Consider the following 72,089-nt stretch of genomic DNA (forward strand, 5'->3'; position numbering starts at 1 on the left):
GAAATTCATGAAGTGTGAATAGCATAATGGCTTTTGAAATTTAGGAAAAACACATGAGATGCTTAGCACAAAATTTGGCCAAAAAATGTGAGCCCAAGGGCCCATCTGATCCAAGAGATTACCTTGACGTTGGTGGATGGGCTCACATTTTTTGGTATTTTTTTGGTATGCATTTGCTCAGACTAGCTCTTGATGTGCCGTCAATTTTCTGTTATTAATATTGAGAATAAATTACACAAAGGTGGATTCAATTTAATATTTATGTGACTTCTGGAGGCAATTTGTCATTCAGGATTTTATTGATGGGTATCAGACTAGAGGGCCCTGAATACAAAGGCATGTCACAATTTTCAGATTTATACATTAAAATAATTAGAAACCCATGTTTTATTCCCTGTACACTTCACAAATACTTGCTACTTTGTGTTGGCATATCACATAAAATCTCAATAAAAATACATTTAAGATTTAGGGTGTAAAATGAAAAATGAATACTTTTTCGAGGCACTGTAATACTCCATTTACCATTGAGGTTCCATGCAATGAACTAATAAATTTTTAGAGGGTACAAAGTTTTAGAATTTTTGTTTAACGAACAAGAACCAGGCTTGGTACCAGAGGAAAATGTGTAAACACAGCACATAGGACCTTAAGAAACACAAGTATGAAAGGGCCTTTTAACACAGGAGTCACAGTATACAAAACTTCCTTTATATTATGTTCTGACCTGAAAAGGGGCAAATTCCCTTTTTTGCATATAATGGCTGGGACTTTGATGGGTGACATCATCAAAGAAGCAAGAAGAAAAGAAGTCTCAGTGCTTTGTGTCTGTTCAGTACACAACTGAAAAGATGTTGGCTGAGTAAGTCACAAGACTGCAAGAACCCTATGAGATCATGCCAGGAGTAGCATGGTACGGGGTGCTTGTATTATACCAAGGAACGGTATGCATAAATAGAGAACTTTGTTTATCCAGACGAATGTAAGAATTAATAAAGGAAGTTCCTGGTACTTTATGAAATCCGCATTTTATTTTATTTTTTTAATTATAATTAGTATTGGAGATCACAAATGTCTCCAGGACTTGATGCCATTATTAAAATGCAGTGGGGTGAAAACCGGGGAGGGCAATGAAAGGCAGCAATGCCAGAATGCGGACATGAATGGTGGCCTGTTCTGTACATTAACAGCTGGGTTTGTGTATTTTGTACAGGAATAGCAGAGCAGAGCAAGGTATAGAACTGGGCGTAATGGAATAAGTTCTCTATATCACATCAGTATGATTGATGGGTACTGCTGTGCAGTTAACCTTATGATATGGCCCTGGCTGAGTGACAGCTGGGAGCAGCTCACGTAAAGCCTAACAGGGAGGGAGCAGGCGGGGGAGCAGGATTTAAAGAGACGTCCTAATCCCTTGGAGCTCTCTTTGTGCCTGTCTGTCTCGTGCGGTCTCTCTATACCTGTCATTATTCCTGTGAGGACACTTAGAGGTGAGAACTTAGATTTCTTCACAGAAGACACTACTCAGGAATTTTTGTATACTTATAGAGTGGGGACATGAACTGTTTTTCTGGATTTTTTTTTGAACGGTTCTCATAGTTTTCGGAGCCTTGTAACCCAGTGGCATTCTCAGTAATGAATATAGCTTTACTGTGTAGCAGGGACATTGTGCATCATTATGTACATTTAGTGGGATGTTTAATGATACAATCAGGGTGTCTGTATTTTGTAAGAACTAGTTAAGTTGGACCCTTTTATAACAGAGGAGCTATAGTAGAAATTTGTTGTGGTGCAGTAAAGTATAACTATAGGGCATGGATTATGTACTCTCCTAATGTATTCATATACTGGAACGTTGCTTACATTTTCCCCTATTGTTTCTGTGATTTATTCTTCCCATATCATTGTAAATTGATAAATATCTATAGGGTTTGTTACATAGCTGTAGATATTTCATTGGACTTAGGGAATGCCAAATATTAATGACAGTAGCCTGTTTAGTGTCTGTCTCAGAAACCATAATGCACTGATACATTGTCCAAGACATTGATATTGAGCTATCCACATTTAGTTTGTACATTCTCTTCGAATGACTGTCTGTAGGCTATGTAACTGTGTTCCAACTAAAAATCTGTTCACATTGGTGTCATGGCTTCCGTTCATAACAGCTATGCTAGATCCATCTTCAGACTAGGTCTCCTTGGGTGTTTGATGTATTATAATGTCAACTGAATCAAATTCACTTCTATTTGCTGCCGTAATGTTGGTGAAGAAAATTGTAAATGTTTTCTGACCCCTAGAATCATGACATCAAACTAGAGAAAAATTATCTCATTTAGTTGTGTAATTTGTACAATTTGGCACTATTATCTGACACATTGTCTAGCACTAAGTAACTATAGCCCACTTGGGTGAAATGTTGTTTTTGGCACATTGTGATGACAATGAAGTATAATCAAAGCCTGATTTTAGGGGGTGGCAAACTGGACAACTACCTAGATCCCCCTTTTCCTTGAAGGCCTCTGAAGGTCATGAACCACAGGACTAACCAGTTCCACTCTGGGTTACAGTAATTGGGCAGATAAATTAGTTATATGTACTGTGCTTTTAGTGGTTGAAATTCAATATTTTTTTTTGTCCATTTCTATTAATATGTAATGTTTCTTGGGGTTTCAGGAGAAGAATTACGATGGTGAGTAGAACCTAATAGCTTCATCACTCCATGCTTGCCTTATTTTGCCCTGCTCCTTGTCACACGTGTCACTTTGTGTTGAGTGCCTGTATTCCCTGTCTTAAGCTGATTAGCTATTAGTGTTACTATGTCCTCTTACTACACATAAGTGCTTCTCAAGAAGATCTAGCAAGTGACCTGCTTTGTACATTTGTGTTGTGATTTTTCTCTTGCCCATGCTGTCTCATTTTATGCTTAATCCACTTTTCTGTTGGCTCAACCGGGTTCTGCAGCTGTCTCTTGACCAGCTCATTTTGGATCATCCTATGTACGCCAAAGATGGAGAATTAAAGGAGATGTGGGTACCCGGGGTTGCCCCAGATGGCCCTCCTTGGGGAATGAGGCCTTCTACAGAAACATCACAAGGAAAGAATAATGGGGAGAATGAAAGGCAACAACATGAAAATGTAGTAGACAGCTATGAGGACCTGCAAAGGGTTCTGATCAATGCAGGGCTCCCTGAGACGGAAGACAGGAGCAAGCAACCACGTACAGGTAAGAAAAGCCAATAATATTCTGCAGCCTATGTAATGAATGATTTATTTGTGATCAGGGTCACATATTTTCTCTTGTCCATTTGACTGAATTGTGCATCTACATTAATATACTGTTATGAAAATCACAGTTCAGTAATCCTGTCTTGTTTTTTCCCATTTCATTTAGCACTGAATTTTAAGATGAAATAGAATTATAGCATTAAAACTGTCGGCAAGCACTAAAAAAATCATCTGCTACTAAAGGAAACTATCTCTGCAGGATTATACAACATTAGTACATTAAAACCTATAGCGAAAATAGGATCCCCCAACAATTACACTTTAAATAAACACATTTTATTGATGTGGACGTAGCAAAAATATGTATATTAAAATCCAGAGATGCCAAAAACCCAGATGGAGAGCAAAAAGAACACTGAAGCGAACTGTGTTCGATATAGTTTCAAGAATGCATATTAAGTTCATCGGACCCGGTTCGCTTCACTGTTCTATTTGTTCTCTATCTGGGTATTTGGCACCTCTGGATTTTAATATACATATTTTTGTTATTTCCACATCAATGAAATTTTTTTTACTGAAAATGTAATCGTTGGTGGATCCTATTTTCACTATAGGTTTTTGTTGCGTTCCTGTTATGTCTTAGGGGGCCTCTTAGGTTAACATAAGTACATTGTTTGAACTGGACTTTTAAAACCTCAGCTGTGTTAATGACAATGAGGTTATGTATTGATATGTGCTGAATAACAGCACAGTGTCACTAGAGGTCACTGTCTACTAGAGGTTTCGTGTGTTAAGCTCAGTCACTTGCTATATTCGCTCTCGTAAAACCTTACTTTTCCATGTTCATGACCAGTAAAAAGCAAATATACTATTTTTGTCCCTGCTCTCACAATTTAGAGGAGATTTCTGGGAACACAAAAAGTGACCAAACCTCTATGTGATTGCAGATTGCTGAAAGGTGGCAGCTTGCAAGGTACACACTGTCAAGATTCCCCTCCATTTCTAGTGCAATTTGCATCCTTGTGGTCTTGTGCTGATTAGAGTCTCATCTGCTTCTTTCATCATTGAGAATTTGTCATTTAGAGAAGTGAATGAGATTCTAGTCGAAATTTCGGCAGTCTTTCTATATGACTATAGATTGTCGAATTCTGATAGTTTGCAATGTACACACTCTCAGGATTCCATTCTATTTCCAGTGTTAGACAGAGGTCACGTGAATGAAGAATGGGAATTGCATACTTGTGGTCACATGCCAACTAGAGGTTCTCATCAATTCTCTGAAATTGCTTTGCAGTTATGTGACTGTCCACTTGCGTTGGAAATAGAGAGGAATTCTGCACAATGTCACGATTCAGCAATCTGCAGTTACATACAGTGATTGTACAAATTTATCCCGAGTTTAGATAGCCCCTTTAATAAACTTAATAAATGCCATAGATCAAGTTGACTCTGCAATATTTGGCTCTATTTTTTGCTAATCACAGAGCAAGCTATCAATGTGTGATCAGAAGACAGATCTACCTGCAAAACCCTCAGAAGCATCAGAACAAGGAAATATCAGTGGTACCGCATTCCAAGCTGTGTCACACATCCATATAGCTGTAGCTGAGCAGGGACAGGCTGAGTTGCAATAGTGGCCACAGCCACATACACATACAGTAGAGGTCGCTGTGTTGGGTCAGCAATGAAGATCCTGTGATGCTGAAGTGAGCACCACTGTCCCCTCATTCTCATAACACATATTGATTGCCTATGATAAGTAACAAAATGTTTTAGATAATTCTACTGAAGATACCTGAATGAGGATAAAGGAAAATTTGAGAAAATAATAAAATATTTATGTGATTTGTCAGGTCATACCATGGATACCACTACAATATGTGTCCTTGGGACTCCCAGCTTTGCTATATCTATTCTATTGGAGGGTGCAAGACAATGTCCTGGTAAGGCCCAACAGTAGCAACTATGGTGTGGGCGTACAAAACAAGTAAGAATTAAGTAAAAACATGTCTTAACAGTACATTTTACTTTTTGTTTAGGAAAAATACTACTTTGTCTCTCCACCTCATGGTTCTGCTCAGCTTCACCTTCTTCAGCTCCTCTTTTCATCAAACAAGCTGTGACTTTTGATTTCGGGGGTCGCACTTACTTGGACACTTTTTCTCCACCTCGACGTATCACTTACCTCTCCTGGTTGGGAGTACCTCAGATCCTGATGGGGGAACAGTTGGAATGTCCAATGGGAGGATCTCCGCAACTTTCCCATCTCCTTGCTAATACCTTGGGTGTGCGAATCCTGCTGGATTCTAAGGAACTGCCTCTTTCTCCTGCCCTGATTCTAAGTAATTCCTACCAGCTAGGGTCTTGGGGAAAATATACTCCAAAAGCCAAAACAACAAAGGTGGTGGAGCTCTATCACAAAGAAGGACAAGAAGAAACAATTCGACAAGAGATCTCTACCTATCTCACCTCACTGAGGATGAAGGGCCATCAGAAGGTACTAAAAAAATTTCTCCTTTTGATTTATAATAATTTTGCTTTCATGTATAGCTTGTTTTCTTTTCCTTCCCTTATTTCCCTTTAGGTTGTTCTGAAAACCTTTTGGCCTTATCCAGGACGTTCTCCAAACACGAGTTTCTACTCATCTCAAGACACTCTACAAGTGTCAGATGTGGTTGTGGGGCATTTTTCTGAGCTCTCACAAGGACAAGCAGTCTTGCTTGAAGGCTTTGTGATGACTGTCCCCCCACGTAGGATCAAGCCTTCACCACCTCCTGCCTGTATACCACGTAAGCAAGGGGATTTTGAGGGGAAAAACTCTGCATGGGAAGGTCTAGGAGAGAGTGATACTCTGCAGAATCCTCTCCCCACACCACCTTCCTTCTGTCTCTTCCTTACCATTTGTCTTTTTTCTGTCCACACACTTTTTCGCTATCTTCTATTTTTTTGTGCAATCTCTCATCGATACATAAATTTCTCATTGTCCCTCAATTTCTTGCTTCATATTCAGTCCGTATTTTTTTCATGTTCTTTATTAAACATGTTCCTCTCTTATTGCGTACCCTGTCAAACTTTTCTTTCTTCTCTTTTATATTACACTGGGCCCTTACTCAATATGACTCCTGTGCTGGAGAAAATTTTGTGACTTTTTTTTTTTCTCAGTTTAGATTTTTTCCAGCACCGGACAACAGCCTTAATGAATTCTGAGATGAGAGTTCTCCTTTCCAATCTCAGATATACCAAACTGTCAGATTTTATTATATCTGTATTGAAGGAGGGTCAGTTCTTTTTCTCTCTCTTTCTTTCTTCATCTCTCTTTTTCTTGCTCTTTCTTCCATCTATGCTTCTTTCATTCTGCACTTTTCTCGACTACTGCCTTCCTCCTTCTCCCACTCTCTCTTCCTGTATTACTGTCTCTGCCCCACCCCCCAGGCTGCTCCGTGCGCCCCCCAGAGCTGACGATCCGTCTCTGTGCCGTTGTCTGCCGATCTCGCGGAGACCAACCAATTCTAAGCAAGGTAACGGGGCTGCCCCCCAATCTCCAGGGGCTTGTACCCTCAATCATCAAACCCCTATCCTGAGCCCCTGAAGAGAAGAGTTCTTTAGATTTTTTTTAATAAGACATCATTGTCCCAGGTGTTTTATGAACATATTGTGTATATTCACCAGTGATTATTCATAATTTTGTGCTACTTTTATTTTTTATTTTATGTAGTCCATAAAATTTGTGATGCCTCTTTTGCAGGTGGTGTGTATGGTCGGAAGGGCAGAAAAGCCTCTCTGCCATCGATTTACACTTCCTCAGTCCTTGGATACGACTCTAGAGTTATGGGGAGTGTTAGATGAGGCTCAGAAAAGAAATATATGGGTCCAAATCAAGGAAGTCTCAGAAAACACCATGAAGGCAATAATGGAGGAAGAAATAAAAATGAGCCCCAAAGAAAAGGGAGGGAACAAGGTGCAAACTGATGTTCTCGGTATGGACATGAGTTACTTTAACAATATACTTGCCTAACAGTTAGAGAAATGTAACTAGGTTTGCTCTTAAAATATTTAACTTTGCTAATATGCTTGAGATTACTGTTAAAGGGAATTTATCAGAAGGTTTTTGCTACCTTTTCTGAGATCACCATGATGTAGGCAAAGAGACCCTGAATCCAATGTTGTATTATTTTATTTACTGGGTGCAGCAGTTCTGACACAGAGTTCTTAGATATAGAATGCAGCTGAGCTGAGGAAGCTAACCCCGCCCACACCAGGCTCTGTATGTACATTGTCTGTAGACAGTGAGCTGTTTATCAGAAGAGTGGCGGAGTCGGACTAGCATGCATGTGCTGCTGTAGTCCATGCAATGATAATCACCTGGTGATAAATCCTTCAGTATAAGTAAACAGCACACAGCCTGACATTTAACACTTTGTTTAAATCTGTGTTTTAACCCACACCTCATGTTTTTCTCAGATTACATAGCAAAAACCTGCTGACAGATACCTTCTGAGAGCTAAAGGTTTATTCCAATTACAAAATATTGATGGCTTGTTCTTAGTATAGGCAATTAATCTATTAATGGGGGATCAACTCTGAGCAACTGCTCTGACCAGCTGTTTTCAAGGTCTCTGCCCTGTTTATCTCCCTGGTTTCTTCATAGTAGTGCTGGTGCTAGGTACAATAGCGTTGTTCCATTGAAGCGAATGTGACCACACTGCAATACCCAGCACATCTTCTGCTATGCAAAATATATGTTGTAGCGTAGAATACTGCACAGATATTTGAGCTAGATAAGAGGCGTCACTGGAAGAATGCAGGAGTAAGGTTCTCATATACATGTGACAGGTTGGATGACTGCTGCATTAGCTGCTTTCTTAGACAGACACAGGGTGCTATGTCATTTTAAGAAAACAGCTGATGCAACAGTTGCCTGGGCTGCTTCAGACTTAGCTAATTTTCTAAATGACAAAGCACCTCTAGTGATGAATTAAATAGATCATACACTCTTGACGGTTCCTCAAACTTGAGCCCAACACTTTCCCACAACTGCCCTGGCACACTCTTGTCCATAGTCAACTTTTTGTGCTAGCACCGACAATTGGCCATTGCCACTGCCCTTATCATGTGTCTCTCGAAGCTGACAATATTGATGACAGTATGAGACTGTGTAAGATATAAGGCTATGGGAATCTCTGAGATGTACAATAAACATGAGCTATATAGCAACTTACTACAAAAAGTTGACATCATCTATAAATACAATAGCTGAAAAGTGGCATTCACTCTGATAGTAGATATTGTCTTTCCTTATGTTCTCCATCTGGCCCAGACCGCCCTGGAAAATTCTCAAGACCATTGCAGAGTTTACTGCCCTTTGACCCTCTGCTTCTGCAGCCATCCACAGCCTCTGTAGGAACACAAATAAATTCCGACCTCATTCAAGATCCCTAAATTAATTCACACCACAAACCAGACACCCTACATTAATTTAATTAATTAAATTCAGATCCCAGACCAGACACATAGATTAAGCTAGACAATACTCACAGCAAAGTACATAAATTTAGACCCTATGTAGGTAGGGTAACCGGCTGGGGGGGTGACCCACTTTTTGCCGCAGACAAACACGAGACTGAGACAGAATTTGTATTCAACAGGTCCGTTTTTATTGGCCGCCCTTCTGACGACCACAGCAATTCACCACAGCAGCTTCCCATTGCTCCATACACAGGCCCGGGTACCTTCACTTCTTTTTCACTGTGGTCGTGGCCTCTTTCGTGGCTCTTTTCACTGTGGCTGCCCTAGGCCCATCCACCACAGTGCTTCATGAGTCTGAGTCCGCCGTCCGTTTGGTACCCCCAGCCTGTCTTCGTCTGCGGCTACTGTCCTTTGGGCCACCCCCCGTGACCGTCTCAACTGTCAGTTCCCTACGGAGCCTTTCTACTGTCTCTTTCTCTGCAGCAGAACTTCCTCTCTACTGTGCTCCCCTCGCTGACTGAACCTTCCAGAACCTTCCCTCAGCCTTTTATACTCCCAGTTCTGGTAACTCCACCCACCATGACCTGACAGTTTCTCTGACCAATGGCAGTTGTTCAGTCCCACTCTTACACTCTCCACTGCCCTCTAATGGTCAAACTACAATACTACACCCTTTCTCTTTATCTCAGCAGTTTCACACCTACACTGTGCTACACCTCCGCCTTCCCACTACAGACAGTTCTGTCCGTCAGTCCACCTTCCCTACACCTACACCAAACCTCAGATTAAATACAGAGTCAGGAATAAAAAGGAACCCCAAGCAAACACCCTTAAAAGAATTTAAATTCTCTAAACTGTTACATTTCAATGACAAGAGCATCAAAGCTAAGATGAACTCTAGGACAGAACACTCTGAATACACATTCAAAATTATAACCCCTAACTAAAGCTGACCATACATATTAAATAATTGTCAGATCAACATCTCTATAGACTCCCCCTATGGACATGAGCATTTATGTGATTTCAATGGGTGGGCAGGAGAAAGTCACTGCCAGTTACCTCTGACGGTGTCTTATCATCCCTGAAAATAAAAGAATCAGGCATAGAAATTTGAACTGCCTGATCCTTCTCACTCCTGACTTCATCTGTTGGGGAGAGTCTGAGCCCACATTCTGATCAAATGGTTGGACGATCTGACAAAAGTCGATGGGTTCGTTCAACTTTTACCAAAATTCTGTGGTGTCTTAATACGGACCCCAACCCAGAACCCAGTAACACAGACCCATGACCAGACTAATACAAACCTAGAAAATTAATACAGATCATGCATCCAGAAAAAAGGTCAAAAGCAGTACTCACTGAGTATGTGATTCATAAATCTTTTATTTCTAGTTCATTGGAACAAAGCAGAGAGCAGGGAGTGTGCAGGAGAGAAAGAGGGGTTCCCTGTTTCTCTCCTGCACATTCCCTCCCCTTCACTTTGCAAATCTTTGTTCCAATCAGCCGGAAGTAAAGATATGAAGCATATACCAGGTGAGTGCCGCTTTGCACTTTTTTTCTGGATGCATGATTTGACATTCTAATGTGAGCAGCAGGAGACTGCAGAATGTGAGGGTCTAGATCCCTGCGGAGTAAACGCAGAAATCCGACGCCTAACATTGCCCTCCCTCCTAGGGCCCCCTCCTCCCTGAGCCTTCTGATCCACCAACTTGTGCCCATTAGAGATATAGGCCTCAGACTCATCCGAAGGCAAGTCTGATGTCCCAGTAGGTGACAGGGAGATCCGGGACAAATGGAAGGCATCAGGGGCGGCAAAGTCGCCAGGTTTGAGAAGGGACCCATGGGAGACGACGAGAGCGGAAGTTAAAGTGGAACGCCACCGTGTGTCGGCAGGCGTCTCCACCCTTCGTTTAGAGAGGCTATTCCGAGCACAAAAGGTGCAGGCCCGAATATATTTTTTAACATCCCGAGCCCTGTGCGGCCACCAGTAAGACCCTGCCAGGAGTTTTGTGGTCTGCATATAGCCACCGTGACCACCCCTCTTGGACGCGTGTGCCCACACGAGATCCTTTGGCCGAAGGCGAGGAGGAACCAGGGTCTTGCCTGGCGGCCCAGAGTTTGGCCGTTGCGGGGCACTGTTGTCGTGAGAAACAGCGTGTTGACAATGATAACCGCAACTGGAGTCTTGTGCCGGACGCGACTGGAGAACGGTGCGAGACACCTCCATGGGCTCTGGGGGTGGAACCTCTCGCTCGGGTAGTTCCAGAGGCTCTAAAAAATTGGGAGCCGAGGTTACCTTCCGTTTTGATTGAGCACGCTCCATACCGCTCTCCGAAAAACGGAGGTCAATGCGGTTGGAAATGGCAATCAGCTCTTCCAAACTTGCAGGAACCTTTCTGGTAGAGAGAGCATCTTTAACATGCTCCGCCAAACCTCTTCAAAACACAGGGATGAGGGCTTTATCGGACCACTCCAGCTCGGAAGTCAGTGTCCAAAAACGGATGGCATACTGACTAACCGAGAGAGAACACTGAGCCAAAGCTAGAAGCTGAAGAGAGGTGTCGTGCGTGACCCGTGGACCGAGGAAGACCTGCTTAATAGCTGTTAGAAAGTGAGCAGCAGTCCGAACCTCTGGGTCACCACGCTCCCATAATGGCGTAGCCCACTCCAACGCCTTGCCCGACAGAAAGGAAACAATAAACCCCATATTGGCCCGTTCCGTAGGGAATCGCGCAGCCAGAAGCTCCAGCTGAATAGAGCACTGGCTGATGAAACCCCTACAGGAGGCGCCATCGCCAGAAAATTTATCGGGCAACGGGAGGCGGGTAACTGTCGGTGCGAGGGAGGACGTGGACATACATGAAACCACGTCTGTGATTGCCTTTACAGCAGCTTCGGTGGATTGTGCAGCTGAGAGAGCCCTCTCAAGAGTGGCCAACCGGCCCTCAAGCTGCCGAATACACTGTAAAGGCCCCGTCTCACTAAGTAATCTCGGTAGCGAGATCGCTGCTGAGTCACAACTTTTGTGACACAACAGCGATCTCACCAGCGAGATCGCTGTGTGTGACAGCGATCAGCGAGCGGCCCCCCTGCCGGTATCGCTGATCGCTGCAAGAAATCTCTGGACATTTCTTTGGTCGCTGGTCTCCCGCTGGCCAGCACGCATCGCTGTGTGTGACAGCGGGAGACCAGTGATCAGGTGTAAAAAAATAATAAAAAAAATAAAAAATATAGCTATTCTCACCTTCCGATGTCCCGTTCAGCCATCCTGCCTCTCTCCACGCTCCAGTCCCAGTGATCCTTTGCACGAATGACCGCGAGACTTTGTTATCCCGCGAGACCGTGACATCTCGCGGTCATTCGTGCAAAGGATCACTGGGACCGGAGTGTGGAGAGAGGCAGGATGGCTAAACGGGACGTCGGAAGGTGAGAATAATATATTTTTTATTTTGATACTATTTTCAACAGCGATAGCCAGCGATGCCGGGCGCTTGGCATCGCTGTGCTGATCGCTGGTGAAACTGTCTGTGTGACAGCTCACCAGCGATCACATAGCGACTTACCAGCGATCCTGACACCTTGATATCGGTGTCGGGATCACTGGTGAGTCGCTTAGTGTGACGGGGCCTTAAGAGTTGCTGCTGCTCTGCCATCACTAGCCAGACCCTGGCGCTAGTATAATGTTAGGAACGGTGGAACGCACTAAATAAAAATAATAATAAAGTGCGTTCGCAGCTCGGGGTCCACCGTGCAGTAGGTGATATAACCGCTGCTAAGTGGTGGCAGGAGCAATATGGCAGTAATGCGCACAGGGTTAAATGTCACCCAGGTGCGCAGAGGAATCTCTGTAAAGTCACAGAGATGCCAAATAAACACAAATACACAGACTGAGCCTGTTGAGGTCACAGTACTCAGTATAAATACACACACGGTATCAGGTCACAGGAGTAGCCCAAGACGGCGGCACTACGTCCGTCTAGACCTACTGTGTGTGCGGCATCGCAGCTGCGGACGCTAAGGAGAGCTGCTACTGCAGCGCGGCGTGGACACTGCCGCTAAACGACAAAGCTATGACGCAAGCGCAATGTCGGATGCTAGCAGCTGTGGATGTTGCAGCAGAGGAGCGCTGGCGCTGATTCTAACTCAGTCCCTAACCACATACATAATATCAGAGAGAAGGGGTTTTATAAAGAGTCATTCAACGGAATCATACATCCGTCCTCATACACACAGCAGCAAGTAAGACCTGTTTCACACATCAGTTTTTCACAATCAGTCAAGATCCGCCGATTTGAAAAAAAAACTGATCCGCCATTTTTTTTGGCGGATCCATTTTTTCCCCATTGACTTTCATTATTGGCGGATTTTGACTGATGATCGTCCGTTGCATCCGTATTTGTGCGGATCCGCCAATATTTTGGCATCCGCTGAGATCACTGAACGGACAATGCAACGCTTTTTTGCTGTCCGGATCCGCATTTTTCCCTTTTAACCCTGAATCAACTTTCGCTGCTGGATGAAAAATCTCTCTCCCTCTCCTTCCCCCGAACCCACGTGATACATGCTTGCTCCTGAGAATCCATACCTTCTCATCGAGATCCACATCCCCAAAGTGCCCGCGCGACATCCACATCCCCGTGATGCCCGCTCCCACGACATCCATGCCTCCTCCCGCGAGATCCACGTCCCCGTGATGCCCGCTCCCGCGACATCTATGCCTCCTCCTGCGAGATCCACGTCCCCAAGATGCCTGCTCCCGCGAGATGCAGATGCCCGGAGCCTGCTGCATCCCCGGTATTACTTTTTTGTTCCCAGGCGCGGTTCCTTTAAGATTAGTACATCGGCAGATCCCAGCACACCAACGGTCCTGTGGCTCCCGTTGGTGTTTCGTCGGGCACGGATCCATTTTCCGCCATTTTGGCGGATTTCAACTGACCTGCAAAAACTGAAGTGTGAAACAGGCCTAAGTCTATACTAGCGCATGGCGGAACAGCCATGCCCACCTTTTATAGCAGCCGTGACCTTTTGCACGCCTCCAGATCTCTGAGATAGACCAATGAGATCTGGAGCGGGACCTGAGCACATGACTCCCATGAGCATGCTCAGTAGGAGGACAGAAGGACTTAGCCTCAGGAGAGATTTGCTGCAAGGCAATCTCGTCTGCATTCTCCTCTGCAGTAGATAAACAGCAGGAGACTGCAGAATGTTAGGGTATGGATCCCTGCGGAGTAAACGCAGAAATCCGACGCCTAACAATTTATACTGCCATATGCTGGGACTGGTGCCATATTAGCTTTTCTGGAGGTTTATAAAATTAATACAGTCTAGACCAGAATCTCTAGAGCTGCGTTCTAGACCCCCTAAACTAATATAGATCCCAGTCCCTTGAACTAATGCAAAGTGAAGATCAAACCAAATACACCAGTTCACGCTCCTCAATGACGCCTTCTTGCAGTTCTGTAACTGTAACTTTAAGTTAACTGTAACTTTCATTATAAAAACTTCAGTTTTGCTCAAATTAGTTAATGCAAAAATCAATACACTCTACATCAAAAACTACTTCATCTAGTTTGATATAATCCCCAAAAAAGGCTTGTTAAAGAAGACCTCATCCACAGAATTTTACATAAATAACCAAAGAAAAAAAAGGACAGTCGAGCAATATTAAAAATTATGTATTCAAGTTTATTATACATATAAATATGAACAATGCAGAAATAACAAAGGGTAGAAGGTAAAAAATATCAAATTAAATTTAAATTTTAAAGGGTGGCGACACCTTAGTGCCATGTCCAAAAAGGATGGTGCATATGTCTATATTATGGTAATATCTTGTCAAAGCCAAAAAATATGAAAATAATATAGTTAAAGTAAAAAAAAATTGTGCACTGATCAATAAAATTGCAATCAATCCTCTTAATAAACCTTATTGACTGTGCCAGATTATATAGGGTGCATAGTGCAATAATTATATGTGGTCACCAGACCTACAGATAATATAGGTTATATGATACAGATACAAGGGTATTAATCAATGCTACCATTCATAAAGTGCAATTATATAGCCATATGTCAATCCATATTGGATGGCAAAGGACCCTGACATGTGGAAGCCGGGGTGCTAAATAGACATGAGGAGACACAGAGGAAGACCAACTTATATATGGACATAAGCAAGGGACCTATAATTTTCAATATTGCTCGATTGGCCATTTTTTCCTTTGGTTATTTACATCTAGTATGTTGTATGACCTCCATGATTTTTAAAGAAGCACTCCCATCAAAATTTGTATCCTCTTTATATATTGCGTTCATTATATTACAATTGCTCATTTTACCCTTCTACCCAGTTAATTTGTCTGTTGTCTATTAAGTCTATGACAGCACGTGATAAAAAACTGACTAGTTAAATCCTTCTAAGCTCTATGTAGAAACAGGTGGCCAATTTTCCCAGTATGAGTGGAGGAGTGCTTCTTTAAGGACAGCACCAAGTCTTCTAGCCATGGAATGAATAAGTTGGTAAGTTGGCAACATATTGCAGCATCTACTTTTTTCTATTCTTCAAGAAGACCTCTTGAAGAAACGCTGTTTGAACAATGCGGATTTACTGCAACCAATACAGTTCTATTGTGGAAATTTCTGTTGCCAAGACTCGCAAACCTGCGTCAAACAGAAGCACAGTGGGCATGGGATTTCCATATATCCCATCCACTGTGCTTATATTGTAAAATGCTGCTACTCCTGATGATGGGCACATTCCCTTAGAGTCTGGATGCTGGATGGAGAGTGATGCTCAACTTATCTCTTCAGAATTCCCCAGAGGTGTTCGGTTGGTTTCAGATCAGGAGACATATTTGGCCACTGAATGACTTTTACCCTGTTATTTAGAAATGCAACAGTGGCCTTAGTTGTGTTTTGGATCATCATCATGTTGGAAAAGTGCAGTTCTACCAAAGGCACGGAGTGATGGTAGCAACTTCTCTTGCAATATAGAGCAGTAAATCTGTGAAATGTAACTTTTCAACACCATGCAGCTTCAAATAAAAACACTGCCACCACCATGTTTCACTGTAGGCACCATGCATTTTTTTTGTACTTCTCACATCACAGTTTTGAAGCCAACAATTCCAAAAACCGTTATCTTGGTCTCATCATAGTCTACTGGGATTTTATACTCTGGAGTTATGAGTAATCAATTTAAATGTTTTAGGAACTGATGGCTTAAATATTGTATGGCTTTGCAAAGGTTGGGAATGCAAAGAAAAATGAATAGTGGTGGAAGTGTCCTTATGTGGGGCTGCATGAGTGCTGTTAGTGTTGAAGAGATACATTTTATTGATAGTATCATGAGTTTGCAGCTGTACTGCTCTATATTGCAAGAGAAGTTGCTACCAGCACTCTGTGCCCTTGATAGATGTGAACTTTTCCAACATGACAATAATCCAAAACACAAATATGTTGCATTTCTAAAGAAAAACAGGGTGAAAGTGATTAAGTGGCCAAGTATGTCGCCTGATCTGAACCCAATCGAACATGCATGGTGAATTATGAAGAGACAAGTTGATCATCACAGTCCAGCCAGCATCCAGACTCTAAAAGAGGTCTTCTTGAAGAATAGAAAAAGGTCCTTAAAAATCATAGAGGTCTTACAAAATAGTAGATGTAGTTGTTTTTATGTGAGGTGCATACATTTTGCATTAACTAATTTGAGTAAAACTGAAGATTTTGTAATAAAAATTATATTATTATTTGCCAACATATTCTGCAGCACTTTCCAATTAAGCGGTTACATATACAGACAATAAAGTCAATACAAGGTAAGGCAATTTAAACAGTTATAGGAAGAGGGAGGGCCCTGCTCGCAAGCTTCCAATCGTAAAGAAAATAGGGGGACACACAATAGGCAAAAGGAGCTTGTTATTTCAGGTCCAGCCATTATAATAAATAGGGGTTTTCATATAAAGCTGCATGATCCAGTCATCAGCCACTGTGTTTAACTGCAATTATCAAGTGCAGTTATCGTGTGCATGGAGGGTGTGGAGACAGATGAATAGGAGGGAGCAGATTCTGAATAATATTTAGAAGGAGGGAACAGAGTTAGGTTAGTGAGTTGAGGTTATAAGCTAATTTAAAGATATGTGTTTTAAAGCACGCTTAAAAACGTCGGGGCTATGTATTAGTCGTATCGTCTGTGGTAGTGAATTCTATAAAACTGGGGCAGCACGAGAGAAGTCTTCAAGACGCAGGTGTGAGGTTCAGATTATGGAGGATGTTGCTCTTAGATCAGTTGCAGAATGGAGAGACAGATGAGGGAGAAGATATAGAATGGTGTAGAACTGTGGAAGGCTTTGTGGGTGAGAGCGATAAGTTTATATTGTACTCTGTAGCGAATGAGTAAGCAGTGTAATGACTGGCATACGGTGGAGGCATCGTTTAAGCGGCTGGACAGACATATGACCCTGGCTGTCGCATTCAGGACTGATTGGAGAGGAGAAAGTTTGGTTAGAAAGAGACCAATCACAAGAGAGTTCCAGTAGTCCAGACGAGAATGAATAAGAGCAACAGTAAGTTTTAACGATTTCAAAGGTGTGAAAAGAGAAAAGGTCGGATTCTGGAGATGTTTTAAAGGTGCAGGTGACTCCAGAAACGTAGTGATTGGATACAGGGAATAAAGGAAAGGTCTGTGTCAAATATGACCCAAAGACAGGGAGTTTGCTGCTTGGGAGTTATGGTTGAACTATCCAAGGTAATTGGTCATGGTACTTAAATGAGAAGAAAGATTATTCCAGAAACAGCTCCACTCCGGTCCACAGGATGCATCTGGCATTGCACCTAGGGCCCATCTACTTGTAAGGGACTGAGCTGCAATACTGCACATAGCCTGTAAACAAAACTGGCACTATTACTGAAAAAACAAACAAATACCCCTATCTTTTTGTAATATCTAACTTCCACTCAATTTACCAGAATTGTTTCCATTGGAGCTACTTGTTAGGAGTATATGAATTGCCTTATTTAAAAAACAAAGTGTCCTTTACATCACGAGAAGCTTCCTATCAACTGTGTCCAAATTTGCTTTGCCTGGTACTAGGTATTCCAAATGTTATATATGACTGACAAAGGTTTCTTCTAATGTTGACTGTTCTTCATAAGCAATCTGTTAAAAAATAAAGAGGTTATCTTACTAACTACTTTCCATATTCCATACTAGAACACATGTGCCCTTTGGGACCCTCTTTATAAACCAAAGTGAAGAATTGACATAACTTAGTGGCTCTCACTGGTGGCCCTGTTTCATCCCTGCTTTACATGTAAAGTAGGGCAGCACGGTGGCTCAGTGGTTAGCCACTGGGTTCGAATCCCACCAAGGACAACATCTGCAAGGAGTTTGTATGTTCTCCCTGTGTATGCGTGGGTTTCCTCCGGGCACTCTGGTTTCCTCCCACACTCCAAAGACATACTGATAGGGAATTTAGATTGTGAGCCCCATCGGGGACAGTGATGAAAATGTGTGCAAACTGTAAAGCGCTGCGGAATATGTTAACGCTATACAAAAATAAAGATTATTATTATTATTATTTATAAAGTTGGGTGCTGTTAGGGCTGGCGGAACGCACCTAATAATATAAAAATGGTAATAAAGTGTGTTTGCAGCCCGGGGTCCACCGTGCAGAGATGTTAACTGTTGCTCGGTAATGGCGGACACTAGAGGGTGGTATCGCACTGGACACACGTGGGCTAAACACCACCCAGTATGTAGTGGTGATGGGCTCTATTGCTTCACAGAGCTACGGTACCGCAGAACACAGATGCTGTACCCTGTTGAAAGTCACATGGCACAGCTGAGTCAGCGCTAGTGTACGGTCTCAAGTCTCTGCCCCAAGGACACGGGGTAAGAGCCTCTTCAGACCCACTAGGCGCACAGCGTCACACCTGCGAATGCCACTAATAGATGCTGGCTACTGTGGAGTGCAGACCAAGTACACAGTGGCGTACAGGCAAAGCCATTACTTGGCGCTGAAGCTAGGCCCTGACTCTGCCTCCTACTAGGCACTAACTGGCAAAGCTGATCAACACATGCGTACTAAGGGTAGGGGTGTCATAATGAGTCAGTCACCAGAGACATTCATACGTGCATACAACACTCACTCCATATTGTCTATACTAGCGTGCGGCCGTGCGATCCTTTTATAACCGCAGCCTTCCAGGACTTTCCTGATGGCCCAATTCGAGCTGCTTGAGAACCTGAGCATGTGACCTCCGACGACCAATGAGCGTCGTCTCACGGGCATGCTCAGATGGGGAAAAACAGGACTTAGTCCCAGGAGTGTCTGCTAGCCGCTGACTAATGATGAATGCTATAGCTAAACCTGGGGCAGCAGCAGCAGCAGCAGCAACCAAATGCATAGCATTAGCCTGAGCAAGACACTGGGACCGACATCTCTGCTGAGCAGGAAGCTCTGCGGCTGCAGAAGAATGGGAGACTGCAGAGGACATGGCTTGAGATTCCCCCTGTGCAGTGGCGGGAACTTGACGCCTAACAGCCACAACTTTTTTTGGCTAGGTTGCTCCTGCAGTGCTGATTCACTTGAATATGAACTGAGCTGCAGTACATGATAGCGGCCACTATGCAGTGTAAGGGGCTGTGCGCTAACTATTTGTGCCCAGCCACTAGCAGAGATGCTAACCGTTGAGCCGTTGAGTGGTCGGGGAGCTGGTTATCCGATCTGATATTGATGGCCTGGCTATGGATAGGTCATCACAATAAAAGAAGTGGAAAAACCCACATTATGGCTTTTCAAAGGAAATCACAGGATTAATAGCCCTTTATGCCTTAGTATATTTAGTGACTTTGAAGGCAAGACAAAAAGACAAACTTTACACATTAGCTTTCTCTTTTTTCCCTCTAATATATCAAGGTGTTGATATGCTGCTTTCTTGTGTCGACTACATGATATCACCAGTCATTCTTGGTGTAACCACTGATCTTTGTCTGGAGAGCTGTGGAATCCATGAATGTGTTCTTGGAAACCTGGAAACTGGAAAATCCACAACTGTCGACTCTGCATCGGGACCTCTTATTGAAACAATGCTTAGACGTTCTATGACGTATGTGATGGAAGGAAAGGAGGTTTTGGTGATTGGTGCTGGTGGCATAAGCAAAAAATTCATCTGGCATGCTGCTCAAAATTATGGAATCAAGGTAACATATCTAATATATAAAGCTCAATGTGGGTGTGTATGTACTGTATGTATGTGTGTATGTCCTGGATTGGCATCTGCACCGTCGCGGCTACAGCCACAAAATTTGGCACAGTCACACGTCTGGACCCCGAGAGCGTCATAGGCTATGTTGTGAAGCTAAATTTTAACCCCGTGCGTTCCAATTCACCAAACAATTTTGCCCCTATCTACATAATGGGGAAAAAGTGAAAGGAAAAGTGTTGGAGGCAAATTGACAGCTGCCAGATGTGAACAAGGGGGACTTAAAGAATGAGAGCGATGGTGCCAAAGAGTATATACCGTACAGTTGCTAAGGTGCGGCCCTGACATGGGATACTCACCACACACGGGGATATGAACACACACAAAATGCGCCACACACTACCACGTGCTTCCACACATATACCACACTCAGCACACATACCACCACACATACACCAACCTCGCCACATAAAAGTCGAAACACAAAAGTCACCACTCAAAACTCGCCACGCTGTCCCAGAGCTGTTTAAAAGATGAAAAATGAGCTGTGATTGGTTGCTATCAGCAACAGTTTTCTTTGTAGACAGTTGTGGTAACTGAGGCCTATTATTCTTATCATTTCTATGGTGTTATCGTCCTTCTGTAAAGCTGGAAATAACACAATTTATTACCGTGCCAACACAGACCACCCTCTGACACAGACTGCAGGGGGAACCCAGTATCACACAGGATAGGATTAGGCTAGTTTCACACTAGCATTTTTGAGCGCAGCGACGGCCTGTGCACTGCCGCCGCTAAGCCCCGCCCCCTGCCGCGTCTCCGCCGGTAGCTCCGCCTACCGGCGCATGGCGCTGCATGCGCCCTGCATCCCCTATCTTTATCACTGGGGGCGTAGGCCGTGCGCAGTATGCTAGTGTGAACGCTAGTGTGAAACTAGCCTTAGATACACGGTTCAGCAGTGAGTATCACACAGGAGAGGATTAGATCCACAGCTCAGCAGTCAGTGTCACACAGGAGAGGATTAGATACACTGCTCAGCAGTCAGTATCACACAGGATAGGATTAGATACACGGCTCAGCAGTCAGTATCATACAAGAGAGGATAAGACACATGGCTCAGCAGGCAGTATCACACAGGATAGGATATGACTAGATACACAGCTCAGCAGTCAGTATCACACAGGATAGGATAAGATACACAGTTCAGCAGACAGTATCACGCAGGATAGGATTAGATACACAGCTCAGCACACAGTATCACACAGAATAGTATTAGATACACGGCTCAGCAGACAGTATCACACAGGATAGGATTAGATACCCAGCTCAGCAGTCAGTATCACAGGATAGGATTAGATACACGGCTCAGCAGTCAGTATCACACAGAATAGGATTAGATACACAGCTCAGCAGTCAGTATCACACAGAATAGTATTAGATACACGGCTCAGCAGACAGTACCACACAGAATAGGATTAGATACACGGCTCAGCAGTCAGTATCATACAGGATAGGATTAGATACACGGCTCAGCAGTCAGTATCACACAGGATAGGATTAAATACACGGCTCAGCAGTCAGTATCACACAGGATAGAATTAGATGCACATTTTTTATGTGCAATGTAATCATTATAATCTGTTATAACTAACCACAGTTGGTTACTATGCCCAGGCAACGCTGGGCTCTTCAGCTAGTAGTGTCATAAACCTAGGAATTTGCCTGATAGACTGAATACTGTATAGCACAAAGATTCAAAGAGAAGCTTTCATAAGACAATGACCCTGTGATTAAATCAGGATTTTGAGTTAAATGTCTTTTTTTTTTTTTAAATGTTGGCAATTTTCACGTAGGCCCTTTGGCTTTTTTAGACTCTAACTTCCAGTTGCTCCAGAATTAACCCATGTACATTGTCACAATGGTCAGACCCCCAACCCCACCTTTTGTTTTGAAGTATCTGAATACTGTGTTTGCTAAGGTCATTGTAAAGGGAGGGAGAGCAGTGTAGCTGTGGCATCACCTGTTGTGATTGCTGGATCCTGTGTTATCAGCTGTGTATAAAAGTGTAACCTGTGATTATAATCCTGCCTCTGATGATAAGAAGTCTGATGAAAACTCTTCCTGAAAACACAGGAAGTATCAGTCTACTACATCTCTAGTGGTCACTGTCAAAATTGCAAGATAATTGTAGAGAAAAGGTTAAAAGAGCCCAAGTCTACATATAACCTGTCATAATAGGGGTGCCAGTTACAAATTTTATTTCACATGAACAGTTCATAAATGTATTCAAATACTACATACTTGACATTAACTTCTTATTTTACAGATCTATTTGGTGGAGTCAAATCCAGGACATTTTGCATCATCACTTGTCACCTCCTTCATCCATTATGATTATGAAGATTGCTCTTGTGATGATGAGGAACATGCACAGAACATTGTATCTATAGTTAGGGAAAAAGGTCTACATCTTTCTGGTTGTATGGCATTTTGGGATGAGTGTACTATTCTTGCTGCTATCCTGTGTCATAAGCTAGGTCTTCCTGGTCCACCTCCTAATGCTGTGAGGCTTGCCAAGCGCAAGACTCAAACACAGTTGTGTCTCTTCAACATGACAGCACCGTCTCCACCTTTTCCATATGCTGGGGCATTTGCTGTACCCTGTTTTCCCCTAGGTCCTGGAACAGCGGGGGTTGAAGCAGCAGAATCAATTCTCTCATACCCATTAGTTTTAAAGCCAGAATCGGGAGCAGGAGCTGTTGGTGTGCGGCTAGTCCAGGATGCAGAGGAGTGTAGGAGGTTAGTAAAAAAGATAGGGATAGACCCAGAGGATTGTAAGCTTGAAAGTAATAGAAAGACTCCACTTGCCATAGATGCAGGTGGAGTCAGTCGTAATGAAAAAGATTGTAATCCCAAAATTAGGGGTAATTGTAATTGTCAGTCAGTTGTTCCTGAAGTGGGGCTATCAAATGGAGTAAGCAGTGCCAGCCATGTTGAACCATTAAAGAAAACACCTCAGACACCTCCTCTACTGCTTGCAGAATACATCACAGGCTCTGAGCATGATGTGGATTTGGTCTTGGGATTCAACGGTCGTCTTTTGGCAGCATATGTATCAGACAATGGGCCAACTTTACTCCCTGGCTTCACTGAAACTGCAGCAGCACTTCCATCCCGTCTTAGTCGAGAGCGTCGCTGTCAATTGGTTCAGGCTGCTACACGCAGTTGTAGAGCATTAGGACTTTACCCTGGGGTTTTCAATGTAGAACTCAAAATGACTGACTCTGGTCCAAGGTTGCTGGAGATTAACCCCCGGATGGGTGGATTTTATCTGCGAGATTGGATACGTCACATCTATGGCGCCGATCTAGTGCTTGTTGCTCTGGCACTATCGTGCGGGCTGGAGCCTGGATTGCCTGAGAAGGGAGCCCAGGAGCATGCAGTTCTGGTTGGGGTTATGTGCAATGGAGTTTTTCATGAGGAGACTTTAGGTAGCACAGCAAATCCACAGAAATTGTCAGAGCTGCACAATGCTGGATACATAAGATTCAACCGTTTGGAGGGCAGTTCAATGCATTTGCCAGATCAGGAACCATATGGCAATGTGGCTTGTCAGGGAGAGAGCCAAAAGGAGGCTAGGGAAAGACTTCTTGGGGTGTGCTCTGTGCTTGGCTTAGATTCCCAAAGATATCCATTGCAATATTTGACTGGAGAGTTCCATTAAGTAATATGTTACTGAAAGTTAGGTTTTCAAAGTGAAAGAGTGCAAGACTCGTGGGAACAAATATAATGGAGATTTTAAATAAAATAAATAGAAACTAGTTAGTGGGATCATCTTTATTTCACATAACATATTTTGCACCCATTGTTTTAAAGTTTGTACCTATGTGTAAGGCATCCTTGACATTCAGCATGGTAAAAGGGATAGTTCAAACTAATTTATTTATGCACATTAATGCTTGATAGGCTTAGCTTTCACCAATTAAATACCCACTTAGCAGGAAAAGGGGAGCTCCTTGACCCTTATGTGCCAATGCTCGTTGCCAATGTATTGACAGCATTGGGGCCATCTGCCGTTGAGACTATGGAGGTTAAGGAAAGAGTAGTGCAAACATTATTCAATTCATTTTATAACTTCTAACGCTTTCAGTGGAGGGAGTCACATCTCCACTAAAGTCAGTACTGTAGGTGAGTGTTTTTTTTCTATTGGCAAACAAGGTTATGGAGACCCTCTTTCTCCAAAAAGTGGAGATATCAGAGGTAGAGAATCCATCCAACAGATATTTACTGCATATTACTATTTTTAAAGGATATGAAGTCTAATTTTTGAAGCATTTTTGTGGGTACCTTGAAATGCATTTCTATTAGTCTAGTTGATGGTTACTTTTCTGGGTATTATCTTACTTGCAGTAAATGTATTCGTTATGTTTTAGATATGTTTTAAATTAATATGATCGAGGTGATCTTGGACAAGCTTATTACGATGAGGTCACGCACTGTAAGTTGTTGAAAGTTTAGATTTTCTACCTTATTAAGGAATTGAATTATATAAAGGAATTTTCCAGAAAACATTAATGACCTAACTTTAGCTCTGACCACTGGGAATACTACTTATTAACAAATTGAGGTTGAATTGTAGCACCACATTTGAGTGAGCCATGAAATGTGGCATTCTGGGACATCTTTGTGCTGCAGATCGGCTGTAGTGTCTGGAGTTGAACCGCCACTGAACTTATATTGATGTCTTACCCTAAGGATAGGCCATCCATAGGTTTTTTCTTGAAAACTTTAATGACAAATTCTGTAAAAAAAAAATCAAACTATGAATCTAAAAATGTACAGTATATACTACAAACAATAAAATATGGATACAAGATTGTTTTATGCTTATGACTACACTGGTCAGAGGAAATTGTAAAATGTATTATTATGTCATCATATTTATGTCACTTTTCCTACTTATCAGATATCTGGCTCATAAAGGGGTATTGGGTGAGAGGTGCTACATTTTCCAAACTACTTAAAGTGGTTGCTTTATGAACAAAGCACATTTTAATTAATAGATCTTGTAATAATAAGTTCCACCATTGGATATGTTAAAAAATGTTCAGTGCCGAATCAATCTTATAAATGTGCCTCTACTGTGTACTGTGTAATGGCTAAATCTGACCATGCAGAGCTGCTCCAGTTCATGATTAGAACATACAACATATCCTGGCCAGGGGGAAAGTATAAGTCACTTATGATAAGTGAGTATACAGACAAAACAGCGGGGCTCGAAGCTGATGCTTTCTGAGGTGAAAAATTTCTATGCCTGAGGTACCACATTTTCCTGTTTGTTTTATCACAGAATTGAGTGTTTCTGCTGAGTCACCAGTACTATGAGCCCATCATAAATCAAGTCAGTGACAGTGGCGTATAAAAGTTTAGGTAGCCCTGGTCAAAATTACTGTTATTGTGAAAAGTTTAGCATGTTGAAGATGAAATGATCTCTAAAAGACCTAAAGTTAAAGATGACACATTTACTTTGTATTTTATGCAAAAAAAAAATACCGAAAAGGGAAAAGGGGCGATGCAACTGTGTGGGCACCCTTGGAGATTTGCATTTTGGAAACAGGTCCTGTGAACTGAGGAGATAAAAATCAAACTCTTTGGTCACAATGATCAAAGGCATGTGGGGGAAAAAAAGGGCTCAGAAATTCAGGAAAAGAACATCTCATCAACCAATAAGCATGGGGGTGGATCAATCATGCTTTGGGGTTGTGTTGCAGCCAATGACACAATTAACATTTCATGAGTAGAGGGAAGAATGGGTTAAATGAAATTTCCACAAATTCTTGATGCAAACATAACACCATCTGTAAAAAGCTGAAGTTTAAAAGAGGATGGCTTCTACAAATAGATAATGATCCTAAACACACGTCAAAATACACGATAGACTACCTCAAAAGGAGCAAGCTGAAGGTTTTACAATGGCCCTCACAGTCCCCTGATCTGAACATCATTGAAAATCTGTGGCTAGACCTCAGAATAACAGTGCATGCAGGACGATCCAGGAATCTCACAGAACTGGAAGAGTTTTCCAAGGAAAAATGAATGAAAATACATCAAACAAGGATCCAAAGACTGTGCTCGATACACAAAGCATTTACAAGCTGTGATATTTGCAAAAGGCGGTGCTACTAGGTACTAGCAAAGCAGGGAGCGCTGACATTTGCATCGGCCCATTTTCCTTTTTGTAATTTTTAAAATGAAAAAAATGACTACGGTATATATATTTTTTTCTCGCCTAGAATGCAAAGTAAATGTGTGATATTTAACTTTAGCCCTTTTAGAGTTCAGTTAATTTTCACCATGCTTAACTGTCCACAAGAACAGTAATTTTGATGAGGGATGCCCAAACTTTTACACGCCACTATATAAGCTCAACGGCTGCTGGAGCTCCTAATAATAATAATTTTTATTTTTACAGCGCCAACATATTCCACAGCACTTTACATTTTCCTACATCACTAACTTGATTTTTGATGAGCTCACAGGGCTGGAGAAGTGTCAAAAACACTCACTTTTGTGTCTGTATACTCACCATAATTTACTTACGCATCCTCCTCTGAGCAGGAAGGTGTGGTATATATCGACCATGAACTAGAGCAGGTCTATATGGTAGGGCACAGCAAATAACAGTATATGGGAACTTTTATAAGATGATTATCTCAGCTCAGGAACATTTTTTTAACACATCCAATTGTGGAACTTAATTTTTTTTCCAAGATTTATCGGTTAAAATGTACTTTGTTCCTGGAACAATCCCTTTAATATGGTTGCTCTGAATATTAATTATCAGGAGCACACCAATCCCCAGCCTCCTGACTTGATGTTTGACAGACTGATGTGGGCATCTGATGGACCAGCAGCATGGTTGTGCCAACCACTGCTGATAGACTGCAGGCAATGAGCAGTAAACAATACAATTAAAATTCTCTCCATTCTTGAGACTTTAAAGAGAAAATTGCTAATTTTTACAATTAATTTTCTATTTTAATTACGATGTTGAGACAACCCTTTTAAAGTGAACCTGTCAGCAGGATTGTGTTCAGTAACCCACAGACAGTGTCTGCAGGTTACTGAGCACAATCCTGCTGACAGGTTCCCTTTAAGGCATAACAAAGTTGTATTTATTTCTATATATCGGTCATCCTAAATTTCCAAAATGTCTTGCAGTTACATACTTATGTCCTTATTTAAGTTACCTTGTAGTTTTTATGGCATTGTAATGGTTTTAACCACAGGGAACCAGTGCCGAGTGAGCAATCGCTCCATGTAACTATTATCTCCATATTTTCAGACTTTTAAGATATTGTAATAAATTCAACTGACAACTCTGAAGAAATGGAATCAAAGAGACGGCTGCTACTAAAAGTACTGAATATTAATTTAAAAAAAGTGATGTCACTATGTCGCAAACACCTTTAATTTTTTTTACTTTTTCTTTTAAAGCATCACCAGACTAACCCTATATCAGTGTCCCGCATTATTAGTGTCTTCAGAATGTTGTCCTTGGCAATGGCAAGAGCTTGCCCCCCTTAGTCCTTTTCTCACAGTGCACTGTAATTGCAGTTCCTGCACTGCCCTGTATGATTACGGTGCAGAGATGGACCAAGGTCAAGAGCTGTGCCAGTGCCATCTGCTATGGGACAAGATGGCACCAAGAAAAACTACAAGTTGTCCTGCAAAAAGACAAATTTTTATAAACATCCATCATTAGTAAAATGGAGCTTAATGCGTGTTATAACACTATTATATGAAATGCAATTAAAACAAATGCTAATTATTTTGAAAAAAAAAAAGTTTTATAATGCAAAAGCAGTAATACATAAAAACAATGCAAGGGTATGTGCACACGTCGTCTATTCTCATGCTTATTCCAGCTGGAGAAAGTACCGCAATGAATGAACATGATATACAGCAATGTAGAAGAGACATTGTCATTCAGTCTTTTGATACTTCTGTCAACCAATTCAGGGTTGGACATTGTGAAACAATTTAAAAAAGTAATTTATTATGTATGTATGTATCAGGTATGTTTATTCCCTAAAATTGGTATCTCAGTAATGACAGAATTTGATTCATCCCATTTCTTAAAAACAGAAAATTGTATTAACTCCAAATTAGTAATAATGAAAACGTCAACTTATGTAAAAGTTTAAAATCTATATTTTTATATAGTTAATTTTATATGTATTAGAAAAACTATATCGACATGGTATTGCTAAATCAGTAGTGAATCTTAGAATACAAAGTTAACATGCTTGGTAAACACTGTAAAAATAAATCCCAATGAACTATGATGTGAAATTGCATTTTTTTTTTCATTTCCCTTCCTCCAAAAAAGTGTCATGATCCCAGTGCAGGTTTTGACCTGCACGTCAGGGGTTAATGTCTTGAGCTCAGTGCAGGCTTTGACCTGCACGCCTGGGGTTAATTATTGTGGTCTCTCTTTGGGTCAGGGAAAGCTTTTTATAGCCCTGAGAAACTCCAACCCCTGTCAGTTATACTTTTCCCTTTGGCCAAGTGTGTTGACCCCTGTGTGCCTGTTCATTGTCTTTTAGCTTGCTTATATGGTACTGAGCCTGTTCTGTCCACCGTTGTGAGTTTGCCTGTTGATTCTGTACTGTACATCTGCTTCTCTGGTTTCTGACTTCTTGGCTACGTCTTGACTATCCGTTCTGTCTAGCCCTTTGGTAATTGTCGTGCTATCTCGTGCTTTGACCCCGACCTGATCTGGTTTATGCCCCTCTCTATGCCAATTAGTAACTTTGCTCCGTAGTTACCTTTCTAGGAGTTTTCCTGCAGCTCCTAGCTCTGTGGAGTTTAGGCCACGCCCCCAGCAGTCACGTGATCAGGTCATGCGGCTCTGAAGCACGCATCTTCTCTGCTGCTGCCCGCTCCACAGGTATCTCTGAGCACAGTTTGTCTTACTCAGGACACGCACACTGGCTCAGTGATCAAGTGCAGTGCCGTGTTCCTGACAAAAAGATTACTATAAGTTACTCAATCTGCTGTAACATTTCCCCTTGTGGAGAGTTACATACCGTCTCTGGCATGCTAAGGTAAGGAGGCTTATTCGACGTGCAATGCTCCTCTGTAGGGAGCAGTTAAAACGATAATGACCTGCAGGATTGCTGCTTCCAACAGGGGGTGCAATAGTTCAAGTCCTCTTCCTCTCTGAAGAGGCATATTGGCTTTTATCCTAAGTCAAACCGAGTAGGTTGGAAGCTCGTACGGGCTCAACTCGAGTAACGAGTATAATGGAAGTCAATGGGAAACTCGATCATTTTTCCTAAAGACTAGTGTTGAGCTTTCCGATACCGCAAGTATCGGGTATCGGCCGATATTTGCCGTATTGGAATTCCGATACCGAGTACCGATACTTTTTGCGTATCGGATACCGGAATCGGAAGTCCAAAATGCAATGAGCCACAAAAGTGGCTCTGATTGGCTGCCGAAATGACGTCATCATGATGCGCTGTCTGTGCACATCATGATGCGCCGTCAGTTCGGGCCTTCGGGGGGGCTGTGCCGACTGTCCGTGGGTCTGTACCGGCCTGCCGGTGGTCTGTGCAGGCTCCGGGGGTCTGTGCCGGCCTGCCGGGGGGCTGTGCCGGCCTGCCGGTGGTCTGTGCAGGCTCCGGTGGTCTGTGCCAGCCTGCCGGTGGTCTGTGCAGGCTCCGGTGGTCTGTGCCGGCCTGCCGGTGGTCTGTGCAGGCTCCGGTGGTCTGTACCGGCCTGCCGGGGGGCTGTGCCGGCCTGCCGGTGGTCTGTGCAGGCTCCGGGGGTCTGTGCAGGCATCGTCCGATGGGACTACAAGTCCCATCGGGCGATGCCTGCTACCATGACAGTGATTGACACATTAGCCAATGATGGGACAGTAGTAGTCCCATCATCCGGCTAATGTGTTGAATGTAAAAAAAAAAATAAAAAAAATAATTACATGCTACATACATGCTACATACATACAACATGCATACTACATATATACTACATGTAACATACATACTACATATATACTACATGCAACATGCATACTACATACATGCTACATACTACATGCATGCTACATACATGCTACATACTACATACATGCTACATACATACTACATATATACTACATGCATGCAACATACATACTACATATATACTACATGCATGCAACATACATACTACATATATACTACATGCATGCAACATACATACAACATATATACTACATGCATGCAACATGCATACTACATATATACTACATGTAACATACATACTACATATATACTACATGCAACATGCATACTACATACATGCTACATACTACATGCATGCTACATACATGCTACATACTACATACATGCTACATACATACTACATATATACTACATGCATGCAACATACATACTACATATATACTACATGCATGCAACATACATACTACATATATACTACATGCATGCAACATACATACTACATATATACTACATGTAACATACATACTACATATATACTACATGTAACATACATACTACATACATGCTACATACTACATGCATGCTACATACTACATACATGCTACATACTACATACATGCTACATACATACTACATACATAATACATATATACTACATGCATGCAACATGCATACTACATATATACTATATATACTACATGTAACATACATACTACATATATACTACATGCTACATACATGCAACATACACACTACATGCTACATACATGCAACATACATACTACATACATGCTACATACATACACACTACATGCTACATACATGCAACATACATACTACATACATGCTACATACATACACACTACATGCTACATACATGCAACATACATACTACATACATGCTACATACATACTACATACATACCACATGCATGCAACATGCATACTACATATATACTGCATATATACTACATGCATGCAACATACATATATACTACATACAATACATACATATAGACATACAGTACATATAACATAGAGTACATACTTACCGTCACTTGTCACTTTGATCCCCGAAGCCATTGTCACCTGAGGGATAAATATCAAAATAAAAAAACACCAATATACTTACCCCGATCCGCAGAAGTCCACGAGGGTCCCACGTCCATTTGCGTGGAGAACAGCAGCATCAGCTGATGCTACCGTTCTCTACCAGCTCCAGGAATACAATGACGGAAGGTAGGTATCCTTCCACACTGTATTCCTCCACCACTTTAAAAAAAAAAGTGGTGGAGGAATACAGTGTGGAAGGATACCTACCTTCCGTCATTGTATTCCTGGAGCTGGTAGAGAACGGTAGCATCAGCTGATGCTGCTGTTCTCCACGCAAGATGGACGTGGGACCCTCGTCGACTTCTGCGGATCGGGGTAAGTATATTGGTGTTTTTTTATTTTGATATTTATCCCTCAGGTGACAATGGCTTCGGGGATCAAAGTGACAAGTGACGGTAAGTATGTACTCTATGTTATATGTACTGTATGTCTATATGTATGTATTGTATGTATTATATATGTATGTTGCATGCATGTAGTATATATGTAGTATGCATGTGGTATGTATGTAGTATGTATGTAGTATGTATGTTGCATGTATGTAGTATGTATGTTGCATGTATGTAGCATGTAGTGTGTATGTATGTAGTATGTATGTTGCATGTATGTAGCATGTAGTGTGTATGTTGCATGTATGTAGCATGTAGTATATATGTAGTATGTATGTTACATGTAGTATATATAGTATATATGTAGCATGCATGTTGCATGCATGTAGTATATATGTTGTATGTGTGTTGCATGCATGTAGTATATATGTATTATGTATGTAGTATGTATGTAGCATGTATGTAGTATGTAGCATGCATGTAGTATGTAGCATGCATGTAGTATGTAGCATGCATGTAGTATGTATGTTACATGTAGTATATATGTAGTATGTATGTTACATGTAGTATGTATGTTGCATGCATGTAGTATATAGGTAGTATGTATGTTGCATGCATGTAGTATATATGTAGTATGTATGTTGCATGAATGTAGTATATATGTAGTATGTATGTAGCATGTATGTAGTATGTAGCATGTATGTAGCATGCATGTAGTATGTAGCATGTATGTAGTATGCATGTTGCATGTAGTATATATGTAGTATGTATGTTACATGTAGTATATATGTAGTATGCATGTTGCATGCATGTAGTATATATGTTGTATGTATGTTGCATGCATGTAGTATGTATGTTGCATGCATGTAGTATATATGTAGTATGTATGTTGCATGCATGTAGTATATATGTAGTATGTATGTAGCATGTATGTAGTATGTAGCATGTATGTAGCATGCATGTAGTATGTAGCATGTATGTAGTATGCATGTTGCATGTAGTATATATGTAGTATGTATGTTACATGTAGTATATATGTAGTATGCATGTTGTATGTATGTAGCATGTATGTAATTTTTTTTTTTTTTTTTTTTTTTACATTCAACACATTAGCCGGATGATGGGACTACTACTGTCCCATCATTGGCTAATGTGTCAATCACTGTCATGGTAGCAGGCATCGCCCGATGGGACTTGTAGTCCCATCGGACGATGCCTGCACAGACCCCCGGAGCCTGCACAGATCACCGGCAGGCCGGCACAGCCCCCCGGCAGGCCGGTACAGACCACCGGAGCCTGCACAGACCACCGGCAGGCCGGCACAGCCCCCCGGCAGGCCGGCACAGACCACCGGAGCCTGCACAGACCCCCTGGCAGGCCGGCACAGCCCCCCGAAAGGCCCGTACAGACCCCAGAGAGGCTGTACAAGGCAAAAATAGGGTTTTTCTTATTCCGATACCGGAAGTCCCATAGACTTGAATGGGACTTCCGGTATCGGAATCAGCGATACCGATACTTTTTTTTAAGATCGGCCGATCCATTCCGATCCGATATTTTCAAGTATCGGCTGGTATCGCTCAACTCTACTAAAGACCTTAACAGGAGGGCGGGGGTTCAGGAAAATCACTGAAATGGATAAAAGCAGTGCTCAAATGGAGTGGGAACAGCATGGGGAAGACATCTGCATGCATCTCTGTCTTCCAGGTCACTGCTGGGAGCAATGTTGTTAGAGTATTGCCACTTTTACGGATTAACAACAAAACATATAAAACCGAAGATAAAATGGATTTTACAGGAAAAAATGTTAGGAACTCCTAGACTGGTAAAGGCTATGCACTAAGTACAAGAGCTGAAAAACATTTGCCACAGGGGTATATATGTACAGTAGGGAAAATAAGAATTTGATATACTGCCGATTTTTCAAGTTTTCCCACAAAGAATGGAGAGGTCTGTAATTTTTATTGTAGGTACACTTCAACTGTGAGAGACAGAATCTAAAAAATAGAAACAGAGAAAAAATTGTATGATTTTTACATAATGTGAGGTAGCGCTGTCATTTACTTAGGGGATTCTCGCTTGCAGCGAACAAAAACACATCCGGCACGAGGTTTTCCATATATCATCACAGTCCATGTGGTTTATTGTTCAGCATAAACCAGCATACAGTTCATATCTGCATTACCAGCATAGCGTTCAGTACAGAGTTCCCCTCTGTCAGCAATGTCCAGCATACACAGGTTGCTCAATGTCCAGCATACAGGTTCTCTTAGCCTCATTTATCTCACCCAAGTCAGGGCTCCTCATGCGGCTTCAGCATTCCGCCCACGTTCATTCCCTCCAGGGACACTTTCAGGCTCTGGCAGCCATTACACCCAGCCACACACAGGCTGTTAGCCAGGAGACATTCCTCCTCACGGGACCAACCAGGTCCCAGCATTCACCCCATGTGACCTACCCTGACCACATTATATGGCCTATAGCCATGTCCACCGGGTCACGTGACTATGACCTCATCACAGGTTCTTCACACACTTACATAGCTTTTTTAATACAGGCGTTTTCAGACACACCCCTGGGTGGGTTTGTAGGTAACCGACCCACCCAACTCTCGTGTTACCTGGAGACTTCTCCCTTATACTTTGAAATAACACCTCAGCACTATCATTGCTGATCAATACACATAACTAAGTCTCCATCTCAAAGCCACCCACTTTGAGATACACAACCATCCTATATGATTCTGCCACTCATCCTTTCTCTTGGAACCTCCACACAGCGCCCCCTAGCGGACATAGTGGTTATTACACCACATACCTCGCCCCTCTGTTCAAACTTGTGGGCTTGAACACACATTACATCAGGCTCTCGAGACTGGGCACTCATCACACCTTGCCCTACAGGTCGAGAGAACCTTCTCCATCCATCATACGGCCTCCTCTCTACGTTAGGCCTCCCCCGCCCCCAGCGGTCAGAATATCGGTCTTGATTTTTGACCCTCCAGTTACAGTGCATCATCAGACACGGTCCAGTCACCACCTTCCTCTCTCTGTTTGTTCCGTTCCCCGACCAGCTCCCCCGGTTGGTGCGGTCATCAGTCCTAATCAGGCCTACTGTCTGGCCTGAGTCTGATTCATTCAGGGTCTCACAGGAACTACGGTCTCTCAACATCATCCTGCCAGTCGAACTACCACTTGCTGACACTCTTCGGCCATCTGTCCTGTCACTTCTTGGCGGAACTCTCCGGGTCCTTACATCTTGTTGGGTTGCAGGCGGCCGCCACCTGGTATTCCGTACTACTTTATTAATTCGCCGGCGGTCCTGCCTCAACTGCTCAATCTCTTGCAGGTACCCCACTCGATGCTCCAAGAGCATCTGAAAGTCTCTCAGGCTCTCCACGGAGCCAACCACCATGATGGGAATCCTACCCCCTTCACTGGATACCTGGTCTTCATCATCAGGAGGGATCCTCACTCTCACCACACCGGAGATATTCACAAGGTCTTGCATTACCTTCCCGGATCTTCCAATGATTCTCCCAACCAGAGCTTTGGGTACCAGCACCACATCTTTCTGCAAACCCAGCTGATCCATAGCCTTCCTTGCTAGCTCTAGGCGTCGAGCAGCCTTCATATTACTCTGCCTGAGCCGCTGTTTGGTGTAGAGACATTGTAGATGCATCTCTTTTAGGACAGCTACTCGGTTAGATGTATCTTCTCTGTCCTATATTATCACCAACTGCCGAGTCTCAGGTGCCCAGTGCACCTCACACGCCTTGACCGCTTCTTTGAAAGCCTCATGCACACCTTCCTCCGCACAGGCTTCTTGCATGTCCTCTGGCACATCAATTACAAACCGGAAGGTTGTGGTCTTGCTCTCTTCCTGGACCGAAGGCTCTAGCTTTACCACGAACACTTCCCTCTCTGCCGTTGACCCGACTGGGTGACTGTCTTCTTCCATTCTTAACTCACCAACTTCACCCGATTTGACCACTTCATGACCCGTTGCCACAAGGGCTACTGGCCGTTCTGTCCTGTTATCACTTATGCTCACCCGCGGTAAGTCTTCGTCCAATTTCTCCCGCAGAGGACTTTTAACTACTCCTCTGAGTTCTTCCATTTCTTCCCTAAGGGTCTTGTTCACATTTTGCCACATTGACAGGTGATCACTGAGCTCCAAGACTTTTCTCTCAAGCCCTACCACATCCTCTCTTAAGGTATTGTTTACACTGTGCCATGTTGACAGGTGACCTCTGAGCTTATGGACTTCTTTCTCAAGCTCCTCCACTCTGTGCTCGGCCGTTTGTCTCATCACACTTTCTCGTTTGAGCTGTTCCTTCGCTGTCTCTTTTATTAACTGTATCTCCTGCTCTTGTTCTCTTTTGGCCAGTATGTGTTGCACCATTACTTTTTTAATCATATCGTCTAAGGGTACCCCTGGGTTTGTCCTGTCAGCCGAGTGAACCCCCCAGTAGCCTTCTGACTGTGTCTCTACTCCCGTTATCTTCTCGACCAGGTTACCATCCGTCCTGTCACAAGTTTCAGTCAGCACAGCACTAGATTCTGTCCTAGAGGTGGCTACTGGTAATAACACGTCACAGTCACACCACACCGTACGGTGAACCCCCAAGGCACTCTCTTTCCGTGTGTCAGCTCTGCTTTTTGTTTACCACACCCTTCAGGTGACGTCAGGTCAGTAAATTTGTCCGACGCCATTCTTTCTCCGGTCGCCTTTACGTCTGGCCTGTCCACGTTAGGAGGCGTCAGCGTCTCGGTGTCTGCTAGCCCTACAGTAGACACGTCTCCAAACTCCTGGCATAGGTCATCAAACCTGACCAAGTATCGGCCCCACTCCGAGGCATAAACTAAGTCTGGTGGTATACTGCCACCTTGGCACTTACTGCCTCCGAACTCCTTAAACACTACTCTGTCTACCGCATAGTTCACTGTGACCCCATGTGCACAGCAAACCTGGACCATTTTCTCGGTCAGACAGAGAGTGATAGGAGTTCCTACCAGAGTCACATGACTCTTTGAGTCCAACCGTCCCGATATCCCTTCCCGGTGTAGCATCACGGTATACACTTGCGACCCGTCATCATTCGGAAAGAATATCCCACATTCTGGAAATGACATACACATACACTGTGGTACTCCAGACATACCCACTGAGTCACCCAGTGCTGCCATTCCTTCAAACTTGGCCCCTTTCTGGACCACCACCCCACTTTGGGTTGCCGCCCCCTCCCGGGACTCCACCCTTTTTTGGGTTACCACCCCGCTTTGGGTCACCGCCCCCTTCTGGGACTCCACCCCCTTTCGGGATCTCCCCATGTCCGTTATACCGGTCTTCTCAGACCACAGTTCACATAACACAGTTTAAGTCTTAACGATACCACACAAGTCCTTGTTGGCACCACCACAGCTCCTGCTGTCACCGATCACCGACACCACCGCCTGCTGTTCACACACACAGAGGCTGGAGTCACTGCAGCTCCTGCTGCGCCATCTTCGTGGACCCGCCGATCCACCGGAAGCCGCTTGTCACCTTCGTAACCCCGCCGAGTTACCGGAAGCCGCTTGTCACCTTCGTGACCCCACTGAGCCACATCAAGCCGCTTGTCACCTTCTTAACTCCCACTGAGCCACCGCAGGCTGAGTTGAGAAAAGAAGAAAAGAAAAACACCACACAAAAACAAAAAAACTCACGTGTCCTTTCTGTGTGCTATTCAGGACGTACCGTCTCTGCCTGAGACCGTCCAACACACAGGGCACACCGGGTGCTATTCAGGGAGTTGACGCTCTTTCTAGGGTTTCCCAACACACCGGCCTCACCAGGTCCAGGGGCTTAGCGGGTGCTATTCAGGACATCCGTCTCGGTACAGAAATTGCACCCCGCTGTGTCTTCTCTGCTTCCTACCCTTCCGGCACTGCTACATCCCCGTGCCAACCACATCTACACTGCCCTGGGACTACAGCTTCACTTGTGGGGAGCTTTTTCATCTTTGCTGCACCATACCATCAGTCCCAGTGGATCTGCATGCAGCGTCGGCTTAACATCTCACTTGCCGAACACCACAGGTGGCGTCACAAACTATTCCATTAACTACATTCCACCATTTCAATTCCCCCATTACATGCTGCAGCAGCGGCAGCACATGGGGGAATAATCTTTAGGAGCTTCTAATGGGGGCAGTATATGGGGGAACAATCTATGGAGCTTCTTATGGGGGCAGTATATGGGGGAATAATCTATGGAGCTGCTTATGGGGGCAGTATATGGGGGAACAATATGGAGCTTCTAATGGGGGCAGCATATGGGGGAACAATCTATGGAGCTTCTTATGGGGGCAGTATATGGGGGAACAATCTATGGAGCTTCTTATGGGGGCAGCATATGAGGGAACAATCTATGGAGCTTCTTATGGGGGCAGTATACGGGGGAACAATCTATGGAGCTTCTTCTGGGGACACCATATGGGGGAATAATCTATGGAGCATTTCCCACCCTAGGTTTATACTCGAGTCAATAAGTTTTCCCAGTTTTTTTGTGGCAAAATTAGGCGGTCAGCTTATACTCGGGTCGGCTTATACTCGAGTATATACGGTACTATATATTCTATATATTCCTGTGGCCCCCTCCCCCCATGGTGTCACCTAATTTCCTTTGTGCCTGCTCAGAGGGGGTAAAGGGATCCACAGTAAAATAGAAGTGATTTACACAATGGAGAAGGTGGCTCACAGGGAATTATAGGTGAAACAGTGGAGGAAGGGGTCCCACAGGGAATTAAAAAGGTCATGTGGGCCTCCTCCTCGTGTCACCTTGAGATTGCATGGGGGGCCCCTTCCTTAATTGCCTCAGTGGCTGGAAATCTAGTCAGGCTGCAGGCATCATATATTTTATATTCTCACATTTGCACTGCAGCCATCAGCGTTGTGCCTCTGTTCCTCTATACCATACTGCTTTGCTGCTTGGGCAGGACAGCCGAACAATCACAGCACAGCTCCATGCCTTAGCTGTGCTGTGAGCTCACACAAAGAAAACTAATACTGATTGGCTGTATTGCAGCCAATCAGCTTTAGACCACAGATGGCAATGTCCAGGGTGTTGTAGAAGAGGAGCTGGTGACTCAGCGCAGGAAACAGGTGACTGTGGTTTGCAGGTCAGCTGTTGCCTGTGCATGTCAACTCTCAGCCTCAGCCTCGCACAGTCACCTGTGCCTGTGACTGTGCAGCGTGAAGCAAGGGTCGGCATGCACTGCTCTTCAGTAGAAGCCAGCAGGGACGGCAGGTCAAAAAATACGGAGAAAAAATGAGTTTACCATATACAATAAAAAATAAGTATTTATTAATACAAAAATTCCTCAATTACATAAATAGTAAAATGTACAATAAAATATATCATATCAATTAGTATGTATGGATACACATGATCCACAAGACTGATGTCCACAGACTATGAGCAGAACATAATAGCAGGACAGAGCAAAAAATAACCTATGTCAAACCAATGGTGATAGAAAGAGTTAATGTAAACATCAGGTAGCTGATTCACTCAGTATCAGGTGGCTCATATAGCCAACCATGCAATGCAATGGTATGCTGAACAAGTGCCCCTAAATCATAAACATCACCATGGTATCAATAATGAATATATATGTATACATATGCAAAGACCGCTACATGACTAAGTAAAGAATGAAGAGGTTAATTACCCATAGTGACTGCCCGTGCTGTGACCACGTTCCCCAATGCACGTTTCGCTTGATATTTCATCGCTTCCTCAGGGGGCGCTGCACTTCACATCACTTGTGCAGCCTACCCATCGATGCCAGCTATAGAATAAAGTGTGCACCACTTGGTGCACGCTATTAGATTCTAAGGTAGGCATGGAGCTAATGAAGGAGGCAGGAATTCGGGCTGGGGGCACCTGGCACCTGAGAACAGCATGAACTAAAAAAGCCAGCACAGTTCTGGAAGAACATTCTTTGGACAGATAAAACTAAGATCAACCTCTACCAAAATGAGAGAAAGAGAAAAGTATGGCGAAGGCGTGGTACAGCTCATGATCCAAAACATACCACATCATCTGTAAAACACGGCGGAGGCAGTGTGATGGCTTGGGCATGCATGGCTGCCAGTGGCACTGGGTCACTAGTGTTTATTGATGATGGTGACACAGGACAGAAGCAGCTGAAACTCCTAAACCCTTCATCCAATTTTAATGTGGATACCCTCAAATGAAAGCTGAAAGTCTGATCTTCAAACTGCATCTGAATTGTTTTGTTTAAAATTCATTGTGGTAATGTCTAGAACCAAAATTAGAAAAATGTTGTCTCTGTCCAAATAGATATGGACCTAACTGTATAACTTTGAAATTGTGCTCCCTGGTATAGGGTTGGTCTGGGGCACTGGGACCCTGCAAAATGACTTCCATGAGGATGGTCTGAGTGCCCGATGCCCACAGATGGAGGCATCAATCGCATCTGCTGCTTCTTCCTCCTCCTCTGTTACCGTGCCAACTATTGAGACTCAGGTCTTTGAGCGTAGAACCTCGGGTTTTTTACCCTATCGATTCACACTGACTGAGAGGCCACCTTTAGCTGTAACAGAAGTGGACATGCCTGCTGTTTTTGACCGATCTCAGAGAAAGATCACACCACAAGTTTCTCAATCCACAGTAACATCTCCACCTGCACCTCTCTCACGGTCCAGCAGTTTGTCCGGTTCACTGTACTCCACCCTCTCACAGCACTGCAGCAAGCCCACGGTTCTGCAGTTGTGGTCACGGAAAAGATTCTTTCCTCCTACGCATGACAAAGCTAAGAGGATGAACTCCACTATCTCCATTTTATTGGCCACGGAAATGCTGCCTTTCTGCCTGGTGGATACCGATGGTTTCCAAAAGCTGATGGCTGACGCATTCCCAAATACCAATTACCCAGACACCATTACTTTTCGAAGAAAGCTGTGCCTGCGCTACACCAGCATATAGCAGACAACATCATCACCCGTTCCTTGACAAAATCTCTGTCTGCCAGGGTGCTTTTCACCACAGACACTTAGACGAGTAAGCATGGCCAAGGAAGTTACATCTCGCTGACTGGGCACTGGGTGACTCTGGTGGCTGTGGGGACAGATGCTTGGAATCCCCAAGGTTTGCAGGCCAAACCTCTACATTTAACACTTCCTCAACTGCTTCTGCCTCCTCTATCTCCTGTAGGGCCTCCACCTGTGCCCTCAGCCTCTGCTTTCATGCGTTCCAACAGTGCATAGCGAATCCCCACCACCTCAATATTACACAGCTAGGGCTCAACACAATCAGGCAGTCTTAAAATTGATATGCCTTGGAGATCGCAGTCATACAGCTGAAGAGTTGTGATGTGAACACTCTCCAGGCTGAATTTGATCAATGGCTGTCTCTGCTGAACCTGCATCCAGGGAAGGCCATTTCTGATAATGGTACGAACCCTGTGGCGGGCCTACGGTGAAGCAAGCTCACCAGGGCTGCCACTAGGAATTTCGGGGCCCCATACTGGCAATTTTTTGGGGCCCCCTTGAGACTTCGCCCAGGCTCCACCCCAGCCCCGCCTCCACCCCTCGAACTCTCCACAGTCCCACTGCCCTCTCTTGGAAAAACTCTTCTTCTCACCAATCACACATTAACAGTTCCAATCACCAGATCACACATATAGCCAGCAGCTTTTGTTTTGGCCAAAAGATTTTTTAAGCCGCCACCATAACACGGTAGACACTTTTGGACGAGCTCTACTCTACTGTAACCTATTAAATATTTGTTAAAACATGCAATACAATTTAGGTATATTTTTATTTATTTTTACATTTTTAAAATGACCAATAATATCACATACAAGGCACAAATACCACCGCACCATGACCAGACCACATATTACCACCACGGTGATCGAATAATATCACATACAAGGAACAAATACCACCGAACCATGACCAGACCACATATTACCACCAGAAATTGACCAAATAGCACATATAAGGGACAAATACCGCAACACCATGTCCAGACCACATATTACCACCACAGTGATGGAATAATACCACATGCAAGGAACAAATACCGCTACACCATGTCCAGACCACATATTACCACCACAAAGTGACCAAATAATAGCGCATACAAGGGACAAATACCGCAACACCATGTCCAAACCACATATTACCACCACATAATGAATGAATACTACAATACTGATCAGTAATAAAAAAAAACACAATACTATCACCATAAGTGCCATTATACACAGGATATCTCTACTCAGTATGCAGTGTAAGCGCACAGGTAATACAGTGATCAATGACATTATACACAGGAGCTCTGTATATAATGTACAGGTAATACAGTGATCACTGGTTTCATTATACACAGGAGCTCTGTATATAGTGCCAGTGTACAGGTAATACAGTGATCACTGATGACATTATGCACAGGACCTCTGTATATAGTATACAGTGTATAGGTAACACACTTACTCACCAGTGACATCTCTAGGTGAAGTCCTTCATCTTTGCTTTTCATCTTTCATCCAGAACAGACCGCCATCACGTCTTCCAGCCAGGGCTCATCTCTGCAGGAAATAACACAGTTATCTAGAGCACCGCTTGCAGAACAAATTACTTATTTTTTCCCAACTTCTACATTATACCACATGAAGAAAAAAAGGTGACATAGTGGTCCTGTTACTGTGCAGAGGGACGCCTCCCCATTTAAAACAGTATAAGCAAAAAATAAAATAAATACATCACTGCAGTAAAAATATCCCTTAATTAGCCCCTATGGTAATATCCCCCATCCCAGCCCCCATGCGTCTCATTCCTGGCTTCAGCCATATGTTCTCCCATCCCACTCTCATGAGTATCCATTCTTCCCCATATGATCTCCCCATCCTTCCTCATCTGTCTCCATTGTATCTGACAAAAAGGATAGGAAAACAGCTAAGCTGCAGGTGGAGACAGTCAACATGCTGGTACTGTTCAGCATAATCTGTGCTGCCTAAAAGGAGAGGACTACGGCTGGACTGCAGGTGGAGACAGTCAACATGCTGGTTCTGGTCAGCACAGTCTATGCTGACTAAAAGGATAGGACTACGGGCTGAACTGCAGGTGGAGACAGTCAACATGCTGGTATTGGTCAGCACAGTCTATGCTGACTAAAAGGATAGGACTACGGGCTGAGCTGCAGGTGAAGACAGTCAACATGCTGGTACTGGTCAGCACAGTCTATGCTGACTAAAAGGATAGGACTACTGGCTGAGCTGCATGCGGAGACAGTCAACATGCTGATACTGGTCAGCACAGTCTATGCTGACTAAAAGGATAGGACTACAGGCTGAGCTACAGGTGGAGACAGTCAACATGCTGGCTCACTCCATTATCAGCTGGGCATCCTAGCTCCCCCCATCATCAACCGGACCCTTATGTCCCCCACGAACAGCCGGGCCCCTGGCTCCCCCACAAACAGCCGGGTCCCTGGCTCCCCCACAAGACCCCCACGAACAGCTGGGCCCCTGGGTCCCCCATGAACAGCTGGGCCCCTTGGTCCCCCACGAACAGCCGGGCCCCTGGGTCCCCACAGAACCTCCATGAATAGCCGGGCCCCTGGGTCCTCCACGAACAGCCGGGCCCCCACAGGACCCCCACGAACAGCCGGGCCCCTGGGTCCCCCACAAACAGCCAGGTCCCTGGCTCCCCACAGGACCCCCACAAACAGCCGGGCTCCTGGGTCCCCCATGAACAGCCGGGCCCCTGGGTCCCCCACCAACAGCCAGGCCCCTCGGTCCCACACCAACAGCCGGGCCCCTCGGTCCCATACCAACAGCCGGGCCCCTGGGTCCCCCACCAACAGCTGGGCCCCTGTGTCCTCACAGGAACCCCATGAGCAGCCAGGCCCTGGGTCCTCCACAGGACCCCCATGAACATGCCAGCTGAGCCCCTGGCTCCCCACAGGACCCCCCCATCCCCACAGCCAGGCCCCTGGCTCCCTGACTCCCATGATCAGACCAGACGACAACCGGGCCCCCAGATTCCCCATGATCAGCCGCCAGGCCCCCCGACAGACAGAGACATAAAAAGAATACTCACCTTACCTGCTCGCTCACCGGGCGCAGCCTCGCCGTCCACCGCACCGTCAGACCGACTCCACGTGCACACCGCTCTCCTTCTTGCTCAGGAATGAGGAAGTGAAGAGCAGCGTGTGATGTCACGTGAGCCCGGGGGCGGTGCTGAACCATGGTGCACTGGGGGGAGGGAGAGAGGAGGAGGAGCCAGGCGCTATGCCGATGTCCTTCCCTGACAGTGAAGAAGAAGCCAGGGCAGGCTGAGGGGGGTGTGGGCGGGCCCGGGACGCTTAACAAATTGTAGGGGGGGCCCGGCCGGCTGGGACCCGAGCGGCGAGCGCAGACCGGACTGCCAGCGATCCGCCCAGCGTGCTCAGGCGCCGCCGGGCCCGGGCGGGCGCCCCTAATGACGGGGCCCCATACAACTGTAATGCCTGTCATGCCCTGATGGCGGCCCTGAAGCTCACACACGTGCCTTGCATGGCTCACATCCTCAATCTGGTGATGCAGTGTTTTCTCAGACACTCTTCCAGCCTGGGTGACCTGCTCCAGAAAGCACGTAAGCTGTATGCTCATTTCCGCTGTTCATTAACTTGCATCGATACAGAGGTCTTTGTCCATGCCAGTTAACAGGTTGATATGCAATGTGCCGACACGGTGGAATTCCACTCTGCACGTGTTGCAGCGACTGTGGCAGCAGCAACGATCCCTGATGCAGTATGTCATGTTGCATAGCCTGGGCCAAAGCAGGATGTGGCGCATATCATATTTACAGAGTGGGCACAGATTAAGGACTTCTGCACCCTTCTGCACAGTTTTGAAATGGCTACTAAGATGGTTATCACTGACGATGGCATCAACAGCATCACTATTCCAGTCATTTATATGCTGGAGCAGACTTTGAATTGACTGCGGGAGGAGATGGTGGTCCCAGAAGAATAGGAGGAAGCAGAGGAGGCTGCGGAAGGAATAACATTGTCTCGAAGTTCAAGACTGTTGTCATGCAGGCGAGTGCCAAAGGAGGGTGGAGTACTGCAATTGAGGGGGGCTGGTGATGATAACAGTCAAACTGTTATCAAAGGTGCAAGATCCGAGGAACAAATGGAGGAGGAAGAGGTGATGGGCGAGCAACTGTCGGATGAAGAGGATAATCCTTCCCTCTCTGTTGTTCGGGATTGGCAGGAGGGGACAGAGGAAACGAGCCTCATTGTTATCCAGCCACCAACACAGCATGGGCTCGGACCTCATGGTAGAGCCCGACATATGACTGCCATATTGCTGCACTATCTGCAACATGATCCCCGTAAAGTAATGATTAAGAATAATGCTGACTACTGGGTAGCCACTTTATTAGACCCATGCTATAAAACCAAATTTTGCCAGATGATTCCCACCCTAGAAAGGGACCCACAAATGCTGGAGTATCGAAACACGTTTATATACAACCTTAAGAGAACTTTTCCCTAAGACAGCAGTGAAGCACACAGTTCGCATCACAGCTGTAGACTTCCAACCTCCTGCCCATTAATTTGTCAATGCCAAAACATTAGCAGCAGCAGTAGTGGAAGAGGAAGAAGCAATTTCTGTGAGTCCTTTGACAATTTTTTTAGACCAACTCGTGCACCAGCACAACAGAGTCCAAGTCTTATAAGTGGTAAACAAATGGAGAGGATGGTGAAGGAATATCTAGAAATAAATATCAATACCATCAGGGAGGGTTTGGACTCTTTCACATTATGGTCTTCCAAAATGGAGGAGTGGCCTGAGCTCGCCTCACATGCCTTGGAGGTTTAATCGTGCCCGGCAGCCAGCGTTCTCTCAGAACATGTCTTCAGCATTGCTGGTGGTGTCCTGATGGATACGTGCCCCTAAAAGTGTTGACCACCTAACTTTCATTAAGATGAACAAGTCATGGATCTCCAAGGACTTTTGCACCCCAATCGCAGATTGTACAGACTAGATGATATTGCATTTTTTAGTGTGATGCATTAATGTCCTGTAATTGCACTCTGTGATATCTTTAGTGTCGCTTCTGTGGCTGCTGCTGATGTTAACACAAATTTGTGGAAATGTGAACAGTCATGGTTGGTCTACATCTGCTGAGTTAACTAAAGTGGAAGACGTGTCAGTCACATTTATACTATTTATATTCTCGTGAAAGTTATTGTCACGATCCATTTTTGAATCTGTGGCAGATCTGGCTTCTCAGATTAAAACTTTTTCCTTTCAGGCCATCGGGGGTTAATGTCAGTTTTTTCCTTGCTGGCCAGCTGGTGTAATTGCGTTGCTGCTTGGTCAACTGATGTGGGTGGTGACCACTCCCATCATCCTTCAAGAGGTCACCTCTTGAAGCTGACTGTTTGATGTTATAGCTTTCTACAGTGACCAAGCTAGAGGTAGGAGCTCGCTGGGTGCAGTGGTGCATTGCTGAGTTCAGTTTTCTGGTGCCTTATTCTGCTGTGCAGTGCTCTGCAGCAGAAAAAGCTAAGTTGTGTTTTTGTTACCTTGTCCATTAGGTGTCACTTCCCCTTTGTGTGTATTATCGGCAGAGGTGAGGCTAGTGCCCTTTTCCGGACAGTGCACTAGCCAGGGCAGTTCTAGGTGATAAATAGGGACGAGGTAACCTGACGGTGGTGGGGGAAGGACCCGCATAGGGCATTAGGTGAGTGCAAGGATAGGCTCAGGTTGGAGCTGAGGTGGTGACCATCCCTCATTCCCTATCATTTCGGCCTTCCTTTCACCTGTTCCATCCTCTTGCTATCAGAGTGTCAAGACAATGTGTTGTGTCCAACACAATGGACAGCACTTTGAACACATTTTAAAAGTGGTCATAAACTTGTAAATAACTCATGAAATAATAAACTTACATTAAAACCAAGCACACCATTGTTTTTCTTGTGAAATTCTAAATAAGTTTGATGTGTCACATGACCCTCTTCCCTTTGGAAAACATAAAGTTGGATCCAAAATGGCCGACTTCAAAATGACCGCCATGGTCACCACCATCTTGAAAAGTTTCCCCCCCTCCCATATACAAATGTGCCACAAACAGAAAGTTGATATCACCAACCACTCCCATTTTATTTAGGTGTATCCATATAAAAGGCCCACTCCGTATATATATATATATATATACTAGCTGAAGAGCCCAGCGCTGCCCGGGCATAGTAACTAACTGTGGTTAGTTATAGCAAATTATAATTATCCTCCATCCCATAGTCCCATGCCCATATACCCATCATACATATCCACGATCCTATAGGCCCGTGCCCATATACCCATCATACATATCCACGATCCCATAGGCCCGTGCCCATATACCCATCATACATATGCTCCATCCCATAGTCGAGTGCCAATATACCCATCACACATCCTCCATCCCATAGTCCCATGCCCATATACCCATCACACATCCTCCATCCCATAGTCCCATGCCCATATACCCATCATACATATTCGCCATCCCATAGTCGAGTGCCCATATACCCATCACACATCCTTCATCTCATAGTCCCATGCCCATATACCCATCATACATATCCGCCGTCCCATAGTCCCGTGCCCATATACCCATCATACATATCCTCCATCCCATAGTCCAGTGTCCATATACCCATCACACATCCTCCATCCCATAGTCCCATGCCCATATACCCATCATACATATTCGCCATCCCATAGTCGAGTGCCCATATACCCATCACACATCCTTCATCTCATAGTCCCATGCCCATATACCCATCATACATATCCTCCATCCCATAGTCCAGTGCCCATATACCCATCACACATCCTCCATCCCATAGTCAACCATTATGACATCATAATCAGCGGTGGGGCTTGCAACCTATGATGACATCAGCGTTGCCATGACAACCATTAAGTCATCATGAGGGGCGGGGCTTGATACACACACACTTTTTCCCCATTATGTAGATAGGGGCAAAATTGTTTGGCAAATTGGAACGCGAGGGGTTAAAATTTCGCCTCACAACATAGCCTAGGACACTCTCGGGGTCCAGACATGTGACTGTGCCAAATTTTGTGGCTGTAGCTGCGACGGTGTGGATGCCAATCCCGGACATACACACATGTGTGTGCATCAAGTCCCGCTCTTCATTATGATGTCACAATGGTTGCCATGGCGACGCTGATTCATCATAGGTTGCAATGGTGATGGTTATGTCATAACGGTTGCCATGGTGATGATGATGTCATAATGGGTATATGGGCACGGGACTATGGGATGGAGGATGTGTGATGAGTATATGGGCACTGGACTATGGGATGGAGGATATGTATGATGGGTATATGGGCATGGGACTGTGAGATGAAGGATGTGTTATGGGTATATGGGCACTTGACTATGGGATGGCAAATATGTATGATGGGTATATGGGCATGGGACTATGGGATGGCGAATATGTATGATGGGTATATGGGCATGGGACTATGGGATGGAGGATGTGTGATGGGTATATGGGCATGAGACTATGGGATGGAGGATGTGTGATGGGTATATGGGCACTCGACTATGGGATGGAGGATATGTATGATGGGTATATGGGCACGGCCTATGGGATCGTGGATATGTATAATGGGTATATGGGCACGGGACTATTGGATGGAGGATGTGTATGATGGGTATATGGGCACGGGCCTATGGGATGGAGAATGTGTGATGGGTATATGGGCACTCGACTATGGGATGGAGGATATGTTTGAAGGGTATATGGGCACGGACTATGGGATGGCGGATATGCATATGGGCACTTGACTATGGGATGGAGGGTATGTTTGACGGGTATATGGGCACGGGACTATGGGATGGCGGATATGTATATGGGCACGGGACTATGGGATGGAGGATGTGTGATGGGTATATGGGAACTGGACTATGGGATGGAGGATATGTATGACGGGTATATGGGCGCGGGACTATGAGATGGCGGATATGTATGATGGGTATATGGGCACGGGACTATGGGATGGAGGATATGTATGATGGGTATATGGGCATGGGACTGAGATGAAGGATGTGTGATGGGTATATGGGCACTCGACTGTGGGATGGTGAATATGTATGATGGGTATATGGGCATGGGACTATGGGATGGAGAATATGTATGATGGGTATATGGGCATGGGACTATGGGATGGAGAATATGCATGATGGGTATATGGGCATGGGACTATGGGATGGAGTATGTGTGATGGGCATATGGGCACGGGACTATGGGATGGAGGATATGTATGATGGGTATATGGGCATGGGACTATGAGATGAAGGATGTGTGATGGGTATATGGGCATGGGACTATGGGATGGAGAATATGTATGATGGGTATATGGGCATGGGACTATGGGATGGTGGATATGTATGATGGGTATATGGGCACAGGCCTATGGAATGGTGGATATGTATGATGGGTATATGGGCACGGGACTATGGGATGGAGGATAATTATAATTTGCTATAACTAACCACAGTTAGTTACTATGCCCGGGCAGCGCCGGGCTCTTCAGCTAGTACATACATACATACATACATATACACACTTGAGCTTTATATATTACTAGGTGAAGAGCCCGGCGCTGCCCGGGCATAGTAACCATCATACGTATCCACCATCCCATAGGCCCGTGCCCATATACCCATCATACATATCCTCCATCCCATAGTTGAGTGCCCATATACCCATCACACATCCTCCATCCCATAGGCCCGTGCCCATATATCCATCATACACATCCTCCATCCCATAGTCCCGTGCCCATAAATACCCATCATACATATCCGCCATCCCATAATAGAGTGCCCATATACCCATCATACACATCCTCCATCCCATAGTCCCATGCTCATATTTACCCATCATACATATCCTCCATCCCATAGTAGAGTGCCCATATACCCATCACACATCCTCCATCCCATAGTAGAGTACCCATATACCCATCATACATATCCGCCATCCCATAGTCCCGTTCCCATATACCCACCATACATATCCTCCATGCCATAGTCTAGTGCCCATATACCCATGACACATCCTCCATCCCATAGTCAACCATTATGACATCATAATGAGCGGCGGGGCTTGCAACCTATGATGAATCAGCGTCGCCATGGAAACCATTATGACATCATAATGAGGGGCGGGGCTTGAAACGCACACACTTTGTCCCCATTATGTAGATAGGGGCATTATGACATCATAATGAGGGGCGGGGCTTGATGCACACACAGTTTTTCCACATTATGTAGACAGGGGCAAAATTGTTTGGTGAATTGGAATGCGCAGGGTTAAAATTTCACCTCACAACATAGCTTAGGACACTCTCGGGGTCCATACGTGTGACTGTGCCAAATTTTGTGCCTGTAGCTGCAACGGTGCGGAAGCCTATCCCGGACATACACACACGCACACATACATAAAGTACACACATACATACACACATTGAGCTTTATATATTAGACTAGCTGAAGAGCCCGGCGTTGTCCGGGCAAAGTAACTGACTGTGGTTAGTTACAACAAATTATAATTATCCTCCATCCCACAGTCCCGTGCCCATATACCCATCATACATATCCACCATCCCATAGGCCTGTGCCCATATGCCCATCACACATCCTCCATCCCATAGTCCCATGCCCATATACCCATCATACATATCCTCCATCCCATAGTCGAGTGCCCATATGCCCATCACACATCCTCCATCCCATAGTCGAGTGCCCATATACCCATCGCACATCCTCCATCCCATAGTCCCATGCCCATATACCCATCACACTTCCTCCATCCCATAGTCCCATGCCCATATACCCATCATACATATCCGCCATCCCATAGTCCCATGCCTATATACCCGTCATACATATCCTCCATCCCATAGTCCAGTGCCCATATACCCATCACACATCCTCCATCCCATAGTCCCGTGCCCATATACCCATCACACGTCCTCCATCCCATAGTCACGTGCCCATATACCCGTCATACATATCCTCCATCCCATAGTCCTGTGCCCATATACCCATCATACATATCCGCCATCCCATAGTCCCGTGCCTATATACCCGTCATACATATCCTCCATCCCATAGTCCAGTGCCCATATACCCATCACACATCCTCCATCCCATAGTCCCGTGCCCATATACCCATCACACGTCCTCCATCCCATAGTCACGTGCCCATATACCCGTCATACACATCCTCCATCCCATAGTCCAGTGCCCATATACCCATCACACATCCTCCATCCCATAGACAACCATTATGACATCATAATGAGCGGCGGGGCTTGCAACCTATGATGACATCAGCGTCGCCATGGTAACCATTTTGACATCATAATGAGGGGCGGGGCTTGATACGCACACACTGTTTCCCCATTATGCAGATAGGGGCATTATGACATCATAATCAGGGGCGAGGCTTGACACACACACACTTTTTCCCCATTATGTAGATAGGGGCAAAATTGTTTGGTGAATTGGAATGCGTGGGGTTAAAATTTCGCCTCACAACATAGCTTAGGACGCTCTCGGGGTCCAGACGTGTGACTGTGCCAAATTTTGTGGCTGTAGCTGCGACGGTGCGGATGCCAATCCCGGACACACACAGATATACACACACACACACACACACACACATACACACACACACACACACACACACATACATGCATACACACTTTGAGCTTTATATATTAGATATATACTGTATATATACAGAGGTTGGACAAAATAATGGAATCACCTGCAAACATCAGCAAAAGTTAGGTTAATATGGTGTAGGTCCACCTTTTGTGGCGAATACAGCCTCAATTCTCCGAGGTATGGATTCATACAAGGTGTGAATTGTTTCCAAAGGAATTTTAGCCCATTCTTCAGTTAAAACACCCTCCAGTTCTTTGAGCGACGATGGCGGCGGAAATCGACGTCTAAGGCTATGCGCACACAGTGCAGATTCATCTGCGCTTTTTTTCTGACCAAAAACCGCAGCTCTTGGCAGAAACCGCAGGTCTCTCCTTTCTGCGGTTTTGCTGCGGTTTTTCCAGTGGTTTTGTCAGCGGTTTTTGAGGGAATGAAGACCTGTAAAGTTTCAACAAACTAGACTGGAGAAAAAAAAAAATGATGTCACTTCCTTGTCCAGCCCCTTCTTCTTCCAATCTCCATCTTGACGAAGACAATGAGTGGATGGGAAAATCATGAGCATAGCGCCCAGCGCACTGAACAGCAGAGCAGCCAGCAGAGCGCACAGTGCACAGAGCCCTTATACGGCTCCGCAGGGCTGATAGAATTCGCATTCTTGAGTCCTTGCTGAATATCTTCAATCGCCACACACAGCAAGTAAGCAAAAGTAGATATGTGCGTTATGTGATTCCACAAGTGCAGATGCAGCATGTGCAACAGCACTGACATACGGACCCTCAGATGCTGCAGACCGCGTTTGAGGGTTTCGGCCCAGAATGACGTAACATTGCAAATGCTGGGTTCACATAGCGTTGTGCGTTTAACGCATCAGTTACATTGTGACATATACGTTAACGCACACATAGACTGCTGTAGACAAGCGCATTGCTAACGCATGTTATAATTGCCATGCGTTAGCGATGTGGTGTCATTCTGTCACGGATCCTTGGATGTGGGTTGCAGCGTTCAATGTGCCGCATAATGCAATCATAAAGAAGTTGCGTTAGCGCAGTCAGTTTAACGCATGCGTTGAAAGGACTGCCATAATGCAATGTCAACCTAGCCAAATTATGTCAAGTGTTAGCAAAGCGCTTGTCTCTCGCAGCATATCGGTGCGTAAACGCATCTGTAACATAGCAGTAATACCGCTATGTAATGGAAGCGTTAAATGCACACCTTTAATGAAATGTGAACACAGCCTTTGGTTTATCACTGTTTTGTTTTCCAAAATGCTATATTTTTTTTAGGTGCAGCAGCAGAGAAGAAAAAGAGCAAGAAAAATGTGGGTTCACCCAATAGTAGGGGAGCAGACAGAAAAGGGACATTTTTATGTGCTCTACAATGATTTGAGGAGGTAATTATCCAAATTTCTACATCCACATTATAATGTGTCTGTAAAACACTAATCCTTTTTTTTTATGTTTTTTCTGTTCAATTTCCAGATTTCCGGACAAATTCATAGCCTTCTGCAGGCATTTGACAGACTCCTTGAAATATTAGGACTAGGGATGAGCGATATTGCCCGATATCGTATCGGAATTCCGATTTCCGATATTGAAAAAATATCGGAATTTCCGATTTCCGATATCAATGCAAGTCAATGGGAGAAAAAAATCAGAATTACAAAATGACCACTACAGTGCTATATAATGGATAAAATGGAGGGGAAACACCTCAGGATAATGGGGAAGGAGTTTGCAGAGGCGCAAAAAAATCACTAGAAAAATGCACAGAGCGAAAGCTGTAGCAGGAAAACATCTTCTTAACAGCGATGTTTTTTCTTTGGGTTAGGATTAGCTGGGGTAGGGTTAAGGTTTATGGTTAGTAGGGTAAGGGTTAGGGGTTAGGGATAGTTAGGGTTAGTGATTTTACATTAGTAAATTAAAACTGCCGGTGGTGGTGTCAATATGCCTTTTGACTGACATGTGTCCGCGTTCAGCTCACCTTGCTTTGCAGGGAGTTTACAGGAGCACCACGTGGAGGAACGGATACACTCCCTTTAAACCATGCTTAGTCGTCTTCTGCTGATTATATTACTGTTATCCAATAATTCTGCATATTGATATTCTGCTTTTGGTTCATGTACATCTGCTCCTACTACTTCCTAAACCTCTGTCTATGGTTATCCTGCTATTGGCTGGTCGCAGAATTTCCCAAACCCAGAGGAAATAGGCAGAAGTAACAGTAGGCACAGGAACTTGAGAGAACCAGATGGTGAGTCTGGAACCCGTATAGGCAGCAGAAATCAGCATAAGAGCCAATGGAACTAACGGGCACCAGCTGACGTTACCGGAGGCCGATAACTAAGCAGGAGGTAACCTGTGCCAGAATGCACTACCAAGGACCAGCAGACGTTACTGGAACTCGGATACCACAAAGGAGAGACCTAAGCCATTGACTCTACTGAGAACCAGCTGACGTTACTGGAACCCAGATAAGCAGCAGAAGGTAAAAGTGCCAGTGGCTGTACTGGGCAACAGCTGACATTACTGTAGCCCAGATACCACAATGTACTAGTGATATAAGCCAAAAGCACTGCTGAGAAGCCCAAAAAAACCACACAAAGATGCAAGTTCAAGAGCAAAAAGACAGGAGTCCGGGGACATCTCCATCTGTATTTTTGTCTTGGGTCTTCTGCATCTGTCTTCCTGTCTTGTGTCTTCTACCGGAGTAATGTCTTCTCGTCAGAAGGTGCAAGAGCCACATTTGCCCCCGCAACCCGGACACAGTCTTCTTTACTCCGCAGTCGCAGCAAGGGGGCCAACTGGCACTGTCGAGACCAGCCTTGAGCGCCAGGTCCCGGAGTCCACCTTGGTGGGCTCCTACACTGCCGACACCACGGATAACAGCAAACTGAGCTGGAATGATGTACGGCGGGGGCGTGGAACAGTGCGGCGGATACAACCGTGTAACCGCGAGCGTTGTCGAAACACGGTTTGGAGCAGGAGGTACCCATGCCCTTGAACACTCCCAAGAACCAGCTGGCGATGCTGGAGCTCGGTTTACCCCTCTGGGGAGGCACCTGTGTCCGCACTTCACTGCCAGGAAACAGCTGGCGTGGCTGGAACCCGCCTCTTGTGCTTCTGCCTATAGGTGTTTGGCATCTGTCGTCATTTTTTTCCACTTTGGTCAAACGAGGTACAGCTGGCGTTACTGTTGCCCAGAAACACAGCATGCTGTGAAAGTGGCAGTCACAGAAATGGGAACTAGCTGACGGTACTAGAGCCCAGAAACACGGCATGCTGTGAAATAAGCAGTCACGGAAATGGGCACTTGCTGGCGGTACTAGAGCCCATGGAAAACAGTATGAGGTGAAAGAGTCAGTCACAGAACCAGGAGCTAGATGTTGGTAGTAGAGGCCAGAGCACTGGCATAACAGATGACGCTGTGTGCAACACAGGCACATGACAGAGCATGCATACTGCTACCAACCATGCATGTAACCTGTCTACTCTGGCCCAGGGCAGCAAAAGTCACCAGAAATCCAGGCCTGGTTCATTTTTAGGAATGTAAGCCGGTCCACATTTGCAGCAGATAGTCTGGCACGTTGGTCTGTTAGTACATTGCCAGCTGCACTAAAGACACGTTCAGAAATCACACTGGCACCAGGACAAGCCAGGACCTCCAAGGCATACTGGCTAAGCTCGGGCCATGTATCCAACTTGGAGACCCAAAACTTGAAGGGGGCAGATCCATCCTGAAGCACACTGACAGGGGTGGAGAGGTATTGTGCCACCATGTCACGATAGCGTTGCCTCCTAGTGCGTTGCACTGTCTGTGCTGATGGTGCCCGAACTGTTTGCGGGTTCAGAAACCGTTGGAACAGGTTGGGTATACTGAACCTGTCAGTAGCAGATGTACTGCTTCTGCTACCGGCTTCTGAACGGATTCCGCTGGGCCCAGGACGCACTGAGGTGCCTGCTAGTGCACGCGCATCACTGCTATGCGGTGGAAAAGAATACATGAGTGAATTAACCAGTGCATCTTGGTACTCCTGCATTTTACGCGCCCGGTTCAATGGTGTAATTAGGCTTTGAAGGCTGTCCCGGTAACGTGGATCTAAGAGGGTGGCCACCCAGTAGTCATTTGTGTGGAGAATACGAGCCACGCGTGGGTCATTTCTCAGACACTGCAGCATGAAGTCACTCATGTGCTGAAGACTGCCAACTGGCCATGCATTGCTGTCACCAGCTGGAGGAATGTGCTCTGGCTGCTCTGCATCACCCCATCCACGCTCTGGTGACTACTAGTAGAGCGCTGTGTACTTTCCTCCTCTGGCTCATCCTCATAGTCCTCCTCATCCTCCTCACTTGCTGTGTCCTGCCTGGACCTTTCTGAGGCACCCACAGAGCTTTGTACCAACCGGGCCGATGAAGATTGCCTGGTTGGTCCAAGTGTCTCATCATACTCCTCCTCCTCCATAGAAACCTCATCCCTTAGTCCTTTAAGTGATGATTCTATAAGGCATATAAGGGGAATAGTCAGGCTGAGTAGGGCAGCATCCACGCTCACCATCAAAGTGGAGTCCTCGAAGCACTTCAAAATGGTTCATATGTCCTTCATGGATGCCCACTCTGTGTTTGTAAAGTGGGAGGGCTGAGATGTGTGTCGCCTACTTTGCGCCTGCTGCAGCTGCAACTCCATAATTGCAGGTTGCTGCTCACACAACCTCCGCAGCATATGCAAAGTCAAATTCCACCTGGTGGGGAGGTCAACAATGATGCGGTGCTTGGGCAGGCCCAATCTGCGCTGCATGGCTGAAAGGCGCGATGCAGCCATGCTTGAACGCCGCAAATGAGAGCATTCGTATCTGACTTTGTGCAGCAGCTCCTCAAGGTCAGGATAGTTCCTAAGGAAACTCTGCACCACCCAGTTTAGGACATGGGCAAGGCATGGAATGTTAGTCAGACCACCTAGGCCCAGAGCCGCGACCAGGTTTCGGCCGTTGTCACACACCACCATACCTGGCTGGAGGTTGAGCGGCGCAAGCCACATGTCGCTCTGCTCCTTGAGCGTGTTCCACAGCTCGGTTGCAGTGTGGCTAACATCACCCAGATAAACCAATTTCAACACTGCCTGTTGATGTTTGGCCGATGCAGTGCTGAAATCGGTTGTTGTGGTATGTCTGGGTGCAGGCGAGTCTGATGAGGAGTATGAGGAGGAGTCAATTTGCACAGAGGAGAGGCCTGCAATCCGTGGAGTTAGCAGGACCCGCGCACTTGCACTGTCTACTTCAGTTCCAGGCTCAACTACATTTACCCAATGGGCGGTGATGGAAATGTAGGGTCCCTGGCCATGCTGACTGGTCTACGCGTCGGTGGTCAGGTGGACCTTGCTACTAACTGCATTTTGTAGCGCATGCTTAATTTTACGCTCCACATGCTGTTGCAGGGCGGGGATGGCTTGCCTGCTGAAGTAGAAGCGGCTGGGAACGCTGTATTGTGGGATTGCAAACCCTAACATATCGATAAAGGCTGGCTTGCTCACCAGCCAGAATGGTAGCATTTCCACTGCAAGCAGTTTGACAATGCGAGAATTCATGCCCTGTGCTCGTGGTTGGTTTGCCGAGTACGGGCGCCTTTTCTCCCACACCTGTGTGACAGATGGCTGCACACTGGATTGGGAGTGTGAGGATGCCAGTGATTGGGATGCTGATGCTGACGAAGTACAGACAGTGTGCCGCTGCACAACACTGCCTGCAGATGCACCCTGGCATTCTGGCGAGGAAGCGGGAGCAGCTGTTTGCGAGCTGGAGTAAGAGGTGGCCGCTGTGGCTGAAGAGGTAGAAGGTGGGGAACCAGCTGCAGGTGGCGAATCATCTTGGGTGTGATGCTGCCACTCCACAGGGTGCCTCTTCCTGACATGCGTCAACATATTGGTGGTATTAAGGTTGCTGACGTTCTTCCCTTTCTGCACAGTTTGTCGACAAAGCTTGCATCTGACTACTGTAACGTCATCTGCAACTTGGTCAAAAAAGGCCCATGCACCACAACTCTTGGGCGCACCCCTTGTGTTCTTTAAAAGAGCACTGCTCCTAACGGGTGCTGAAGTTGAGGGAGCCGACAACCAATTTTTCCCTCTTCCTCTCCCACGTGGATGGCCACGCTGTGCCACACCTGCAAGCTCTTCCTCTGAGCTATCCCCACTTGCTTGCTGCCCCTCAGCATGCCATGATGGGTCAAGGACCTCGTCATCCAGTATACTTTCGTCAGCAGAAACTGGCAGCTGAGTTTCATCATCATCTGCTGACTGGGGTCTGGTCACTGCGGACACTGGCCCACCCTCCACTTCTTCCTCAGACGGACACAGTGGTTGCGCATCTGTGCACATTACCTCTTCTTCAGCTGCAGGAGTGCTGTCTGGATGGCACACAGATTCCAAGCCAACAGATTCTGCGAAGAGGATTAAGGTTGGCTCCTGGCCCTCTGAATGTCTGGGCAATTTAGTGGGCGGTGAAGAAGCAGATGGGTGCTGCTCTCCAGTGGCCTGACCCAATGTGGTGGAGAGGTCCTGGGAGGAGGCTGTGCTCATTGAGGTGGATTCCTCAGCTGCCATCCAACCAACAACGGTTTCTACTTGATCCTCTCTTATCAGCCTATGGCCCTGCGCTTCTAACAAGCTGCGAATAAATGACTGCTGCCGGGTGAAAGTAGGTGCTGAGTGACTTGGGCCTGCTGCTTGCCCTGGATGTGCACCATGTCTAGCTGCTGATGCACCTCTTCCGCGGCCGCCGTGGGGACGTCCCTTACTCCCTGCCTTCTTCATCTCTATCGATGGATTCAGAATGGCAAGAAAGTAATTATTAGAATCATAGAATCGTAGAGTTGGAAGGGACCTCCTGGGCCATCTGGTCCAACCCCCTGCTCAAAGCAGGATTCACTAAATCATCCCAGTCAGATGTCTGTCCAGCCTCTGTTTGAAGACTTCCATTGAAGGAGAACTCACCACTTCTCGTGGCAGCTTGTTCCACTCATTGATCGCTCTAACTGTCAAAAAGTTTTTTCTAATATCTAATCTGTGTCTCCTCCCATTCAGTTTCATCCCATTGCTTCTAGTCTTTCCTTGTGCAAATGAGAATAAAGTTGATCCTTCTACAATGCGACAGCCCTTTAGATATATGTAGACAGCTATTAAGTCATTGGACACAATATTCCAGATGAGGTCTGACCAAAGAGGAGTAGAGGGACATAATGACTTCACGTGATCTAGACTGTATGCTTCTGTTAATACATCCTAGAATTGCATTTGCCTTTTTTGCTGCTGCATCACACTGTTGACTCATATTCAGTCTGTGATCTATTAGTATACCCAAGTCTTTTTCACATGTGCTGTTGCTTAGGTCTATTCCTCCCATTCTGTATATGCTTTTTTCATTTTTATTGCCCAGATGTAGTACTTTGCATTTTTCCCTTTTAAAAACCATTCTGTTAGTTGCTGCTCACTTCTCCAGTTTATTTATATCTTTTTGAATCCTCTCTCTCTCTTCTCTAGTATTAGCTATCCCTCCTAGCTTTGTGTCATCAGCAAATTTAATCAGTTTACCCTCAATTCCTTCATCTAAATCGTTGATAAAGATGTTGAGCAATACAGGGCCCAGGGCAGAGCCCTGTGGTACCCCACTTGAGACATTCTTCCAACTGGATGTGCAGCCATTTACGACCACTCTTTGGGTTCGATCACTAAGCCATTTATGAATCCACCTAACAGTTGCCTTAGGAATTAGTGTGCTTATCCCTGTAGGACTACAAACAGGTATAAGAAACACTAATGGCACTGTATTATGATGGTGTGTCTGCTACACTTTATTTGAATCTAGTGTGGCCTACACAAAGAGTAACGTGTGTTTGTGGTATTGGTGTACACGTTGTGGTCAGATGTCACAGTGCAGTAAATAACACTGCTGTGATACCAAAAAAAAAGGATTCTCTGGGACTGGGCCAGGTGCTGTGTTGCACCAGCCACAGAGGTTGTTTGGGTCCCTCACAGCACAATCCCTATATAGTGTTTAACTTTTAGGAAAAAATAGGGGAAGGGGATTTAACGGATGAAAAGAAAAGGCAGTGAGAAACACACCACACAGTGCTGCAGCAAGAGAAGCTGCAGCAGCTGCAGTGAATGTGCTCTGCACTGTCTCACTAAGCACCTCACAGAGAGCCTGCACAGCAGAAAAAATGAAACTGAGCGGGGTCAGTGAGGAAAAAGACTGCTTCTGTAACACACAGGGGCTGCTACAGTCACTGAAAAACAATTTGTATCGCTATAAGATCCGAGATCTCTCCAACAGCAACCTATCCCTATCTGCTTTCAGAGTAGAGTGAGGCTAAAATGGCAGGCACAGCCTTTTATACTGCCTGATCACAACTTCCAGCCAGCCAATCGCAGCGCAGCCCCTAGCTAGCAAATTTGGACGCCTCCTACCAAGCTTAGGGGAGTTACACAATGTTGTCAGCAATTCTTCAGCTCCTGATTGGCTCCACGGAGCGCTCAGAGGCTGAAGGATTATGGGATTTCCGATTTCCGATATGAAAAAAATATCGGAATCGGAATTCCGATATCGCAAATATCGGGCCGATTTCCGATATTTCAATAGCTTACGTTATTACATACGGTTATGAGGAAGGCCATCACTGCTGAAGAAAGGCTGCTCATTACCTTGCGGTAAGTAAATTTTTTTTGTTTTGTATGTCATTCATTAGGCCTCTTTCACACGTCAGTGTGTCTGGTATGTGTCATGATAGTTTTCACATGAACTGCTGACACTAGTGAAGAAGCACTACAGGAAGCGCAGTTACCTGGCAGCAGGTGCTGAAGATGGTGGCTTCATTCTCCCCTGGTCTGCAAGATTTAACCGCCATCAGGGAAGAATGGGCTTTGTTTTCACCACCTGCCACCGTGTAACTTTACTTTCTTGAGCGCTTTTTCCCAGCAAGCCATTCGTGTTTGAATGGTGCACCACATGGCTGCCACATATGTGCCGTACACACCCAGACACGCTGACATGGATATCTTTGGTACAGTGTTTTGCTGTACTGGACATATCCTGGTGTTTTTGCGAAATAACATAACCTGTCTGCATTTTTGCCAGCTATAAGATAACACCAGGCGTTGGCCACATCTTATAGCGCCCATAAATGCTGCCAGGTTCCATTACATTTTTGTGTGAAATTTCTAATATTTATTTTTTGTTTCTTTGCAGATTTTTAGCCACAGGAGAGAGCTACACATCCCTACACCTCCAATTTAGAGTTGGTAAATCAACCATCTCTCAAATTGTGAGGTGCACATGTGCCGTCATCTGGCAGAAGTTGCAGCCCATGGTGATGCCTTCCCCAACTGAGGAGACTTGGCTACAGGTTGCAGCAGGCTTTCAGTCTGTGGCCAATTTCCCAAACTGCATAGGTGCAGTTGATGGTAAACATGTAAGAGTGCAGAAGCCACCACGATCAGGATCACGCTTCTTTAATTATAAGAAGTATTTTTCAGTGGTCCTGATGGCGGTGGCTGATGCACATTACAAATTTGTTGCCATTGACGTTGGTGCCTATGGCAGTACTGGGGATTCTCGGGTGTTGCGAACATCACAGATTGGTCAGCAAATTCTTCGAGATGGCGGAACGCTCCCAGTCCCAAGACCTTTGCTGGGTTCCACACATCCAGTGCCCTTTGTGATGGTATCGGATGAGGCCTTTCCCTTAATGACAACCCTGCTGCGCACATACCCACGAAGGGGACTGGATGACCGGCGGAGGATTTTTAATTATAGGCTGAGTCGTGCACGAAGATATGTGGAATGCACCTTCGGGATCATGACTAATCAGTGGAGGATCTTTCACACTGCCATCCAGTTGGATCCTGACACCATTGACACTGTGATTAAGGCCTGCTGTGTACTCCACAACTACACTCGTGAGTACAGTACTGACGTAGATGTGGAGTACCAGCAGCCACAATTTAATCCAGTGCGCAATGCGGGAAGGCCATTCAACTTGGGTGTGCATGTGAGAGAAACTTTTGGTGACTATTTTATGAGTCCTGAAGGTGCCATGCACTGGCAATACTCCTGTGCCAGTGTTGAGCGGCCTGAACAGCAGTGAAGGATGGAAGAAGATGGAGCAACACCAAAGAAGTACCCTTCATTTTGTTGACTTTGGTTTCAAAATTGAATCTCACTTTGTTTTTTGTTTTAATAAAAATTTTTACATTTGAATTTCAGGTGTGTTACGTTTTTAATGGACTGGGTTGGTTCCATTTTTAAACTTTACACAGTGCAGGGGCACGACTAGGTACAAGGCATGGTACATACCAGGTGGCACACCAGTGTTTCAACAAGGGCTATATGGGATTTTTTTACGGACATCAGGCAACTGTCTTCAGTATCTGGACATCAGATTGAGGCCAACAACTCCGGACATCAGGCCGCAATCATCAGGCTCGGGAGCTCTGGAAGCGAACAGCAGGCTCCGGGCATCCGTAAGGCAATCCAGGGTTGAGGCAAGGAGGCACAAAATATTTCGACACAGGGTGCGTGTTACAATACACGCCAAGGTACAAGGCAAGTTTCCAGGCAGGGTGTGTGTGGTAGGGGTTACACCATGGTCCAAGTAACGGAGCGTGATAAGGGATACGCCAGTGTTCGGCTATGGCAAGGGCTTGCGCTTGTTAGGCGGCACGCCAGGGTACAGGCGAGGGCCTATGCGTAACAAGAGGGCACACAATGCACAGTGCGGACACAGCGTGTGTTCAACGAAGCACAGAGCACGTATGGGGCACTGGCTAGATGGTCAGGCTGAGGCTCTGAAAGGAGGGAAACACTTTAGGCCAGGGGTCCCCAACCGCCGGTCCGCGGCCCAGCACCGGGCCACTGCAGTGCCCTTGCCGGTCCGCGGACACAAGGGGATCCAGGGGCGGTCAGTGGCATAGCGGGGGCTGGGGCGGCGCACAGCAATTCTTAGATTGCTCTCAAGTGTAGCGGCAGCCAGGGAGTGATCAAAGCAGCTCCGCTGCCTGCAAGAGGGAATAGCAGGAGCGGAGCTGCAAGGACCCGTCCAGCTTCCTGCCCACTGCCCGCGCTTCCTGTCTCTGACTGACACAGAGAGGAGCGCGGCCGCTGCTGTGTCAGAGCGAGGAAGCGCGGGCGATGCTGCGGACAGGTGAGAGGAGAGAGGTGGTGTCTGTGTGTATGTATAATGTGTGTGTGTGTGTGTATGTATGTGTGTCTGTGTGTGTGTGTATGTATGTGTGTGTGTGTATGTATGTATGCATGTGGGTGTATGTATGTGTTTGTATGTATGTGTATGTGTGTGTATGTGTGTGTATGTATGTGTGTGTATGTGTGTGTGTATGTATGTATGTCTGTGTGTGTATGTGTGTGTGTATGTATGTATGTATGTATGTGTGTATGTTTGTCTGTGTTTGTGTAGGTTAGCCTGGCCCTGGAGGAGATGGGGACATGAGAAGAAGACCGTGATGGGGAGAGAAGGCCATGATGCCTGGGGTGACGGGAGAAGGCCATGAGGGGGTAATGGGAGAAGGCCATGATGGGGGTAATGGGAGAAGGCATTGATGGGAGTGATGGGGAGAAGGCAATGATGGGGTGATGGAGAGACGGCAGTGATGGGGTGATGGGGTGAAGGCAATGATGGGAGTGATGGAGAGACGGCAGTGATGGGGTGAAGGCAGTGATGGGGAGAAGGCAATGATGGGAGTGATGGAGAGACGGCAGTGATGGGGTGATGGGGTAAAGGCAATGATGGGGAGAAGGGAGTGATGGGGTGAAGGCAATGATGGGGTGATGGAGGAGGCAAGGATGGGGGTGATGGAGCACTCATTCAAAACCTATGGTGAGTTGAGTCACATTATAAATGTTATTTAATTATAAGTATGCACTGCTAAACTACAACTGCGTCCATAGCCCCGCCCCCTTATGACCAAAGCCCCGCCCCTGCCACACCTCCATCCCCACCCTGCCGGGTCATGGAAGAATGGTCTTGCTTGAAACCGGTCCCTGGTGCAAAAAAGGTTGGGGACCACTGCTTTAGGCCATCACGAATGAGGCACAACAGGCGGACACAGCAAAGTCAATGCCCTGACAAGAAAGTAGAACATATACAAAAAATTTATTAACAAAATAGCCTGAAAAGCATATGTATTAATACTGAATACATAAATTAGGGGACAAATATTTTATATTTTTGAATATAATACATTTTTGGAGTACAATCATTCCATAGAATTTTATTTTCATACATACAGGGCATTTATGAGAGATGTGAGACCTCTTTTACATTGTCATAACCTAGTATTTTCTCTCATTGGAGCCTTCAACTATATCAATGCTCCTGCCAAAGTGCTCAGCGAGTCTTCAAAATATGTCTATTTTTGGAAGTAACGAGGTAGAAACGTTAACATTTACTAGAACCAACAGGGTGTCTAAAAAACATTATATTACAAGTACTGATAGTCTGGGCTGTATCCGTACGCATATGGTGACGGATCGGAATGTAATGGGGCTGGTGTCGATGGTCCATTACTTTGGGTGGGCCCAAAGTTTGAGGGCTGCTGGGGTGCTTGGGTGGGCCCAAAGTTTGAGGGCTGCTGGGGTGCTTGGGTGGGTCAAAAGTTTGATGGCTGCTGGGGTGCTTGGGTGGGCCGGAAGAGTCCGAAAAGACCCATGAGGAAGGTATTGTACGGTGCGATTGGGGCAGGGTCCTCCAAAGCTGTCAGACTCATCTGGGCCAGGCTCATAAAAATGGACTGCCTATCCGGCGTCAGCAAGCGAGCCTTATTTGCTATTGTTAATGAAAAAAATCAAACACATCCTCTGAAGTACTTTTTTTCAGCAACTCCAGTGTCTCGGTTGCGGCTTTGACATTTATCTTCTATTCGTTTTTTTTGTTTTTTATTGGTTCGCTCACCTCTCACCGGATAGGCAGTCCTTTCAGTAGCAACTGCTTCTGCGGAGACAGATGCTCCAGAAGCTGCAGATAGGCCAGCAGCTGCAGATGGGCCATCAGCTGATGAAGAATTTGTCCCAGCAGAAGCAGTTGCTACTGATGGCGTAGATATGTCAACAGCTCCAGAGGAACCTGCCCCATCTTCGGACTCTTCGTCTGCCGGACAAATGTTCCCGTCAGTCCTGTTGAAAGAAACCCAAATAAACATTTTTCAAAGCTGATTATGACCAACAGTTTATATGCCTAAAAAACGAAATAGTTACCTCCTTAATGTCCGGCTAGTGACAAGGAACTGCAGCTCCTCATAGAAAGGGAAACTGTGCCTCCTTGGTGGTGAAGACCCACTTTTATGCAAGGTTGCGATGTATTTATTAAATCGATCCCTAACGGACCGCCACCTCTACTTCACATCTTTCTCTGCAAAAAGAGAAAAATAAAACATAAATTAATTCACTATCCCTTTCTTAACAAATGGAATCAAATGTGTACAATATCATTATAATTACCGATTTCCCCCTGCTTGACACTTGGGAAGGAATGCCATTGTGGGTACAGTTCCACTAAGATCTTGTTCCAGCAGATCTCTTTAAAGTAACAATCTTTGAAACTCTCCTCGGCCTGGTCCCATATTGTGGGATAGTCACGGACCTACAATGTATAGAATTATGTCATTAATTACTATATCAAACCTGCAATTTATTTCCTAAACCTATTTCAAAATCTTCTTATCTTAAACCCCTAATCATAATACAGCCATAAACCATACAGCCATTTGGAACACAAAAGTAACCCTAATGGCCACACATCATGGTTCGGGAGTGAAGTAGTGAAATTTTTTAATGCAATGTTATGCAGGTGTTAGGTTTGCGTTTGTGCAAACCTAATGTTCGTAAACATTACAAACACAAAAGGGACAATTTAGCCAACCAATATTTTGAGTAATTTGCATGTAGTACAAGAATACCTCATATGTGGGGTAAATCACTATTATAGCATAGCCTATGATGCTCTCACGGTCCAGACGTGTGACTGCGCTAAATTTAGTGGCTGTAGCTGCGACGGTGCAGATGGCAATCCCGGATATACACACATACATACACACACATTGAGCTTTATAAAGTTAAAGTGTAGGCCAAAACAAAATTAGTTTTCCGAGGGTTTCCACCATATTTTAGGGCCAGAAAGGCTAAGCAGACAACTGCGGCCTACTATCCCTAGTCTGGGAAAGGGGACATGGATATTAACCCCATTTCCCAGGTTTTCCAAATCATGCTGCAGCTGTCTGCATAGGCTTTCTAGCCCTAAAATATGGCTGGACACCCACGTCATTATTTTGATATTGGCGGCCCTTTTTTTAGAGCCAGAAAAGGTACGGGAAAGGGGGCATGGAGATTAAACCCTTCCAAGGTTGTATCGTCTGAGAATATCACATGTTTGCACTTTCTCGAGGGACCATTTCTGGAGGTTTCTACACCACTCTAAACGCTTGGAAACATTTCTCATTCAGAGCAGTGGTTTTCGAATTTCAGCTCTTCCGTGGAATCCAGATTTCTGCAGCTCCCGACGAACAGTTTTCGTGGAAACTGGGTTCGGTAGGTGTTCATTGTGCTCAGCAGTGATTTTCGGAGCCGTGGTCTTGCGATCCTCTCTCACAATTCGCTTTAGAGTCCGACGGTCTCTCTCAGTCAACTTCGACTTTTGGCCAGACCTGTGCTTTGCTGCGGATGTTTTTCGTTCTCTTTCAAACACAGTCATTACTTTGGAGACAGTAACTCTTGACACGCCAAGCATTCGGGCACTTTTTGTTACACTAGCGCCTGCCATATGAGCACCAACAATTTGGCCTCTTTGAAAATCCGAGAGGTCTGCCATTGGTATCAGGTTCTCATCAATGTTCTTATAATTCTGCAAAACAAACAGTTAATTTACATACACATATCACATAACACAAATAATCAACTACAAAACATTACCATATGTCACGGTTTGCATGTTTATAACATGTTGGAAGATTATGATGCCAAAACGTTAGGTGTTTCCATTAGTTTAATCAACTCCTGTGTATATATATATATATATATACATATATATATATATATATGTATATATATATATATATATATTCACACACACACATCAGCAAAAGACTGGTTCACCATCCTTCAAATTTGCTATCTACGTATCTATGTATTTATCAACGTATCCATTAATTATCTATCTATCTACCTATCTATCTAGAGTAGTATCAATCTATCATCTATCTATCTATCCCTCTACCTATCATTTACCTATCTATTATCTATCTATCTATTATCTATCATTTATGTATCTATCTATTATCTATCATCTATGTATCTATCTATTATCTATCTATCTATCTATATATTATCTATCTATCTCTATCATCTCTCTCACGGTGACATCACAATAAAACCGATGTCACAAGTGATGTGATGACATCATCACTTTCTATATTCCATTGTTGCAGCCTAAGGGAAATCACTGCCTTACAGACTCCCAAGGGTGAGGCAGCCCCTTTTGTTTTTCGTGACAAACGAAGCAAAAATTTATTCTAAAATGGATAAAGACAGAAGAAGAGCCCAAAGAGATCGGGTTCTGCGAGAGAAGAGAGGAATAAATAAAGAGCAGGTACTATTGTTTGCTTTAGGGCAAATAGACTCTATATTACCGTACATGGACACTGACGCCTCAGAAATGGCGTCCAAATGACAAAACCTGGAGACAATGAGAAAGAGCAAAAGACATGAGATCCTTACAGAGAAAAGGAATATGGAGACCCTCATGGAGTCTCACTCTGCAGCCTCCGCTGAGCTTCAGAGGGCCATTCTTATCTCTTTGAAAAAAATCGGAGATCTGGTCCCTGAAATATGGAAGAGGAACAAAGATGCCATCCTCAATAAGCGGAGAAACATCAGTGCAGAGTTAGAGCTGGAAGAGGTTCTGCAAGAAACACCGAGACATGTCACATACTCCAGATCTGAAAGTCTGGAGGCACCGAACCTACAAAGAACGACAACCCAGAAGAGGATCAGGAACAGCAGAGACTGGGTTGTCCAATGTAGGAGACGTTTCATCTATGCCAAACCCATTATAAATGGGAATGGTGCATTATGGAGGTCCAGGACATCATCTGAGAACATCTCCATCCCAGAGAACAAACAGCTGAGTGATTCTCCACCAAACACCTTACTGGATAAAGAGGAACCAGGTAAGATGGAAACTGCTCTGTATAATACAGTTGTGGCCAAAAGTATTGACACCCCTGCAATTCTGTCAGATAATACTCAGTTTCTTCCTGAAAATGATTGCAAACACAAATTCTTTGTTATTATTATCTTCATTTAATTTGTCTTACATGAAAAAACACAAAAAGAATTGTCCTAAAGCCAAATTGGATATAATTCCACACCAAACATAAAAAAGAGGGTGGACAAAAGTATTGGCACTGTTCGAAAAATCATGTGATGCTTCTCTAATTTGTGTAATTAACAGCACCTGTAATTTACCTGTGGCACCTAACAGGTGTTGGCAATAACTAAATCACACTTGCAGCCAGTTGACATGGATTAAAGTTGACTCAACCTCTGTCCTGTGTCCTTGTGTGTACCACATTGAGCATGGAGAAAAGAAAGAAGACCAAAGAACTGTCTGAGGACTTGAGAAACCAAATTGTGAGGAAGCATGAGCAATCTCAAGGCTACAAGTCCATCTACAAAGACCTGAATGTTCCTGTGTCTACCGTGTGCAGTGTCATCAAGAAGTTAAAAGCCCATGGCACTGTGGCTAACCTCCCTAGATGTGGACGGAAAAGAAAAATTGACAAGAGATTTCAACGCAAGATTGTGCGGATGTTGGATAAAGAACCTCGACTGACATCCAAACAAGTTCAAGCTGCCCTGCAGTCTGAGGGTACAACAGTGTCAACCCGTACTATCCGTCGGCATCTGAATGAAAAGGGACTGTATGGTAGGAGACCCAGGAAGACCCCACTTCTTACCCCGAGACATAAAAAAGCCAGGCTGGAGTTTGCCAAAACTTACCTGAAAAATCCTAAAATGTTTTGGAAGAATGTTCTCTGGTCAGATGAGACAAAAGTAGAGCTTTTTGGGCAAAGGCATCAACATAGGGTTTACAGGAGAAAAAAAGAGGCATTCAAAGAAAAAACACGGTCCCTACAGTCAAACATGGCTGAGTTTCCCTGATGTTTTGGGGTTGCTTTGCTGCCTCTGGCACTGGACTGCTTTACCGTGTGCATGGCATTATGAAGTCTGAAGACTACCAACAAATTTTGCAGCATAATATAGGGCCCAGTGTGAGAAAGCTGGGTCTCCCTCAGAGGTCATGGGTCTTCCAGCAGGACAATGACCCAAAACACACTTCAAAAAGCACTAGAAAATGGTTTGAGAGAAAGCACTGGAGACTTCTAAGGTGGCCAGCAATGAGTCCAGACCTGAATCCCATAGAACACCTGTGGAGAGATCTAAAAATGGCAGTTTGGAGAAGGCACCCTTCTATTATCAGGGACCTGGAGCAGTTTTCCAAAGAAGAATGGTCTAAAATTCCAGCAGAGCATTGTAAGAAACTCATTGATGGTTACCGGAAGTGGTTGGTCGCAGTTATTTTGGCTAAAGGTTGTGCAGCCAAGTATTTGGCTGAGGGTGCCAATACTTTTGTCTGGCCCATTTTTGGAGTTTTGTGTGAAATGAGCAATGTTTTGCTTTTTGCTTCATTCTCTTTTGTGTTTTTTCATTTAAGACAAATTAAATGAAGATAATAATGCCAAAGAATTTGTGATTGCAATCCTTTTCAGGAAGAAACTGAGTATTATCTGACAAAATTGCAAGGTTGTCAATACTTTTGGCCACTACTGTAAGACTGGGGTGAGGGGAATTATACACCTAATATTATGTACAGGCCTCACCTATCAAAAGTGCAGAAAAATCCTTGTTGTCCATAGCAATCAATCACAATGCGGCTTCATTGTTCTATAGAATGTTAAGAAATGGAATCTGTGCTGTGATTCGTTGCTATCGGCAACAGGAACATTTTTGCTATTGGACAGTTTTGATAAATGAGAGGCCAAATATTAGACATTTTCGGCTCATTTACATAAAGCTGTATAAAATTCTAATATTTGCTTTGGAGCTATATTTGTTAAGCCCTTCTTGACAGGGTAACCCTTGGTTGTGTTTCCTTCCTCCTTTGAAAACCCATAACTATTTATTGCTTAACTTTTCTGCAAATTTAGCCGCATGTGGACTTGTGTTTTTTAGTGGACAGAGCTGTACTGTAGCTTTGTACACTCTTCAATGTTCTGAAAAATGGGGAAAATGATTCAAAAAGTGGTAAAATTATGGAAAAAAGTTATTCAGTCATTGATTTTTTTTTTACTGTGTTTATTGAGTGGTAAAAATGACCTTCCAAAATGTTTCTCAATGTCAGTTACAACTAGGGCAATAATGAACATATATCTGCTTTTTTTAATTAAGTGGTGAAAGGAATTACAGAATTTTATAAAAAAAAAATGTATAGTGTCCCCATATTGTGAGACATTGTATCTTTTTGATTTTGATAGTTAGATGGAGCTGTGTGAGGACTTGTTTTTTGCGTGTCGAGTTCTAGCTTTTATTGATACCTCTCCTGGGTAGACCGGACAATGTGATATCTTTATATTGCATTTTTTTAGGTGGATACGGCGCCCTCAAAAAACACAATTCTCATGTTTAATTTTCTTTTTCTCACTTAAGATAAGGAAATTAATATTATTTTTATTATTGTTATTAATGAGGAGGCTAATATATTTTTTTACTTTTCTTTAGTCTCCTTAGTAGAGTTGAGCGATACCGTCCGATACTTCAAAGTATCGGATCGGAATGGATCGGCCGATCTTAAAAAAAAGTATCGGTATCGCCGATTCCGATACCGGAAGTCCCATTCAAGTCTATGAGACTTCCGGTATCGGAATAAGAAAAACCTTGTTTTTGCTTTGTACAGCCTCTCTGGGGTCTGTACGGGCCTTTCGGGGGGCTGTGCCGGCCTGCCAGGGGGTCTGTGCAGGCTCCGGTAGTCTGTGCCGGCCTGCCGGGGGGCTGTGCCGGCCTGCCGGTGGTCTGTGCAGGCTCCGGTGGGCTGTGCCGGCCTGCCGGGGGGCTGTGCCAGCCTGCCGGTGGTCTGTGCAGGCTCCGGTGGGCTGTGCCGGCCTGCCGGGGGGCTGTGCCGGCCTGCCGGTGGTCTGTGCAGGCTTCGGGGGTCTGTGCAGGCATCGTCCAATGGGACTACAAGTCCCATCGGGCGATGCCTGCTACCAGGACAGTGATTGACACATTAGCCAATGATGGGACAGTAGTAGTCCCATCATCTGGCTAATGTGTTGAATGTAAAAAAAAAAAAAAAAAAATTACATGCTACAAACATGCTACATACATACAACATGCATACTACATACATGCTACATTCATACTACATACTACATACATGCTACATTCATACTACATATATACTACATGCAACATACATACTACATATATACTACATGCATGCAACATGCATACTACATATATACTACATGCAACATACATACTACATATATACTACATGCATGCAACATGCATACTACATATATACTACATACACTCACTGGCCACTTTATTAGGTACACCATGCTAGTAACGGGTTGGACCCCCTTTTGCCTTCAGAACTGCCTCAATTCTTCGTGGCAGAGATTCAACAAGGTGCTGGAAGCATTCCTCAGAGATTTTGGACCATATTGACATGATGGCATCACACAGTTGGCGCAGATTTGTCGGCTGCACATCCCTGATGCGAATCTCCCGTTCCACCACATCCCAAATATGCTCTATTGGATTGAGATCTGGTGACTGAGGAGGCCATTTGAGTACAGTGAACTCATTGTCATGTTCAAGAAACCAATCTGAGATGAATCGAGCTTTATGACATGGCGCATTATCCTGCTGAAAGTAGCCATCAGATGTTGGGTACATTGTGGTCATAAAGGGATGGACATGGTCAGCAACAATACTCAGGTAGGCTGTGGCGTTGCAACGATGCTCAATTGGTACCAAGGGGCCCAAAGAGTGCCAAGAAAAAATTCCCCACACCATGACACCACCACCACCAGCCTGAACCGTTGATACAAGGCAGGATGGATCCATGCTTTCATGTTGTTTACGCCAAATTCTGACCCTACCATCCGAATGTCGCAGCAGAAATCGAGACTCATCAGACCAGGCAACGTTTTTCCAATCTTCTACTGGCCAATTTCGATGAGCTTGTGCAAATTGTAGCCTCAGTTTCCTGTTCTTAGCTGAGAGGAGTGGTACCCAGTGTGGTCTTCTGCTGCTGTAGCCCATCTGCCTCAAAGTTCGACGCACTGTGCGTTCAGAGATGCTCTTCTGCCTACCTTGGTTGTAACGGGGGGCAATTTGAGTCACTGTTGCCTTTCTATCAGCTCGAACCAGTCTGCCCATTCTCCTCTGACCTCTGGCATCAACAAGGCATTTCCGGCCACAGAACTGCCGCTCACTGGATTTTTTTTCTTTTTCGGACCATTCTCTGTAAACCCTAGAGATGGTTGTGCGTGAAAATCCCAGTAGATCAGCAGTTTCTGAAATACTCAGACCAGCCCTTCTGGCACCAACAATCATGCCACGTTCAAAGGCACTCAAATCACCTTTCTTCCCCATACTGATGCTCGGTTTGAACTGCAGGAGATTGTCTTGACCATGTCTACATGCCTAAATGCACTGAGTTGCCGCCATGTGATTGGCTGATTAGAAATTAAGTCTTAACACACAGTTGGACAGGTGTACCTAATAAAGTGGCCAGTGAGTGTATATGCTACATACATACTACATATATACTACATGCATGCTACATACATACTGCATGCTACATACATACTACATGCTACATACATACTACATATATGCTACATACATA

General features: G+C 44.8%; 1 protein-coding gene across 1 annotated transcript; it reads left to right on the plus strand.

Moving 5' to 3' along the window:
- Window positions 1-1,422: 1,422 nt before the first annotated feature.
- On the plus strand, window positions 1,423-28,250 carry CARNS1 (carnosine synthase 1). The gene is made up of 10 exons (XM_073588255.1): window positions 1,423-1,490; window positions 2,677-2,692; window positions 2,965-3,226; window positions 5,082-5,171; window positions 5,268-5,725; window positions 5,813-6,017; window positions 6,661-6,746; window positions 6,974-7,205; window positions 19,617-19,900; window positions 22,229-28,250. The coding sequence occupies exons 2-10, from the start codon at window positions 2,690-2,692 to the stop codon at window positions 23,624-23,626; spliced, it is 3,018 nt and encodes a 1,005-aa protein (XP_073444356.1). The 5' UTR covers window positions 1,423-1,490; window positions 2,677-2,689; the 3' UTR covers window positions 23,627-28,250.
- Window positions 28,251-72,089: the final 43,839 nt, after the last annotated feature.

This window comes from Dendrobates tinctorius, unplaced genomic scaffold, assembly GCF_039654945.1.
Source record: "Dendrobates tinctorius isolate UK_male_01 unplaced genomic scaffold, ASM3965494v1 ptg000103l, whole genome shotgun sequence".
NCBI classification, from domain to species: Eukaryota; Metazoa; Chordata; class Amphibia; order Anura; family Dendrobatidae; genus Dendrobates; species Dendrobates tinctorius.

Excerpts from the sequence above, each read along its gene's own strand:
- CARNS1 (XM_073588255.1), top strand. Across the intron at positions 5,726-5,812 it reads GGATGAAGGGCCATCAGAAG|GTTGTTCTGAAAACCTTTTG; the intron begins GTACTAAAAAAA and ends ATTTCCCTTTAG. Across the intron at positions 6,018-6,660 it reads ACCTCCTGCCTGTATACCAC|GCTGCTCCGTGCGCCCCCCA; the intron begins GTAAGCAAGGGG and ends CCCACCCCCCAG.